The 72089-nt window shown below is 40.4% G+C and overlaps 1 long non-coding RNA gene across 1 annotated transcript; it reads right to left on the reverse strand.

Annotated features, from left to right (window-relative positions):
- Window positions 1–15672: 15672 nt before the first annotated feature.
- Window positions 15673–33796, reverse strand: LOC146567509 (uncharacterized). Its single transcript, XR_014893769.1, has 3 exons — window positions 33687–33796; window positions 24687–24749; window positions 15673–16073 (listed from the first exon to the last, which is right to left on the reverse strand). It is a non-coding gene; the product is annotated as an uncharacterized LOC146567509 (long non-coding RNA).
- Between the last annotated feature and the right edge of the window lie 38293 nt (window positions 33797–72089).

Genomic DNA, 72089 nt, shown 5'->3' on the forward strand with positions numbered 1-72089 from the left:
GCATGCAATAAAAATATAATATACTTAACAGCATAACTGTCCTGGTACATAGTTTATATATATGATCAGACAGCCACAGACTCTGCTTGGGGCACATTTGAATGGATTTCTTTCTTGGAAGAAGTGGGCATGGTAAAAGTTAACGCAAGCCTCACAGTGACCCTAGTGGTGAAATCACAAAGCAACAGCTTACACAACAGAGATGATAAATAGCTGCTCATCGCCCCACAAACCCGCCTCAGTATACTGCAGCGCACTTCCAGTTAAATACTTGCACTTAAAACATTCCCTCTTATGCATGCTATTAGCGCTGCCCACTAATTTACACTTAAGCGCAAGTTTCCAGTCAGATCACAACCATTATGTTTGTACGGCTGTCATATACTCACCACAGGACCAAGTCAAATCAGTCCTGTATGCTTGACACAAATGATACAGCACTGGAGCATGCTCCAGGGGTACTAATGGTTGGTCTGAGTAGTTCTCAGCCACAATGTCACAGAAAACACATAATTTCCAAGCTGCTCACATGGCAAATCCATGCTACACTCAAAGAGATATACATTTGCTAATGGCAAATGCACTGGCTTACCGAGGTGGACTGGCTATGATGCATAGCTCCTATCAAGCAGTGATTCTCCACATGTGGGAGAGAGAAGGTGGTATGTTTTTAGCGGCTGTTAAATATAAATCGTTGCTGTGCTCTGCAATACACAGTATGCACCATATAGACTCGGAGGAATCATTCCTCCAAGCACCTCTTATTCTGCGACGTATGGAGCTTTAAAGGACAGAGGGCCTTTAATAATTGGCAGTGTTACCGAGAAAGCGCACATCCATCTATTGTATTAGTTTATCTACATAAAACAAACAAGGATGCTACATTCAAAATGCAGTCAGACATTATTAACAAAGTATAAAAGAATAATTTCATTTTTCTCCCTTTCTCAGAGAAATGTGACACATCATCTGAAGCGGTATTGCGTTGCCTGGGGTGAGGGCCCTGCACAGTAGATGGACCGCTGTAATTTCTCATCTATCAAATTATGGTTTATTGTTCAGCACAGTAACCCCAGGCTACACACAACCCTGTGCACTGACAGTTATGAAACATTATATTTCCACTGTCATTGTCCAGGCCCAAGACAAAGCTTAAGAAAGAAAAAGAGAAAGAAAACAAAAAGAAATAAAAACTCCAAAGTAATATTAACACACATCATGTCAACATCTATCTTAAGCAGAGCTTTGATCATAGCCGTTCGAGCCACTGTTGCTATTTCTGGGGCTTGCTAACGACATTAGGTTACTCAAATTGCCATTAGCCACTACTGTATAGGCTTGTTTATTATTGCCATGGTAATGATTTTTCGACCAAATGAAATTTGTCGGCAGGAAATTGTGTTTAATGCCGGTCTAATGAGTCTGCTGTAAATTAGCTGGCATGCCAGCGTGGATGACTAAAAGGCCTTTAAGTAACCTTTGGTCTCTGTTGAGGGTAATTTGATAGTGCCACTGATGATTCACTTAGTGAGACTAAAAGCTATAGGCTTGCATCTCAAGAAGGACATGTGAAACTACTATCGCTCTTAAACTAGAAGCGAATGTGAAAATAATCAAATCGACTTGCCACTGGATGACTTTAAGATGGCAAACGTGAACTCCTGACTGCAGTCAAACCAATTGGGTGTTTTTGTCACCAAGGTCAAGGTCTTGCTACAAAAGTAAAGCACAGTTCAGCTAGACTGGAAGTGTGGAAGGCCAAATAGGCAACTCCAGATGAGTTTACGTGCTCTGGTAGAAAGAGGGAGAAATATGGAAAGGAACAGGCAAAAATCTGCGTTTCTCAGTGAAAGTACAAAGTTACCACAGGTGAGGAGAGCATCATAAATTGGGCGTCATTGGGCATACCTTTTACAGCTGGAAACAAAAATAAACAGAACATTTCAAACAGCAAACCTTTATTTTTATATAATTACTGTTAAAAAGCACATGAATCCCAAGTTGTAAAAATAAGTGTTGCGCATATATTAACGCTTATTTAGCGCAATCTCTTTTTTCGCATCGTCATGCAGGCTGTGATAGGTGAATAATGGGCTCCAAGAGTGGCTGAAAATCCAAGATCTTCCACTCCTGCAACAGTTTGCTGTATAATGTAATAAGACATCACAGACAGGAGAGTGAAATCTCACTGAAGAATCAAAACGGTTCCTTCAAAGTGACACGGAAATCAAAAGGCCATGTGTAAGTATGCGTGCATGCGTGTGTGTGGCACACACGGTGTATATCCTCGGCTATGTGCCAGATCTGGAGTGACGGCTGAGATTTCCAATACATCTGCGTATGCAAAAAAAAAAGAAAAAAGTGTGAATGTGCATGTGCATGTGCGAGTGCACACACGTCTCTGGCACCCCTGCAGGTCTGTGGAAGCACACATGGGTATTTCATGGTGAAGTTGCTGTGCTTCATCACATGCTTGGCAGCCACACCCCCTGGCATATTCCCCTGAGATCTGATAAGAAGTGTGTGTGTGTGTGTGTGTGTGTGTGTAGGGTCGATTGCTGTGTGTTTTGTGTTTTAATGGTATGACATTCCTCCTTAACGCAGGTGGCCCCGCAATCTGAAAATCCTTCCTCCTTAGACGCTCATCTGTGTTTAGTGCCACCCCCTGCCGCGGCCCCGTGTAACCCCCCATTTCCCAGCGCCTCCCACCGCACCTCGCCCACCCACATCGCCCCTCCTCCTACGGCAACACGTGCCCCCTGTTAGTGCCAACATGCCCTCGTCTTCCCCGCCACCCACCCCCATCTCCCTCCTTTCCCCTCCCTCCACTCCTCACTTTTCCCACGCCCGCCTCTTTCTGTCATCAAGCAGTAGGAGTGGTATCACTGCACGTGCCCCCTTTTTAGTGCCAACAAGCTCCCCTGTGCGCGCCCCCCCCCAACCGCTTCATATCTTCCATCTTCCCCCCCATCTTGTTTTACCCCCCACTCAGTTCCTGCCCCCCTCCTTCTCACAGTGTTCATCTTATCGCTATGCAAGTGGGGATACCGGACTGTTTTGCATAACGCTGTTTAGTCCTTTGTGATAGGTGGGGCGGCATGCAAATATGCAAGACTGTGATGGGGAAGCATTTTGTAGAGTGATGAGAAAGGGGAGAGGGCGGCATTGCGAATGATGCCGCCGTGTGTGCATTTGCTTGTGTGCGTGTGTGTATATATGTGTTTTTCAACAGATTCTTTGGGTTGTCAGAGCGATGGTGGGTACAGGAGCCAGTGCCATCTGAAACAAAGCCCAGTTGAACAACATGGAATGGAATACCACCCAAGCAGCCATACATTTAACCTGGAGGGATGCTCTCTTCTTCTGTGGCCTTTATTCCATTTAAGGGACATTTTAAAGAAAAGATGATCTTTTTTTCCCTTCTTTTCCCCCAAATTGCATCATTACTGGGTTACTGTAAATCCACATCGCGCAGAATCGGCAAATATCGTCGGCAAATTAAGAAGAAAGCGAACAGGGAAGTTATTTTCGCTTACCCCTCCTCTTCAGCCATATTTTGTCTCTCTCCTACTTATCTGTGGCAGAGAGCCAATGGTTCATTATAATTGGCCGTTGTCATCATGCAGATGACACACAGTCAGCGCTCTGAATATCATTAGCGCCTTTTGCATACCTCCGCTCTTTTTTCATTTTTTCTCCCCTTTCTTCTCGTTCCTTCGTTCCGAGGCTCGTTTCGCGATTCAATATTCCAAAAGGTAATTATCATCCACGGAGCAGCCTATCAATATGCGCAGATAGGCATGATAGGGAATAAAGGTGCATGTCTGATTGTTGTTTTCGCTTTCGTTATTTCCCGTGCAAACGTAGAAGAATCTTCCAGGGTATGGGGGGAGAATAAGGGTGTATTTGTGGATTGCATTTGACTCTCCTTTGCAGTGGAGTCCAATGCATATCTCTGTGGTTACAGACTGTTCTTTGGTCTCCTCCTGCTCCCTCTCTCCCTCTCTCTCTCATTTGCATACATCAGCCTCTCCTTGGGTAGAATAATGGCTCTTAATTCTTCTTTGCAGCTCTTGCCTTCTGATCCATGACAAAAAAGAAAAAAGCCAGCCGCTTAATTTGCATACTCCCCATAATAATGAGGTGTGTGTTGCAAACCGCCTAATTACCAAGTCCTCCAGTCACTCTCTCTCTCTCTCTCTCTCCTCCTGCAGCCTTTGCTTTTAACCCTCGTTCGCCCATTCGCCATCTCTTCATCTCCATAGAAAACCATTGTCGCATTCAGCATTAATTCGTCTGGAGTGACACGAAGAAACAATAGAGAAACAAGAAGAAGAAAGAAAAAAAGCGAAGCATATTGCAGTGACGAGCGGTTCGTTCGTTCGCCTTCGTTTATTCCACTGTCTGTGTTTATTGGCTAATTTGCGGCTCCTCACGCTCGCGGCGACTCTCCTTAAGCTACCCTCTTTATCTTTGCCTTTGAAATTTACAAAATCTTACAAGAAATCAATACTTAATTGATTATTCACTTTCCTGCAGCCTCAAACGACCGGTGAGTGCACGTGCGTATTAAATCCGCTGTGTGTCTGTGTGTATGTATGAGTAAGTCTCTGGTAGATCCCGTTGTATTCCCAGTTCTTTCGAGGCAGCAGGCAGACGAGGTGGCAGGGAGCTCTGAGAGAAACACTCTGCAGCATGTTTGTGCGTGCTTGTGTATGTGTGTGTGTGTATTTTTGCAAGTGTGTGGGCATATGAGACGTACCAGGGTCCCGTCAATAGCGCCAAAAGCCATGAAAGTTCCAAGGTTTGACGCGGGTTTACATCTCAGCCTTTCTTTTTTTTTTTTGCTAAAACGGCAACAGCCACCCAGATGAAGGACAGGTATGGAAATCAACATCAACAACAACAACAACAACAACAACAACAACAACATGCCTGTGGGCACAGGAAGCACTGCAAGCTCCAAGCAGGATGTGGAAGGGAGTATATCCTCAATCCTCATTTTCAAGTCGTTTTTTTTGTTTTTTGGTCTATCCGCTGAGCTTCTTTGTCTTCTGTCCTCACTGTGAGAGGAAAGCAGGGCAAGATGCCACCTGGACCCTTCAGAGAACTCTGTGGCAAAGTGGGCGCGGAAATAGGGGCGTGAAGAGAGGGGCGTTAGAAGGAGGAGGGGAGAGAGGGGTAAAGGGCGCCTGGCGCCTGCCTTCCGATATGCCATAAGAATGGCAGGCACGTAATGATGGCAAATGTAGAGCAGATTGGTTTGGAGGAGGAGAGACAGAGGAAGGGGGAGAGGAGACAGACGGCACAGCTGGCCTTGTGCCAACAATACCAAGACATGAGCACAGAGAGAAACCTCCCCCTACACTGTGCTCTGACACTTGTTGCTGTGTCTGTGCTGTGTGTTGGGATCACATGTGAGGACATACAGTTCCCCGGCTGGAACACAGAATTTTACTTGTGCCACACCAGCTGCTGAATGGTCAGCCAACCGCTTTCATCTGTGAAGGAATGGCAGTGTTTCAATATGCCGCTGCATGCAATGGATGAGATATTCAAGCACATATGAGAGCCTAAAGCAAAATGACGGTGAAAGATAGAGGTCTGGCCTCCAACTTGACCTCCATTTATGCGACGTGGCAAAGGTCAAATATTGACTCCTATTTCCACAAAAATCAAAATTACAAAGTGCAAACCAACTCACTCACTCTCTCTCTCTATATATATATATCCCTCCATAAAGACATTTCAGTTTGTGGGAAAATTCATGTGATTTGTGTCTCCCAGCATTCAGGAATAAAAACTGCTGGCTCTTGTTGGTTTATGACAAGAAAACGGATGGCAACAAGATAGAGTATTATGATGTTCATATTGAAATGTGCTGAGCAAACATCTTCCTGCACAAGCAGACATGCTCTGTGTGTGTGCGAGAGAGTGAGAGCGGAAGGAGGGAAATGTATTTGTGCAGTGGCAGTAAAACACACACTATACTCAATTCTTATCTGTGTGAATGCGTTAAAGTAAGAGGATCTCATAAAAAAGTGGGTGGAAAAAGAACATGCATCATATGTAACCTGCCATGGCTGTGTGCTTTATTTCAGAGACAGGCTATACTTGGAACTTCTGAGCCTCAGACAGGTTGCTGTACAACTAGTGTGTTTTGAAATGGCCACGAAAATGGAAATTTTCAAATAAAATTTGTGCTTGATTCGTGCTTTGCGTTATTGGCAGCAGGGCACAGTGTAGGATGAGACTGGCGAAGCTCTGTCGTCTGCAGATAAAGAGAAATGTTATCATATACTGTGTGTGTGTGTGTTCATATGCGCGTGTTTGGGTCGACCAGATGAAGGAGGAGGGGGTTCTCCAAATCAAACACCCTATTTGAATAAGAACAATCAAAATGGAGCCAGAGATGTAGAGAGGGAGAAATGGCAAGGCGATTTGACTTGCGAATCAGGCGATGCATATCTGCATGCTAATTACGTGGCAAGATGGGGTGGGGGGGGGGCGAGAGTGGAAAGCGCCCCCCAAGCGCCAGACAGAGAGAGGGCGAGCGAGGAAAGACACAGCAGACGTGAGAGAAACAAGGGGGACGGACGACCCAACGAACGGACAAACAAACGAAGGATTCAAAAGGAGCTTATAGACGAGATGGGTAATTAATTCCCCATTCGGCTTTATTCTGAAGCATTTGATTTTCTTTGGAAACAAATCGACACGCAGAAAAGGAAGAAAGGAGCACGAGCACAGGATGAGGGTAGGGATTCGAGCGGGGTTGGGGGCATCCGAAAATTAAAATTATTGATTGTTCTTAGGATGCTGGGGGTTGCGAAGCAGAGGGCATTTTAAGGATGCAATTAGAGCGGACTGGGACCAAGGCTGGAATGATAATAGATGACATTGGAATTCACCATGGCGATCGCCCATTAATCTCCATTAACGGCGACCAAGATATTAAAAATTCTAATTGGAGGGACAAAAATTATATGGATGGTTTGCGAATGCGATGTGGGATGTGGGATGTTGATCTCGATCGCTTTGTGGGAATTGCGTTCTCAGGTATAGTATATCTGTTGTATTAGCTTGCTGACTGAGATTATAAGTTGTGAGAACAGTGTTGAGTTGGTTATTATTTTCAATGTGGCATCAACTCTTAGTTATGGTTTGTAAAAGAGTTTTGTTTTTTGTACATGTAAATGTGTCCATTAATGTTTATTTTTAATGTATGACGGTATGTTTCCTATGACTGCTCTTTAATGGCCAAAGTTGTTCTTTTTACTCTATTTTTTAATATGTGTTTTAAAAATAAATAAATATTCACAAAGTTTTTAAAAAAAAAAACTTTAATGTCAGTGTTGTAATTTTTTTTATGTAGTTCATTCAATAAACACAATGCAAATTTTCTTGTATTCTCCATCATCTATATACCATTTGGGTAAAAAAGGGGGGAAAAAAAATCAGAATCTTTAGTTATTTGACAATGTATAAAAACAGTCCACAAAGCTCTGCTCTGCTCTGGGGAGTTCTCAGCCCCCGTGTGTCCTGTGATGTCATCAGGAGTGGCCTCGATTCTGACGTCCACACTGAGTTACGCTGGCCCAGATTAAGGAACGTGGGCGACAGGCCAGTGCTGTGTTTATCAATAGCTCCAACACCTTGCATGACTGTGCTGTGACACTGTCAATAGATTATGAAATCTTACTGTGTCAGCTATTCAATATTACAAATTGCCTGTGTGTACTCAGCGTGCGTGCGAGTAGTCACATTTGTGTATGTGTGCGAGCGTGACGTAAATATTCAAGAGGTTAATGCGTATGTTCCTGTAATGTCTACGTATATTCACTCTGCATGATTAGGAGCTGTCCTTGAATTAATAAGATGAAACTGCAACCCCCAACTCTGCTGCAGTTACCAACACACACACAAACTCTTCTATTAGGATTAAAATCAAGACAAAGCTGGCTACACATGAGCATCATATTGAAACAAATTTCACAAACACTGTTAATTTATTGTTTATTTGTAGTTCAAAAGAATGTCACAACTCCAAGTATGATGGGCAGTATGCATGCATGTGTGTGTCAGAGAGAGAGAGATGGCCAGTGTGATGTCATTACGTTAATGGTTTTGGACCGGGGCTAGTCATTAAATGAGGATATTAAAAGCAGGAGGCTGTTTTTATATGCATGGAGAGGTGATGTGAGGGGTCACAGTAGCTTGGAGTCATCACTCATGCACAATGAGAGGATGCAATCACACATACAAATGAGCAAAACATACATGTAAGAGGTCTTGCAGCTCTTTTCAGGAGAAAGGTGCGTTTGTCTCTCTCCCTTTTTTCTGTTACTGGCACTCAGATGCTGGGAGGACACTCACCTTGAACAGATTTTTTTAAGCACGTGTAGCAACTCTCATGCGTGATTGAGCCTGATATTTATGAGCTGGGCTTATGTGCATATTATTATTATTATTATTACCGTTATGCATTTTGGCAGAGGGGAAACAACATTAGACCTGGAGGAGGATGGACCCATCACTGCTGCCGTCATTAGATTGGTTTGATCTATGATTTATGCAGAGAGCAATCTGCCCGAGGTAACAGATTTAGACAATTCTTTAATCAAGGCTAGACATATTTGTTGGTGCTTTACATGTTTATGTGCTTGGCTGGCAAAAGAAAATGTGTGTTTATCGTGTGTGTGTATATGGGGCGTCACCAAGTCAGTTTTCTAATTGCGAACAATTTTCTGATTGTAAAGATTCTAGTCTTTTCTTCTGTTGATGTCTGCTTATGTCAGCCATACATTTTACCAATGCTTTGCCATTTAACACTGGAAGTCCCGGCTTCTACCTTTCTACCTTTAAATATCACTGAACAAGTAATTCATTTCCCTCAAGCTAGCCTGACCAGGATCCATTGCCTCTTGAAGAATGCCCTGCATCCAACAATTGTTGAGGTCTTTTGATACCTTTTACTAGCTGGAATTGTAAGATGCTTAAGAAGAAGTGTGGAAGGTGCAAATAAGGATAACCCACTGGTGACAGTATGAGCACTGCTAGGAGCATGCTTAGTAAGGTAAATAAATCAAAGAAACAGGAACACAGCGATCTAAATATCAGAAGTGTCTAAAGTGGACTTACAATGCTCATTTTGGCTCATCAGGAACTCTACAAGACTAGGTTTGCATGAGTCACAGTTTCAGAAAATCCTTGTTTATCTTAATGAAGTCCTTCAGTTCAGCCTCTATCTAAAAATTTCCACCATTTTAACTCCCTTCAAGGCCACCTTTCCTTCATACCAGCCTTCCTCTGAATTGCTGACCCTCACCTGGTTTCTGCAAATATCTGATGTTTGCCAGCGACATCTCCACATGCCAGAAACGAGGGTCTAAAAACAAATTGTAAACCTATTTAACTATAATATCACATTCTTTATTGGTTGGCATCTTCTCAAATCTACTCACACATGTTTAGGTGTAAGTCGGCCACCTGTTCTGTAAAATTCTGCACTTTTATGCATATTTTAGACACATAAAAGTGGATTAAGTGTTTGAATCACAAGCTGTATAACAGCATAATTACAAGATCTTGTTAATAGATGTAGGTGAGAGAAATGTGATGAAATGCTATGAGGAAATATTGCAGGTAAGGCAGCATGTACAATGCTATTCTCATGTTACTAAGTGACTGGTTAGTGTAACTCTACACTTTTTTCCACATAGAAAAACAACTTGCAACAGTTGGTAGACTTATTAAGAAGGAGCTTAAGTACATGAAAATATACACACTAAACTAGCTAGAAGCCATTTGGTCTGATTATCAAAACAACCGTTTCAGTTATATAATGTTATTTAAAGCTTGTGGTTCTGACTCCTCAACACGGCCATTTACACATGAAAAATGATCGCCTTTTTACCTTAAGCCCAGCCAAAGTCCAGCTCTCTTAATTCCCCTCTGGAGTGAACAAAAACCTTGGCTTTTGGCTGTTGTTGGTCCTTAAACATATACAGTATCCACGGCTGTCTTGTGTGCTCTACTTTGAAGCTAAACAAATTAAAATACCTTCAAAACCAAAAAAGCATTTTTGAAGCAGGCAGGCGGAAATCTCTTGCGAATAAAATAGTTTGGAATTTGACATTCAGAGCAGCCTGGAGCCTGAGAGACATGCTCAAAGTGACAACATGAACATATGTGGACCTCATCATTTGAAACCTAATATCATTAATATAAGAAAATGATAATAAATAAAAATAAGGAAAAGTATTACAGACCTACTTCAAATTTTAGGCTGTGACTAGTTACTGGTACAAGGTTTATCTGAAGCGTGGTTGTTTGATCCCCGTGGTGCTGTGATTGATTGGTAACTGTACTACTACAGTGCAAGTAGTCTACAGGCACAAAAGTGAAATTTCACAACTTTATAATAAAGATTCATGCAACAAGTACACTTATAAAAGTAATGCTTTAGTTAGAAAGCTAAGCCATATACTGTAGTAGCAGCAGTCACAGACATTTACATCTTACCAGGAATCTCTTTTCCTGCTCCAGAAAGTCCAGAAAGACTGAACACATAATTATTTTGTTTGGAAAATTAAATTTTCAAGATTTATACCTCACAATTTTAATCTTTCACCTATAACTAGGGGGACAAGGCCAGGTTTTACAAGTAAACAGTTATTTCAAGAACCTTTTTTTCACGTTTAGGGTTTAAAATGTTTTAATAAAGTACAATATACTGTACAAAAAGCACGTTCTTAGAGAAAATTCTGACAAAAAGATCCACAGAAAATCAAACATAGCAAGTCTGAATAACGCCTGAAAAAACAAAACAAAACAAAAAAAACAGATTCCCACCCACTGCTTCAACTTACCCTGAGGGCCACAGCAAACTTGTTTTAATGATCAGGCTTTGTGCAATAGACATGTACAATAGTTTTAAATTGAGAGCACTGTGTGTTACTGGAAAATCAAAAGTAGCCATCAAGATACACCTTTGTAAAAGCTTTACACACACACACACACACACACACACACACACAAACACACACACGTGCGCGCGCACACACACACACCTGTTGTTGTCTCTCTCCTGTCTGTGGGACTTTCAGCACCTTTTGCCAGAACAACACTGTCTCAGAGGAGTCACAACCTTTAATCAATGTGTTGATAAACAATAATTCCTTTTTTTGCATTCTGAAAATTTTCCTACTGAAATGCATCACATAAATCCTCATCCTCTATCTGTTTAATCTGTTCAAAATGCATTGCTGCCAGACGAGAGTTAAGCAATAATATATACATACTTTTTTCTGTTTTAAAAAAATCAAGAACTAACGCAGGCAAATCCGAAATATTCCCTGTGAAGGTTTAACTTGTGTACATTTTTATAAAACGTCTTTGTCATGAGAGATAACAAATCAGTAATGATCAAATGATCTGTTGTCTCTGCATACTTACAGCAGAGCCTGGCTTCTTCATTTAGAGCCAACATTAATTTCTGGGCCTACTGTGATTGCTGTTGCTATAGCTAACCTCTGAATAAGCATGCATGCATTCTCAATAAAGAAGCAACTTTAAAATTAACTGTAATAAGAGAGGAAGGAGCAAGCAAAAATATGAAGTACTACTGTATTCAACCCATGGTTGGTTGGTTGGATAGATCCTTGTTTTGGTAGTACATAGTTTGAAGATCTAAAGATTTTCAAGACTATTTTGGATGGCTCCCCAACTGTGTGTAGGCCCATGTGCACATGCTCAGAATGCCCATTGGTTATTCAACTCTGGGATGAGGGCAGCTTCAGCACACACAAATCAAGCCAGCCAACATAAATTATTTTAAACTTCACCAGATTATTGAAGATATTAATGTTGCACATTTCAAGTCTCTAAAGAGATTTGCTCATTTTCAGTAGCACAAAATATGCAAGAAAACAAAGCTTGAATTTTCTCTCTCCCAGTTACAAACCACAGACATTTTTGATGCCTGACTATTGATGCATGTAATTAATTTGTGTGTTTTTCATTTTAGCAACCAAAACATGTTTACCTAGGAAGACACGTCTCAAAGTTTTGGAAAACAGTATTATTGGATTTAGTTAAGCCTATGTACTACCTTTTTAATATTCCATGTTGCCCTGTATATATATATATATATATATATATATATATATATATATATATATATATATATATATATATATATATACACACACATACATACATATATACACACATACACATATATACACACATACACATATACACACACATACACATATACATATACATACATACATATCTACATATATATACATACATACATACATATATATACACATGCGAATATACATATATGTTATGCTCTTATTTACATAAAATTGAGCAGTAGTTTGTAAGCATCACTGATAGGTAGTTAGGTTCTGAGCTCATAACATAGCAATGAAGTTGGCAAAAAGGCCAGAAGCAAGGACACTAACTACTCACATGTATGAAAACAGAGTATGCAGTCTTTGTCACAGGGATGTTAATTGGGTGACAGGAGTAAAACTCAGTGATAAGCCAGATGATTGCATGCAATACCTCACTGAGGTTGGGTTGTCCTTGCAGAGACAGACAATCATGCCCACCGGCAGATTGCAGAGGTTGGGGCCAAGTGCAGTAGCACTGAAGCAGAGCTAAAAGAAAGTGGGTATGTAGACGGCCATGGCCACACTGAAGAAACCTTTGTAGAGGTGATTATGGATTCTGAAAGCAGCGCTGGACTCTGAGCTAGAGATTATTATAAATTTGGTCATTGGCAATGAGGACACTACAGGGGAGGGAAAAACAAATATTAGGGCCCCCTTCAATGCTGGGGCCAGTGTGAGCTGTTTTCCATTTTAATGCATTATGTGTGTATAAGGGAGAGTGGGGAGACGAGGCTTTTTTTTCCCTCTCCTTTGCATGGGTATGTGTGTGTGCGCGCGTTGGATTCAGCAAACTTAGATTTACATTTCCTTTGCACTGCCTGTGAAATGTTTTCAGATGTGGCCAGCGTGACTGAAATAATATATAAGACTGATTCTCTTGCACTCTCTCTCCTCCTCTTTCTATCTTGCGCATATGTACTTGCTCACACACTGTGGGCAAAGACACTTTGAGAGAATGAGGATAAGAGAGCTCAGCTGTAATTACCAACCATCTGAGAGAAATGGAAATTCACACTTAGTCTGATTCTGTGGTTAGCTTTCAAGCCAGCCCTTCACTTAAGCTGATATTGACATATTGGCTTAAAGTGAAGGTCCCCCGACGTCATACTAACACACCACTTAAACCCTTTAAAATTCCAAAAGTTCATCATTAGATTAGCAAGGTATAAGAAAAACACTTTACTTGTATAATTCAGCTTCCTCTTTTCAATTAAAAATGCAGGGACTCGTTCCAAAGTGAGGATTCCTTAGACTCTTAAGAGCTTTGTGTTAATTACGACAGCAGCTCTGTTGATAAGTAAGAAAGGCTTTGCTGTAATACAATGTGTTTACATTGTTTGTATCAAAATCTTCCTCAAAATTGGTTATGAAAAGACATATTAGTCTTGACTAGCCTGGTTTTGTGTTTAAACATAGTTAAATGAACATTACTGGCCCAGTTGAGCTTGTATTCACCTGATTATATAAGGTTTGCTGGCATTATAGTGACTTATTGACCTTTTTTAAGTTGAGGTGTTAAAATCCAGCAAGCACAAAAACCTGGTATTGGTGATTTCATTGTTTCCAAAGAGCAATCGGGTGGTTTCAAAGTAGTTTGCTGTAGTTATTGTATTAGGCCTATTTGTATTTGTTGGAGTTCAGCTATTTCACTGGTGAAAATAACTACCCGAGGGATTCAGATCGTCAATGATCTATCACACAACCAAAATCAAAACCGTAAAATGATCTGCAAATCCATCTATACATTCAAAACTTACCCTGGGGCTGTGTGGCAGCGTGAGCAGCAGCTAAGCGCTTTGTCATTTTAAGTGTAACACAGGTATTGATTCCATAGGTTTGATTCTAAATGCAATGATGTCTTCCTCTGAGAGTTGATTAAACCCCCTTGGTATTGATGAACTGGGTCTATGAGTGTGTGCGAGTGTGGGGCAGAACACATATGGCTGAGACACCAAAGCCTGTTTCTGTACATATATTCATGCATGCAATGATAAAAACATTTGGGAAACCCACAACTTATCCCTTTAATGCCTAAAATGTGAAATAATTGCCAGAAAATTCACATTTTATTGAAAATGGAGCATTTATTGAACCTTCTAACCATTTTCATTTAATTAATTACACTAGTTGTTTAGAAATTAAAGTCTCTGTTCACTCCACTCTTCTCTGAACTAATATTAGCTGCCACACTTGAAGCAGAATTTAAGCAGATTTTGGCCAATTTGTTAACTTAAAACTGAAATGATTAAACAATAAAGCAATAATAGTTTAACTTTAGTCACACAAGTAGGGATGGGTACCGGTGCACCGGTTCTGACATAAACGGTAGTAACCAGACCGAAAAGCAGCGCACATTTCGGTGCTTTATTTCGGTGCTTTTTTTCCTGAGCTGTGATACACTTCTAGCCAATCATTTTACGTTTCCGAGGATAGTAGGCGGGGCCAGGTACGTACGTTCAGTTAGAGCAGAGCTACAGATTAAAAATGTCCAAGGCGAAGCGGTCAAAAGTCTGGCTGTACTTCACAGCAAAATATGCAAACTCAGCAGCAACAAGTGCTTTAAGCTGATACTGTGATACTGTCAAAGGAGGTAGCACCTCAAATCCGATGAAACACCTGGCGACGCATAGCGTTTTTTTTAAAAGCCGAGAAATGCGCCGTATTTGATAGCTTGCTGCGAGACCTCACACTGTGCACGTTGGGTGGGTTGCCAGTTATCGGACCCGGAGCAACATCCCCCAAAAACCCGAAGAATAGAGTCCTGGCCCCTAGCCCTGCCAGTGTAACAGAAATGATGACGGATGATGATGGCAGCAGCAGCCATTCTTCTCTGTGTGAGTCGCTTAATGTTGTTCGAGTGTAATTTACGTTGAGTAGGCTAACCACGTTATTAAATTAATGCATGTAAGGTGAACTAGCAAACATCATCATAGCTACATGCGGCTGTCCTCTTGTTTGATGGCAGATACTCCCTTCACCCTGGACAAAAAGGCTAAAATGACCAAAGAAAAAGTGGGAAACAGCTGAACATGAGAGGTTTTTGGACAAAGTTTGTGTTTTTTTTCCATTGTTTAAGCACTGCTTCCAGCCAAGAGTGATGCCATATATGCCACATAGCTGCAGAAAAGGCTAACATTGTTATCTTTTTACAAAAAACAAACAAACAGCTGAACATGAGAGGTTTTTGGACAAAGTTTGTGTTCTCCATTCTTTAAGCACCGGTTCGAGCACCGTTTAAGCACCGGCACCGTTTCAAAAGTACCGATTTGGCACCGGTATCGGATAAAACCTAAACCATACCCATCCCTACACACAAGTGACATTTGAAATGATTTATTATCACAACACAGGGTGATAGAACATGTATACACCAGAAGTGATCTGCAGAGATGCGGCGATGAGAGACGATAGAAAGTGAATGATGTTTGTCAAGTCGAGTCAGGTTTATTTATAAAGCACATTTAAAAACAACCAAGGCTGACCAAAGTGCTGTACAATAAAATACAAATATAAAATACAATAAAACACAAGTACATAAAACACCTCACTGATAAAACAACAAGTTAAAACAGTAAGTTAAACCTTGCTAAAAGCCAATGAGAACTTCAACTCATTTGGCAACTTCAAGCAACTCTGTGCGAGCAAGTGCTGGTGAAATGAACGGGTCTCACGATAAACTCTTCACAACTTCCAGGTGACCAACTAAGAAGACTACCCAATGAGAGTGACGAATACCAGTGACTGAAATATGATCTGGTAGTAAATACATTTAGAATGTCTGCAAGCGACCAGCCGTCAGCTTCAAACAGATGTGCAATGAGCAAACAGCTTCCAGTGTGTACGTGGCTTTAGAGTTTGGCACCCAGGCTCCAAGCTCATCACTCCCTGCAAATATGATACACATAGAAATTGGGGAGTGATGAGTAAATGTCCACCTAGAGTCAACAGGTGAATGGTGGGGTGGGGAAGGGATTGAAACAGCACGTGGCGATGCAGGGTAACAAAACCGACAAGATTTAAGTGGGAGAAATGTGATATTCTGTAGCTTAAATAGATCGCCATATTGGAAGAGTGTGATTGGTATGTGACACGGTGAGAGTGAGGCAAGTCAGTGTGTATGAAGCAGCTCACGTTTCCTGCCTGAACTAGCTCACAGGCTTTGATACAGTTTTACTACTTATTATTACTACTGGTGCAATTATTATTTGACTCACAAGACTTAAAAAAAAAATAGGTAAAATGACAGTAAAGTTAAAGGGAAAAGAGCTTGGATGTTAATATGTATTAGAGTAATACCTATGTAAATAAGTCCATAAATTGATTCTGCAAATAACATTTTAGTTATTAATTCTGTATTATATAGCTACATAAACTGATTAATCGGTTTATTAATAAATAAATAAATAAGTAATACATGCTTAAATACTTAAAGTAATACGTACTAAAAAGATGCTTAAATGTCTTGAGCCTAAGGTGATTTTTAACTGTAATGTAAGACAAAGAATGTATGAAAACCTTTGCATTTAACAAACAGCACTAAATATGAAAAAATTGATCTAGATCACTTGTTTCTACATTTAAGTCGTCATTCATCCACTAATCATTTCAGGTGTAATTCACATGTCTTACACGATCACACAATATATGGCTCGTTTTGCTGCATTAAATTCTTAAATTACCAATAAAACACATAAATCTGTAACTGACCATATCATTTAAAGTGTACACCAAATCAATGCTCCTCCTTTTCAAACCTCTGAGACAAAATGACCTCAAAATCAACTCATCAAAGGTTATGATGAGTTCTTTTCTGCAAACAAACAAACAAACACAAAAACACACACAAAAGAAGGCTCCAGTGTCTTCTCCTACATTTATCCCATCTCGCCAAGTTTATTTTCTTCCTGGATATTTTTGAATCTTCAATACCGAATAACTACAATAGTACTACAATAGTCCGAGTAGCTGTGCAAATAAGGATCTTTTAAGTGTTAGACAACTCTCAGAAAACCAATATGCTATTGCAAAGTAAAATAGAGTCTCAAAAATCTAAAACTTATTATCAGTCTACTACCCCTCCCCTCCCCAGTTGTCCAAATGTTCTGTTTACAGGGATTTCAGAAGGGAATGGTTTACAGGGATATGTGAGACACAGAGAATGCCGCCTTGAATTTATCATGTGTAGGAGCTCTTGAATGATAAGGAGAAGTCTACTGCAACTTGTCATTTATTTAGTCACGAAAAATCAAAAGACCACCTTCACATTCAGCATTAAACTGCACCACATCGCTGCAGTCATACTCAGCGTAGCATGCATCTTAGTGATAAGCGTAATCTCTGATTCACAGTGCAAGCTAAATAAGGGCAGATTTCATGGGTCAATGCATTTGTTGTTAGAAAAATATAGTATGTCCCTGAAAAGCAACATGGGGATTTTAATTTTGGCCCAAACACAGATGAAGGGAGAGAAAGAAGCAAGAAAGAAAAAGATCCTCTGTGTATATATCAGACAGTCACATTCACAAACACGCACACACACACACATACACCTTGCCCAGGTCCCCGAAGCTAATTAAAGGGAAGGTAGGCGAGCAGAGATGTGATAACTCTGTGAATCATGTAGAATAGTTGTAATGGGTGACCTTTTTTCTCTCCTCATGCGGCAGGCAGAAATCTCATTTGAGAGCGAGCCATTCCAATTTGCTGCGGTGAAGCAGGTGTCAAAGTCTCAAGCAGGCAGAAAAACATCCCTTGGTGCCTTCTCTTTTGTTTGAGATCATGTGATGCCCTGTGTGAAAATGCAAAGAGCTACAAAGTCTACTGAAACAGGGGTTTGTATTTCAGCTTAAGGTACCTCTTTCATTCGTCTCTCCTTCTCCTGCACTTTGACTTAATGTGAAGAAGCAGAAACAGTGTTTTCTATCTCCATGTTATGTGTATAGAAAGGATTATGTTAGTGATCAGAGCAAACATGAGAATTATAAACACAGTCCATCTTCATTAGGCTGCGGGCCAGATATTACTGGGCTGGACAGCCTGGAATGTTTGGTCGTCCATTTAGCCAAGGGCAGGAGCAGAAGGGCTGCTGTGCAGGGCTCCAACTCCCTTTGATCCTCTGAAAGTGTGTGTGTGTGTGTGTGTGTGTGTGTGTGTGTGTGTGTGTGTCTGTGCGCGCGAGAGTGCAATGCAATTTCACAACCCAAGTACACCAGCTGGTCCACGTTAAAGTTCCAAGGTAACCATGGCGCCCTGCGGCTGGTGGAGTGTGTGTGTGTGTATGTTAGTGTGTGTGCGTACGAAAGTGTGTGTGATAACATGTGGTATACGTTTGGATGCGCTCCTCCACCCCCTCGCCCCTTTGGTTTTGACTTTTAAGGAGTTTCAACGCTGAGTTTTTGCCTCTATCAGGTAAACAGGATACGGGTCACAGATAAAACAGTATATACACATAGACAGTCTACCGCCATGAGAGAATATATGTGAATTCCACTTGCCACTGAATTTCTAGGATTGTGTCACCAAAAATAGCTTCCCATGTGTTACCTCAAATGTGTAGAGTCATGTTGAGCTGGGCTGATTTCATAAGTGGTTTGCTTCAGAGTTTATTTAAGTGGCTGGTATTGTTTAAAAAAATACAAATACATACATTGTGAGATATTAGAGTGTTATTACCAGAAAAGCTACAATAACATAAATGGGGTTTCACAGTTGGATGACCACTGTAGATCTAGATAATCATATTTTATCATATACACAGTTATAATCAGTTAATAGCTTTAGGATCAGGTGTAGCAGTGTGGTGTGGGGAAGATAATCACTTAGAAATAAGATGCACAATTTGTACTGTGACCTCGAGTCGGTTGTCTACATGCTATGATCAGTTAACACAGTGGTTCCCAAACTTTTTTTGCTAGACCCCCCTCAAACATTTAGTAAACAATTAAGCAAATACAAGTAATCTGCAGTAAATTACAGGTAGTAAGAAAATTAACTCTAACTCTTTTACGCAAGTCCGCACCTACACGGGTATTTTCGAAAACGCAGCTGTTTCGTCCACACGTAAACGGCGTTTCAAATCACCGAAAACTGAGATTTTTTAAAACTTCTTTTTTGCGTTTACGTGTGGACGAGGAATACAGAGTTCGTCATGCAATGTTAAAGGTATGTGCCTTTTTTCACGTCACGCTGTGCGCCACGTTATTGTTTACATGAGACGAATTGCAAAATGGCAGATAGTCAGATTAACAGTATTTTGTCTCTATCTTCAGGTTTTACACGCTTACATATACACACGCAGTTACTGTCCCTCTATTTACAAAGGCAGAGGCGTCACGGTGTAATTATATTACATGTAGTTGTTTTTTTTCCTGTGTAATAATATTTAACATTGCTATCAATACATTTTTCAAAAAATGCCTCTCTGTGCAAAATGGGCTCAAAAACAAACAACTGTGGGATCCTGTTTGTCCGTGATTTAGACAGGGGGAACAAATCGTGGCAGGATCACCCTGATATTATTTGTATCCCACTGTAACTTTACTGTATAAAGAGCTAACATCTCCAAAATGTCAGGAGTAGTTAGTCATTACAACAAGGGTTTGTGAACTAAAAATCAAGAATGTGGGATACTGTTTGTCCGTGATTTGAAGAGCCCAGCGCTGCTCCCGACGAAGGGAAAACCAATTCTGCAGGGGAGACCTACCTTGGCACTTGTGCAGGTGAAGCCAAAGGGAAGATATGCTAAGTCTTTGGCTTAGAATGAAGTTGGTTTGGAAACATATTCAGCGATGCTTCATCTCCTGCTTTGCGTTTGTGGAGGCGCCCCGTGCTAGCAGTGTCCAAGCGTTGTTTTTTTTTTCCCCTTCTCATATCGCGCCCCCCTTGCAATGGCTCTAGGGGGCAGGCCCCACACTTTGGGAAGGTCTGAGTTAACAGTGCTGCCTCTACTGTTCTGAGGTTTACTACTCTTCATGCATAAGGCTAACTGAATTCAACAAGAGATAAGCAAATGTTGTATGGGCAATAATAGCTGCTTTCTGACCCTTAGAGAATATCAAGCTAGTATAAAAGATGGAATTAGGTGAGTGGCTTAATCATCAGGTTAAATTATAATGATGCACACTACTCGTGATGGGACTTGGACCTTGAACGCAGCAGCCTACTCTACACCATGTCTACATAGCTCGTTGCTGCAAACTGTATATTCATTCAAAAAAACAAAAACCCACAACCATCACATATAGATCAAAAATCTAGCATGAGCTACAAAATTATGTAAGATTTAAGTTTACAGTTAATCAAACTTTTGCTGAGCAGTCCTTACCTTTGAGGATATTGTCTGGATGCAGGTAAGGAAATCCCAGAAAACTGATCTGTTCATGTGGACATCACAGCTTTGAGTTCTCCCACTGAGAACTCAACATCCAGATGAACAGAATCAACTTTCTGGGCTTTGAGAATAACCTCTGATCTTCCTCTCCTGACCTCTTTCTTTCATCTTTCTCCATCTCTGAGATCTCACACATTAATGTTTGTACTTTTTTTTTTTTACACCTCTGGGTAAATACAGCATCCATACATTTAGCTAGCAGACAAACTGTCATCCAACGTGTACAGAAACACTTTGTGTGTTTGCTGATATTTTTTGAGCTGTTTGGAAAAGTTATATTTTAAATCATCTGTGACTTCCTGCGTTTATTCTCCCTTCTCTGCTGAAGTACAGCACCCACAACTTTACTGACATTTACATTACGAATGCACAACAGGGATGAGAAGGAAAAAAAGACTTGCTAAGGCTGTAAGCAGGACATGGGAAGACATTACTTTCTTATTACTGAGCAAGTATCTTCTTGTCGGCAGCAGGAAGTACATAAAACATTAACTCAGTCAACAGACAGATTGATAAAAAATATTATCAGATTTTAGTGGATGTGTGTACACTATTAATTAAGATCCCATTCTGTAAGGTATTCTTTTCTACTGCACGCGGCAGTGTGGCTGTGACTTTATCTTTTATCTACTGCACTAGGTGATGGTACTTGTCTAAGGCCTTCTCCACCATACATCATGTCTATAAACGGAGCTAGAGCAGCATTGTATAGATCTCATCTTTCATGTCCTTGCACAAATATTTAAGGTTTAGAGAAGGTCATATTATCTTCTAAATGTTCTGTTTACATAGATAATAATGGGGTCAGTCAAAGTGCCCACAGTAACAAAACTGTATTGGACACTGATAAACAAATGCATACTCATAACTCACCTATGCAAAAAACAAAAAACGAAACAACAACCCCTGTTTAGTACAAGTATTGAGACCAATCTCAAACCCTAATTTCTCAGAGTATATAAACGGTCCTCGTCATGTTTCCTGTTTCCATATATGTGATCGGTGCCACTGTTGAGCAACCAAAAATGATTCAAAAGGGAAAATGCTGAAAAGACTGGAAGGCAGAAAACACTCAACAGTTCTTATAATGCCGCACGACTGCGCATTGTGCTTGACAATCTCTGTTTATACCTGATTGCCTCACCATAGACTAAAATAAGGAGGTTCACAAACTCAGAAAATGTACAAATCTGTGGAAGCTCCACAAACAAATGACCAGAACTCCATAACATACACTGGAAATACATTGTTGAAGAGCAACACAATCCTTTCTTCTCTCTAAGCAACTTTCCAATGAGATGTATATTCAGTTTCAAGTTTAGACCATGATAGAGAGCTGACAATTTTAATGTAGTTTAAAAGGCTGCCTAGCCCTACACAGCTGCCATGTTTGTCTTGTGCTTTAGTAACAGTTGTTGGGTTTCACAGGGATACGTCAGCTGTTTGTGACATGTATTGGTTTGAACCTCAAAGAGCTACTTTTGTCTCATTAGTTCTGAAAACTACAGTGAGCATTTGTAACTTTCGGAGCTACATTTGTGTTTTCGTGTATCATGTTGCTTCCTCAGGTATATCACTTCAGCTGACAGAAAAAAAAAAAACCTTGTGGTCTACCCAAAGGTTGTCACTTTCAAAGCACAAAGTGCACAAACATGCAATAGCCCTCAATCCCTGGAACTGCTGTGACTTTCTGCTTCTTTAAGTAAACAGCCCAAGGCCGCTGCCTCTCATATGGCCATGAGCTTCCTACAATGATGAAAGAGCTTTTAGGTTTTCTATGTTTTACATTTTAATTGTGCATGTTGCACCTTCACTAGCTTTTTAAATTGTTTTATGAACACGAAACTAGTAAAATCCAGTTCATCAAAGCTATTTTGGCACCACTGAGATCATAATACATGTTCCTAACACATGAAACACCAAAAACAGTTTTAACCAAACTCCTCACTGACATCATGAAGATGTTTAATCTTTTTTTTGAAATGAAAAATCATCCTATCAAGCTGTCCACTGTGGAGAGAAAAATCTAATGAAAATATAGTGCTACATATTGATAATGATATACTGTATCTTTCTATTCCTACCTAATCAGAGGCAGAATACAGTGCAGAGTCTCCCCTCTCTCCTGCCATGACAGCCACAATTCATCACAGCTTTAATTTAGTCTGTTACTGGGGTGTCGATAGGACGCACACTGCCTGGCGACCATCTTTCACACACACATGCAAGTCCAAGCACACACGCATGCAGGGAACTGCATGTTTACGCATGTTCCATCCACAGCACGCACACTTATGACACTTACAGAGAAGCGTCTACCCCCAGCATTTCATCTTTGTTGCAATAACCGCACGCACAAAAATGTACAGATATACACTGCAGTCCATATCCTTCCATCGTCCAGCAGCGCTATCTGTTATGTGTTTGGATGTGGCCCCTGGCTCAAGGCCCTTCTCCCTCAATATATCATCAGTCATTTGAAGCAATTAAGCACTTCTCAATTAGAATAGCCCGCTCTTCCTTGAGCAAGACGGAGAGGAGCGATTCACAAAGCCATTTTCTACCAAATCCTATTAAAGGTGGGGAAGGGAGGGAGGGGGAAAACGAGGTTGAAGACTTAAAATGGAGGGCTTTTATTTAAGGACTAGGAGGTATTACAGGCCAGATTACTCCTGGCTTATGTTCCTAGTCTGGGAAATTACATTCCCACTTTTTTTGGGGAGTACCAAGGCTTTGGAGTTGAAGATGAGAATCACCTTAAGTCGCTCTTGTTTTTCACTTCTCCACTTCAATGGCTTGTACTTGTTCTTGTTGTTGTGTTTTGCTAGAAAGATTTCTGTTTTTCCACTTTTATTGGCACCTACTGAGCTTTTCGATACCTCTTGGGCTGTGTTTTGGGGGCTAGGGTTTATGTCAATTCTATCCGGTTCTTTCAAGGGAAATTACTTTTTCATTCCAAGATCTAGTCTTAATTATTGATAGCAAGGAAAAGACATGAGCGAAAATTTCATAGGATAAAACCGTTGCGCTTCAATCTCAGCAGGGTTTAAAATCATACACCATATAAACACAGCTGCGAGTCATCATATAAATAAAAACACCAACAGAGAATCTCTGTTTTCATTGTGCTATTCATTCTTTAAGTTTCAGGTTTCCACCGTTAAGTTTTGTGAGATGACCCTATGTTAAATTCACACATGGACATAATCATTTTAACTAAGTGAACTTAATTGTTTAAAACACAAGTCATGACCTATAATTTCCCTAAACTTCGTCTAGGGGCTAAATATACATTAAAATGCTTTGCTCGTGTTACATAAACAGTACATAAACAACTATAAACTCACACACGGTGATCTTAAAAGGATTCAAAACAATGAAGTACAGATGCTTCGACAGTTTCATGTATCTGAGATATTTTTGTGAAAAACAACAATAACCCCCAGCTGCGTTAATTACCACTAAGTTAAGATAAAATCTAACGGCCACATCAGAACTGATCACTACACATCTGGACTGGAGCGACTTGAGTCCTTTATTGTGAAAAACCTGGGGTCTATTGGGAAATTATATGACATGGTAATTGAACAGTTTGCCACCATGAAGGACAAGAAAATGGCTTTCATACTACAGTGTGTAAAATGTTACTCTCCTCCTCTATCTGTGGCTTCACTGAGAATAATACAAGGGAAACAAAATGTGGCGCTCAGATGTTGAGTAAATTCCTTATTTGGTTAAATCAAAAGGGTTCAACCGAACTGTTTCATTGCTAATTAATTATTTCCCAGTGATTAGACTGCTCCCTATGTCTCCCTACAAGAACGTGTCAAAAATCATTAAAATGTTTAACATATTTAACAGTCTTATCTTGACCAACCATCAAAATTGAAAATACAATTGTTTCCAATTATATTAAACAGAGGTCTTGTTATGCTTTTAGTATGTTAACAAGTGTGGTAGGTATGAAGGAAAGGTCTTGCATTTATCTTAAAATAAAGTGAAAATTCGATTGACTTTCTGCCACAGAAAATACAAATAAGCTTCCTTTTTTAACTTTTTTTGTATCCTAGTAGGTTATAAACTTTGCAAAAGACTGTATGTATCCTAACCTTGCACATTGATGATCTTCGTCCGGTGTCGACACATGAACCACTTCTCTTGAGGGTTGAATTCTGAAAAAAACCCACAAACACATACAAAAGTAACTAGTTTAATTTCCATAAGATTGCACATTATACCTGTTTGTCTCTCTCTCTGTCTTTTTATTGACTTTGGCTAATTAAAATGTGCCCCACCCACTAGTCAACAGTTCAGTGGTTTGATCTCTAGCTCCTCCATCGCATTTGTCAGAGTGTCCTTGAGCAAGCTACAATGCCCCAATGCTTGCATTCGTGTGTAGATGGATGAATTTGGCTTGTAGTGTAAAAAAGTACATGCAGAGGTGAAAGGAAAGTAAGAGTACAAAAGCACAATATAATATAAATAAAAAATACTATTAATACTATTTACCTTTTTTTAACTACTTCTTTAACTTCTCCAGTAACAAGCCAATAGTATTCCAAGATCTGGTCATCTCTGTCAGAACGGTACCCTCAGTCTGATGCCATATGGTATGTGACCACAATTTATAACCTCCACTGATCTCAGAGATTTTGTAAAATCATTATTCTCTCCGTGGATCAACCTTTGTGCAACCAAAGCTTTCTTCCCTCCAATTTTGGTTTTTCTAACTCACGGCACATTTGCTATTGTACTCGCAGCCAAGGCAGCCTGTCTTCACCTTGACAAAAGGGTCGAAATTTTTCAAAACACTGAAATAATATGCATGAAGGCATGCACATCACAGTATGTACGAGACCACTGATGTATATGAACACGGGCATATGTATGTGCAAACTCTCCGTACTGTATATGTGCGCTCCCCCTTGCCAAACTGTAAAACAGGTTTGGGGTTTATTTTTGTTGTGTGAAAGCAAGGCTCAGTACTGCTAAAACCCACATCTGCAAAGAATAGACCTACTCATTTGGCGTTAATCAAAACAGCCTGACTTTATTCATGTAACTGCAGTGATCTGCAGGCCTCTGGCAAGAGCAGAGAGAAAGAAAACACAGATGTGTGCACATTATACACACACACAGACTTGCGCACACACACACACACATTTGAATAAAAGGTCAAATAGCTTTATCAATAACTGTGGAAAATGTGTTTTGTGAGAAGAAGGAGCAGCTGATCTGACAGTGGCCACCGCCCTGATGAATAACCACCAGGAGAATCAATAGGAAAGAGGAGTTGAGGTGGAGTGGGGGAACGTTTTGTCATCCAACGGTACACTCCAATATCTAAGCTCATCCATCAAAGGCAGCAATGGCACTTCGTCCTCCGCTTTAATTGAAAGCACACTGAAACAAGTTATTTACATGACGGGATGGATTTGAACGGGTGCACGTCAACTGGCAGCTTTGCTGTTATGTGCTTGCTAAATGTTTGTTTCATGAGCTGCGAGCTGACGCTTCACTGTCTGCGAGCACGGTTGACTGTCAGCTAACAATGGAAATGCAGACAAATAGTCAAACATCAAGTTTGACACAAAAGCTGTTTTTTTGTTTGTTTGTTTGTTTGCTTGCTTTAATAGGTATACGGCTCCTATACACCCGTCTTGACTATCAAAAAGCCGCCTTCACGAAATGGCAGTGTGCAAAATCCTGACAAATGGGTCACCATAAAACAGCAAAATGTATTTGAAAAATGACGATAATTTGAAATCCACACAAAAAAGGCAACCAGGCATCTTTTTCACTGGAGGTTTTCAAATATACCCCCTTTGGCAGCATATATGGACTGAATTTAAGTTGGCTGGCATTAAAGATACTGAAGGAATTTAATTTAATTTGAATTTACATATGCCATAAGCTAAACGACATCAAATTTGATTATTTGTGACTTTCAGTTTATTTGGGCTTTTTGAATATAAGCTCATATATTTTGAACATCTGCCTTTCCCTGCGTTTGATCTCTTGCATACTCACCAAATAACAATTCATTAACTGTGCTACATATTTCTAATCATATCACAGTTATACCTGTGTGTGAGGATGAAGACGTGTGCATTCCCATGGAGAGTTTTCTCTCAGTAGATCTAGAATCAGTAAAAGACAGCAGATTTCTTTCTCCTTTGGGTTCATTCCATAAATGGAGTATCAGATGCTGGTGGTAGTTTAAGAAAAAATAACCCTCACAGCCTTACCAGTTGCTGCTTCTTCTCATCTTGAGTTTAGTAAAAACTTGCTTGCATTGCCAACATATGAAGAGTTAGCTGGTCAGATAAGTCAAAACAGTCCTAAATATTTCAGCCTCCGTATGTAGAGCGGGCAGGAATGCCAACATTTTTCCAAAACCCTGTCAAAATCATCCTTTTCAAAGTTGTGGGAGGTCCAAGCAAGTGATGTACCGCTCTGTATCATATTTGCCCTGGGTGACCCAGTCTGAACTCCAGATGCTACTGTGTGTCACCATGTCACAACCAGAGCCAAAAAGGCCAGGGGGAGGAGAGCCTGTCTGCCTGGAAGCCAGTTAACATCTGTCGAGCATATTCACATGTGTAGCAGACATACAGAGAGGCTCTTCAGACCACACTGAGTTTACACTACACGGGATCCAGCGCCATAGAGACCGAAAATGTTGGAACCAAAACAGAGGCTGTTTTTAGAGTTTCAGCAGACACAGCCAAGGCCAGACAAGCTACGCCAACACTCATTCACACCACGAGAAACCCAATTTCCCCCCAAAAGCAAAACTGATTTTTGCTTTAATCCTGGTGACATAAATGGTCTTGCCAACTGATTTATATACAATATTCAAGCAAATGGCTTGTTCTTACAATCTCGTGTTGTGAACATGTTTAGCTGGCACTGGCCCTATTATGAGAAAATGCAGATTGGGTTAGTTATACAGAAGAGCCAGACTTGCCTGTTAGCAGGGGGTCTAAGGGAAAAAGAGTCATACTTTGAGTCTTCTTTCTTTCCTTTTACGCTTCCAAGCCAATTAAATAAAGCATGGGTTGAAATATTCCACAGCTCTGGCTCTTTGGGAGCTAGTATTTATAGATAAAACAGATGCTTCTGGCAAATGTAAAGGACTGAAATTTACATCCACTTCATTCCAAAATTTTCTAAATACTCTTTCCGGTTATTGTCTGCATCCACGCTGGGTCCTGGAGAGAGAGGAGGAATTGGGAATGTACTGGGAAACCGCAACGAAGCAGGGCAGCCAAGTTCAACAGGGAGTTCAAGGCTAAATCGATGCATATTTCCCTTTTAGTGGTGATAAGTCTAGCCAAATGTACACTCGTCCCTCCGCACAGAATCTCAACCTAAATTAAATAGTGATTAGAGGAGCCTCTTCCATTGGTGGGTATAAATTTCACAAAAGATTATTTGCCTGCTTTGCTATCCCACAAATTCATAGGACTGAATTTCTACCGGCTGCCCAAATTCATTGTCAAAGTTTTAGCAAGGTATGGCTCAGAGCCACTGTTTGTCTAAGGCTGCTGCACTCGAAGGCCTTTGCAGACTACACGAGAAAAGCTTGGCCAGGTCTTCTAAATGTGTTTTCGCTGAAGTGTCCAGGTATATTTTTTCTACAGTCAGAGCTTTAAAGCTGTCTTGGCCCGCTTTGGCTCTGTACATGTGTTAATGCTGAGGAGGTTCATTCATTTTAGCACCACATTTGATAGTATGTTGACATGTGAAACTCTGGCCAACTCTGCATCCCCCATAGGCCAATGTGCATTGTTCTGGTTTCAGCTGCCTCTGGAGTTCACGGTATGTTTGAACACGCTGTCCAGCCAACATCTTTAAACAATAAAACTGCTGTCTGTACAAATTCACTACTGAAACCACTTGTCTGAAAGAAGAAAAAAAAAGACTTAGTAATTGGTTTTATGGGTGCGAAGCACTTATTTACATTAAGTGAAAAATATAATGCTGATATTCGTAAAGAATTCAAGAGTTGGAAAAATGAGAACCAGTGTTTTGGAGATTATCTGCACTCATCATTGAAATGCATTTGTTTGGCCTCAGGGTTTGTGGGGTAAATGAGCCTTGACGATTATTTTCATAAAAAGCAATAAAGACCAGTAATTATAAAAATGCCAATAAGAATTCATCTTTGAAAAATCTATAAAGCTATTAAGTCTGTAATTAAAAAGATGAGCGGCTAAGTCTGAGAAAATTGCATTTTCCTGCACAAGCGACTGTGAAGCCTCATCTCATGTTTGTTTTGCAAATTCCTCAACAAAAACATTAACTTTGAAATATTAATCTGATCTGTGGTATTGATAGGAATCTCCCATTAAAGGCAGAGGCCTGTACTTCATACACATACGCTTCATTAGCTACACCTCGGTTGCAGATCCAAAGGGTCATTAAGCCTCCATCTTGGCAATTACACACACGCCGACACAGATACACCCACTCACGTGCACACAAGAACACAAAAAGAAGTGGTCATTGCACTTTTCAACCTGAGAAACTGTGTAAAGGTAGTCCTTATCCATTAGACATGGTCTCTGTAATAAGCAAGTGTTATTGGCACACCTTTTTGACAGTGAATAAATTACAGCTTTACTCACACAGTCAGATGGATGAGAAATTAAACAAAAACCTGTAAAAACCTGAACTCTTCAACAGTACAGTGAGGGTCTACTTTAGCTCTCTCATGTGGAAGAGTGGTACTTTGTTGGTGCAGTTTAGGTCCTCTTAGAGAGGGTCACTGCAAACCTATTCTTTTTCTTTCTGTGATGAAATATCTTTATTCATATTGCACCAAAGGGGTCACTGAATGGTTTGATGAGTATAAAAATATCTCAGTCATATGCTTTGGATCCACTTATCAACCAATATTTTGGACTGATGCGTGACCACCAACCTCAAAATAACAGAGTATCTTTTGGAAGAATGGCGTTAACAGTGGTTGAGGTAAAACCTCTGTATTTACATTCATGAAGGAGTCTCTTGATTGCAGACAACAAAAGGCCGACTCTACTTTGGCGTGTCCTGGACTTGGTTAGATGTTGGGAAAGAGTTTTTTTATACCAAGAATTCTGCAATCATCAACTTTAGCTGTCCGGTCTGTTCTTAGGGGCCTTTTGGTATTGCTGAACTCGCTATAGTCCTTATCTTTAAGATTGTGTAAGATTGTCAATATGGGTGGTCTTAAATTTACCTCTTACTACTAAAAAAAAAACAGGAGTTCTTTGTTATACAAATGCTATACGCATTGTCTCCACCTGTAGAATAAAAAAAAAATCTAATAAACAATACATCCTAACGAACTGACTGTACTGGAGTAACAAGAAGTCTTGCAAGGCCAGATCTGAATTATAAATGTTTACTTCTCGTTTTCCAGGACTCCTCTCTCATCTCCAACCGCTGCACAACGTCTTGTTTGAATGGAGTGCGTTTGTGTGTACCTACATCTCCCTCTCATCCTAATGTTTTGATCCAGGGTGTGTGTTCACAGTGGACATTAGGCAATCTCTCAAACCAGTAATGGGCTTTGATTCCCCAGGGTTGCAGTGAGATGGCCACTTCTTACATTAGCCAGTCAGGTATGACAGCGCCACGGCTTGCCTTCCCCTCGGCCAGCCGGGATAAATAATAAATGAAAGTGGTATTTCAGTCCTCCAAATCATCCGCAGGGTCAAGACTCCCTTCTCGCAGTGAACTTTGTAAGATGCGCCGAAGCGCAGCGAGATGCTAAAGGTTAGCGTCTTGGACAAGACAATCGTGCATTCGGCCTGCAAGCACAAGTAGTTTATAAACATCCACCACAAAATCCACCCCCCTAGTTGTTGGTGAGGAACTTCTTTTCCTGCTCCCTGTCTCCTCCCCCTACCTCTGTGGGAGGATGGGGAGACACATGAAGAGGAAAAGTTAGCATTCTCACAGAGCATACATCTGCTGCTAAGCTGGCATTTTGTATTGATTTTTCCTGAAGCCTGTAATTTTGAAAGCTTGTAACAGAAGATGAAGTAAATATCATTTTATTTGCTCAAATGGTTTCAGATTGGATTGGATTGAGATGAAAATGGTGGAGACAGGCAAATCTAGATGAGAAAGCAGCAATTTCACATAATTGTCTTCAGACCTGGTGCCAGAATATATTACCGCTGTTCTAAAACTGTCAAGCCAAAGACCTAGAAATGGACTGGAGTAAGTGAAGGCACTTATTCTTCAAGTCTCTGACATATTTAACTCTCTGCTGACGATGTTCAGTGTGATGTGGTTGCATTTATCCTTTTGTGAAGAGTTCCCTTACTTCAGCTTAAAGTATCAGTTACTCCAATGCAAATTACATCCTTGACACTCACAGAGACTGTGTCAGACCAAGTCTGCAGTGGACTCCGAAGGCAACGTAGGAATCTGACATCAGATGTCGGATTAGAGTCAGATCAGTTTACATGTAGAAACAAAAAACCTCACAGACTAAAACTGGATCGTGTGTGTCCCATTCACATGTATCTCTGAAACAACAAATTGTCTCTTAATTTTTTGGTGTGTTGCTGTTTTTCATCTCAGCAAAGCTGACTTCCAAAGCACGACCTTTCACAAATCTCCCTCTGTGCCAGCAAGTGGCAGAGCTGAGTTAATGACTACTGTTTATAACCCCATCTCAGACAGCCATTCTGTTCATTTTTCTATTTACCCTGGAAGGTGAAGTTAACCTTCTTCAGCTCATTGTAGCCAGAGGAGAATGGCAGAGATTAGTGTATTGGTCATGGTGAAGTGAGCATAAAGTACATGACAGGACCCAACTGCATGGACAAGTATGGTTGTTCCCTACAAGGTAGCTGCAACTAGACTCGAGAATTTGTCTTGCAGGATTTATAAAGATGCATACATTTAAAATGCTTTTTAATGTTTCTTTCTGCATATTGCAGCAACAATTTGATCAATACATTTTGCACATTAAAACAAGTAGACAGCTTTTTGTTCCTGCCTGCTGTGATATTACCCGACAAAAGCACTCATCTCCTCCAGAGTTTTCCTTTTCTGTCTGTCTTCATCCACCCATCCTTGTGTTCATCTATCCATCAATCAAGTGGGCTACTCAAGCCAGAAACTCATCAGAACAAAGCAATCAGCTTTGTGCGTCAGTCCTCTTTTCATTAAAGGCACATACAAACCACTGTGCGCAAAGTGTGTATGTGTGCGTACGTGCTTGAGTGTGTGCAGCACGAGTGCTTATTTGACGAGGTCAGCTAATTATTTGGCCAGACTAATGAAGGTCAGCGTGTTTATCTGTCTTTGTGCTGATGGTCTGTACCTGATTGAGATAAGTACTCCTCTTCAACCTTCCTGTCATTTGTCATCTTGATTAAGGGACCTTAAGGAATTGAACGGTGCACCTTTATTTAAGACATCTCATACTTTACCTTCATATATTCTTTAACATCATGTTTGTCTTTGCACTCAATGCCTTCAATTTTCTATACATGAACTGTTGAAGGGTCATAATGTTAAACTGCACAATTTAAAAGGAAATACAAGGACCATGGCGATACTCATATTATTCTCATTATAAAATGCTGTAAAAAATATTGCCCTCTTCAAACAGACATTTGTACACTAAATGAAACTCACCACTAGATTTTTGGTTGTGTCTACTGGTCATACCATTTTCTTGTCACTCATTCAAAGAACTACATTGTCGTGAAAATCCAGGGAAGAGATCTAAAATACATGGACTGCAATTATCTATAATGAAAAGGAACTCTGATGCCAAAGGTATTGTCCATATATATACAGGCTTGTCACAATTGAAAGTGTGTGCACAGAATGGTGCTATTATCATGATGGATGGACCACACCAAATTAGGTAGATTTGATAATAACTTAAATTACATATCCACTTACCTGGATGCTTGATGAACTGAAAGCGACATTGTCTATTATTCTTGTATCATGCATGATTAGCATTCTGTATGAATATGTCGTGGCTGCCTTAGCTGTCGCTCATTCCAAATCATATGCAGGCAATTGTAAGCATGAGCAGTGGGTTATTGTAACAGACGCAGAGGAGATCTTGACTCTTGTCAGCGCCAGACGTTTAGAGAAGGACAATTGTGACTGAAAGGTTCCATGACTAATTAGATATACATGTGGAAATAAAGTGGGAAAAATATAGAATTATTATTTTCATGTGGCAAGATAAAGTGGTAAATATGTACATTAATAAACTAGTGGCGCATATAGCTACTACATATCGGGTATAAAGTGTCATACCACTGTAAATTGTGAAGATCTGTCCAATCGCTTATGGGCTAAAGGTGTGTTAAACCAAACTTATATTTACAATATGTTTATGTGACATGACTGAACGTGGTGTGATTTTTTTATTTTTTTAAATTAAGATACATCAGACTAGGGTCATCCCCTTAGGGAACTGATTGCATTCAGAGGACATATATTGTATCATCCCTGGACATTAATAGTTCAGATTTCTGATCAGTTTTAAAATTTGCATAAAATCACACAAATCTGTGTTTTGCTATGATTTTTAGGAATCACAAACAGATGTGTTATTGAGGGAAAAGGGCAAGCAACATGACCTAATAATTATCCAGAAAACCAGCAATAACACTTCTAAATTCCAAAACAATCATCTCAAATTGTTAAAATCATAGCCTGTCAGACTACAAGCAAGGTGAATGTTTAAAAAGAGAAGAGCACAATTGAGCATTTTTTTTTCATGTAAATCTTCACATTTACTCGAAATATCAGTTCACAGAAAACAAATTAGTCACTGTTTCCTCAGGTGGTCTGTTAGTGTATCCAAACACGTTCAAGAAAACACAATTATCCTTCAAACTTTAAGCGCACATTCTTATGGTGCATACAACGTAATAAGCATGCTGATGTTGAATAATTTCCAAATTAGTGCAAAAGATTGGGGGCTTGTTTTTTGGAAGTAGCAAACACTATAAACATTTTTCAAGTTAAATTTATTCATAGAGGGCTTCTGGCAGTCCACATACATGTATTTCTATATTTTTGATATTGAACAATTACAAAAAAATAAGAAAAATAATTCGGCAAAGTCCTACCAGGTGGAAGTCCAGGGTGAAGGCTGGGGGCATGCCGAAGAGATTATATATTTTTGTTGGCAACGCCCTGGTATTCCCCCAGAAGAGCTGGTGGAGGTGGGCAGACAGAGGGAAGTTCACGAATTCGGCTGTTGTCCTCACAGCCCACACCTGGATAAGTGACAGAAAATTAATGGATGGATGGATGGATGGATGGATGGATGGATGGATGGATGGATGGATGGATGGATGGATGGACGGACGGAGTTCCCACATACAATTAGCTACTGTGAACCATTGATGTGATCTGCATTTTGTTGAATTATGTTGCATAAATATTCTGATATAAAATAAACTTTACTTCAAAAAACCATTTCACCTAGCCTGTAATACATAATACAAACACCCAAATATTTATATTTTCCATAAAGATGATGGCAGTCTGTTATCCAAAATTGGTCTTTTATTGAGACAATTAAAAAGAAAAAAATCTGTGAAGGAATGAATCCAAACAATTCTTCACATCTGTCCTAGTCTCTGTCTGGCTACCTCTGCAAGCCCCAGTTCCTAGGCCTCAGCATCTCTAACAAGCAGCGGATACAGCGCTGGATTACTGTAGGCGTTAAATCAATAGCTGCTGGTCTCCCAGGCACAGCTATAGATTATGAATCAGTGTTGGTGAACAGAGCGCCATGGTGGCGAAAGGGAGTAAGGAGACAGAGAGGGGCTGAGGGAGAGAGAGAACGAGAGAGAGAGAGGAAGAAGAGGGGGGAAATACTGATTGGTTGACATCAAAATGATGCATGGTGGTGTCATTTCACCAAAATATACTGGTTTTGAATGACAGTTGTAAATTATCCTTTGTAATTTTGCAACATGGTTAAGTATACAATCACCAGGAAATGAATAATTATGCATTGCATGTATTGAGTTTCAAACTGTCACTTAAGAATAGGGAATCTTATATCACGTACACATAATTGAGCCATACAGGTAATCAGGAATTTGACTCATAATTGAAAGTAAAGAACAACATTTAAGATGAATATTGATTTAACCTTTGCCTTTCTGAGATCTGCGTAATGAATGCAATCTCAAGTTCATGGAGTTCTCCACATACTTAAAATAACAGCAACAATAATTTGTAATTTAACACAGAAACATAGAAGACATGAGGTTTTGTGCACATGCCTGCCAATATCTATATAACTGATCTATGGCCACAGAGCCCATTAACCTGGTTGAACCTGGTAATCTCTGCAGCGAGCACCAATGTTTCCAGTCTTCAGTTTAATTCAAGGCCCTCTGAGTGCTGTTTACAGATGGTATCTAAGTGGCTTGATTCAACTGCCAATGAATATTGGCATGTGCCTACACCCCATAGACCCTGCTATTAGGGGTGGAGACCACAGGGTTAGCCAAACACAAACTGAACATGACATCTCCCTTGCGTCTGCAAGTTCGACAGGCCGGCATTTACACAAACACACACACAGGCACACCTGAGTTCCCACACATGTTTGTACAAAAAAGCTAAAGACGATTCGAATTTCAGCTAGAATATGCAGGCACATATTTCGTGCTCCAAAATTCAAAGAAAATGCAATGTATGTGTACGCATATGTGTAAACCCACACACACACACACACACACACACAAATACACAACATCAACCTTGCTATAGGGCAGGTTGCAAGACCCATACTGCCCCCTGGCTCGCCTCGCTCTCTGTGTTTGTTGAGCAGCAGAGATGCCCGAGGAATAACTTGTCTCCCACCACAGATTCGGGATCAGATTACTCTGGACTAGCTCCCTAACCTTAACCATTAGAAGGATAAGAAAATATCTGTTCTAAGATCAGTGGCTTGGGGGATGGAGATGATATTGAGGAGCTGTCAAAGGTGACTGAGTTCAGGGTCAGGCCCCCGGGAGCCGTAGGATGGGAAAAAGGTTAACACAGGCTACTGTAGTGCAGGACTCAAGTTAGTGTGAAAAAGAGAAAACTGTGTGATGCTTTGATACTAACGCTAAAGTAATTAAAAAACACCTACAGCAGATAATGCTATTGACTTTGCCACAGAGGACACAAAACACAATGGATTTAGCCATGCTAACCAGTCAGAATCAAATAAAGATAATTAGTTACTTAAGATATTAAAGTCATTATAATATTACCCATTATCTTAAGCTGTTAATTACACCTCAGGTTGTTTAAATAGCTTGTAAAATTTGAAATTAATGCAATGCTATTCTAAAGCACACAGTAGTTGATAAGTGTTCTCTTGCTGGATAATTGTAGAGTGGACACAGTGTTAACTGTTAGCTGCAGAGTCTGGTAGCTACGAGCCACCAGCTGTGTCTGAATGACTGACTCTTGGACGTGGCTGCTGCGCTAGTACTGAGCTGTCAAGGTCAGTTGGGACACGCACACACGTTTGCACATGCACATACACTCGCTCCGAGATACGCACACACATACACTCAGCACCAGAATGATTAATCTGTCAATCAATGCTTCTATTTCCTGCGGTGAGTCCTCCTCTTTTCCCTGCAAGGTTCCTGTGAACAGAAACGAGAGCTTGCAAGATTGGTGCGTGCGTGTCACTTTTTCATCATCTGTGTTTGATTTGTGCAATCAGAGCCCATTCTAAACATTTTCCACACAATGCCAGTGTAGCGCAGCTGAAATGCAGAACATTGCTTTGTGGTATCCAATCTCCTTATTCTACATGGCCACCGTACACAACAGTGAGTTTTCATAGCGTATCTATTTCACTGCAAGCTGGTCTGATGATGGCAGCCAGGAGAGAGCTGGCTGTCGAAAAGACTTGCGACTACTGAAGCCATTTGGCAGAAATGAAATGACAAAAGATGCACAAAACACAGTAGGAGATATGTTTAGAAGACATGCATACTGTGTAGTAGCAAAAAGTCGAATGGGAAAGTCATCAAATGCAACTCAAATCCAAAGTGTAGTATCTAACGCTAAATAAAACACATGTTTAATGCTAATTCCAAGTATACTAGTATCTGTTGTGGTTTTGAAGAGCATGACATTGGCCTATATGCTATTCAGAATTACCATAGACTGTATACAAATGATGAATGAAGCCGTGTGACGTCACCCACGCCTTAAGCTGACAACACAATAAAAATCAATATGACAAGTGACTGGCCGATCTGACACTGCATGCCTGTAAATTAGTGGTTTGTCAATCACAAGGTAGGCCCGCCCTAAAAAATTGTTTGTTTATTGACCTTTTTGAATCTAACATAATTTATCATCAGTAAGATCATTAGTAAGACTAAAAACTACAAACTCATCTGGAAAGGGCTTAGTCAAGTTGTTTTCCCCCCCGACCTCCATGCACCCCGACTTCTTTTTGTAGCCAGAGTAGTCGCCTCCTGCTGGACATTAGGAAGAATGCAGCTTAGAGTTACTTCGCATTTTTGGCTTGGATTGGTCTAAAATGCATTTTATATATACTCTGTGGCAATTATAAATATTATAATGAGAAAACAACGTTGAATTATAAAAAAAGATAAATGACCAATACCTTTAGCAACAAATATTTCCATTAGCAAAATTTTCAGTCTAAGTCGCATACATATGGATTTTGCTTCAACACTGAACACTGAGCTGAATTGAAGCTGCCACAACTATGTGTAAAATATTTAATTAATAACATCCATAAAGCTGCACTAAATCATTTCTCTCTAAGAAGTGGCTCAGTTTGATAATAATTTATCCCGATCGTATTTTTTCAATTTATATTCTTTCATTAAGTGAGCGTATTAAAGTACTAAATGAATTTCATTACATTTGAAGCATTCAGATTTAATGAAGACCGTACAAGTATATACATCTAACTAACTGCTGCATTTAGACTGTATTTTTTTTCAATTACACTAATTTTTTCTAGTAAATTAAATTTTGCACTTTTGCAAACATCACATGAGATGCGATTCATGTCCTTTCACTGTGTATTTATGTCTCTGCTTACATTGTTTATCATAACCGTGCTCTTCATTTTAATATTACAGCATATTCAGTCAGATTTACAGCTCAGTCTCAGTCTGAACACCAATGTTAGTGCATTACCTCTATGATTACAACTATTACCACTTCTAACCACCATTACAACAATTCCAACAACCCTGCTTTTACTACAGTAACACTAATAACATATAAATCTAAGCTGTCTGGCACCAGTCTAACAAACTTAATCTTGCTTTATGTGCACTGTAAGTATACTCCATTCGATTTAATTTGATCATATTTCTAAAGATGCCCTAAGAACATGGTGTTCAGTAAATGCTTGTGCCACTGCTATTTGTAACTAATCACCTCTTCTCTTTCTTCGTCATGCCCCTCTACTCTCATTCCTTCTCCCCATCACTTAATTTCTCGACCACCCACTGCCTTGCCAGTGCTAATTGCGAACGACCAGTTGAGTTGAGGAGGGAAAAAGTTGGAAAATGGGGGACAAAGCCCATTAGTGCTTTATTGGGTGTGCTAAAAGAGTTAGCCTTATTCCATGTGATCCAATCCGAGTCAATCACATTGGGAAAATTGGATTCCTGAATAAGGAAATCCCATGAGGGAGGTTAGGCTGTCCATCTGGATCAGCAGAAGACACTTCTTCTTTTCTTCCTTTGCTCCGTCTTTCATTCTCTCCACTGAGGCACTGCGCTTGGTGAGATTCTGTTCTCACTTTAGTGAACCAATAGGGCCATAATAAGTATTGATTAAGCTATTAGCCAACATTACCCAGGCACTGGCAGAGACTGTGTTTAGAATCAGCACCTCAGGAGTCTGTCACACCGTGTCACACACACGTACACAAGAACACGCACACACAGTTTTGAGAAGCTGATTGGGTGTGCTGTCAGGTTAGTTAGTTACTGAGGCGACTAAACTACTATTCTCTTATCTATTTCCCTCTGACTCCAAGTGCACATCTTTTACCTCTCTATCTATCCCTGTAACTGAACTCCAATCAAGTAAGGCCACAGTCCAGAATACATGGTGTTTCAATGAGATGGGTGTGAGTACGCCGCACACACATGTGAGGAATCAGATAAAAGAGGCTTGATTACAAAGGACAAGGTCATAGTGAGGAGTGACACAGGTTTGGAGCTAAGCTTTCAGACTCCAGCGGCACACATGCACCTGAAAGTATACACACACACACACACACAAACAGAAAAGAAATGCGGTCAAAGAATTTTTTGAAGACTGATGATAACATCTGGGTCCAGTTGCATCACTAATAAGCGTGTGAGCGGGAAGGAGACTCCAAAAAAGAGACATTTATTGTGTCACTTTAATAAGTTCACCGTTAGGTTTCACTTCTGCAGAGAAACTGAAAAACTGAGTGGGAGACAGACATATAAGCATCAGAATTAGCCGCCACCTCAACTCCACACCACAATGTTTTGAATATATTTTCCAAGAAATCATCTGATTGAGTGATTTCCGATACATTGTCAGGACAAATTACCTCCTCTTAATAAGATCCTTGGTGGAAGCAGAGGACGACCACTCAGAGAGGGGAAAAGGAAACGACAAGTATTAATTTGGGATTTTTCACAAACTGACACTCCAGTCTCCATCGTCAGGCCCTGGGGCTGTGTCACTTCTCACCCATGATCACACAAACACAGACGCACACGCGCACAGACACACCCCCCTCCGTCTCTCTCTGTTGCTCCCTGTCCCTCAGTTATTCCCTCCTCCTTCCTCCTGATCATGGAAGAAATTCTGTGGCGTAGCAATTACCTAAGTCTTTTATCAGTCATTTCAAAGGAGGAAAATTAGAGCAATTGTGTCAGGATGGTCATATGGGCAGAAATTGCACACTTATTGGGTGCACTTATGCCTGTGACTCCGCTCCCTGCACTGATGGGGTCCATTGTTAAGGGACAGTGCCTTCAAGGCCGCTGATTGGGGCTGAGAGCAGATGCAACTCTCCCCACCCACCGCCCACCCCCCCAAACACACATGCATACACACACACACACACACCCTCCCTTCTACCTCAACACGGAGCCTTTGTCTTGAATCTGTAACCCCCCCCTGCTTAATTGAATATAAATTACAGCAGCGCTTCGGCTTATGTGGACTATCATCAAAGTTAAGACTGAACCACCATCTTCTTTAACCCAACTCCACTTGTCCTGCTCCCACAACCGCCCTCCACCCCCACCCCTGCCCCCTGCACCAATTATTCATTTCCTTCCCAGCTGCTCATCAAGATCAGAGAAGAGTAACGTACCAAGGCCTGTGCTTGTAGTTTTCTTTCTCTCAACTCATGGCTGCCATAACTATAACAAAATGAAACAGCTGAACTACAGTGCAGGCATACTTTCTTTCTCAGCATTTGAAATTAAGAGAATGAAGCATATCCCAAAGGAAAAAAGAATTGTGCTGAAGGAACCATCCACATTTTTCTGCTTTGCAGACTCAGGTACTTCTAATGACTTGATAAACTAGCTCAGAATATCAGCATCAGTGATATTATGACCTTTGGCAGCCCAATCTTATAGCAAAATGTCATCTGAAATCTACTCTTTAAGCAAGACTCTACAGTACATACTGGTAAAGTGAGCACAGACCACAAGAATCATGGATTCAAAGCTGTGCATGTTGAAGCACTTATGCCACTACCCGACCTCCAAAGATGATAGGCCACTCAGCTAACGAGTGAAGCCTCCAATCTAATAGTAACATTGTCTGCTCGCAGGGATCTTTCCCTAAATGCTAACTAGATTCAGGCAGTGAATCCTAGCAGTAAATGCTAAGTCTATGGCTTAATCGTCGACTCTAGCCCCTTCGCACCACGGGGAGCTGCCAGAGCTCTCTATTCCCACTCCACTGGCCACACATCTCCACTCAATCTGTCTTAGCATATTGATTTCCCAGCTGTCTCATTGGTTCCTAACATAATTATGGCTGGCTAGGCTAGGGGCACAGGCGCAGGGCTAATACATTTACACCAGGCCCCATCAGCACAGGCTTATATTCATGTCATTGGGAGAGGCCAGGGATTGGATGCCCCTAAGAGGCAGCTCTACTAAGAGAATTCGGGGGGCTTTGCTGTAATGAAAAAGGGAATTAGCTGGCTCGACCTCCGTCACATGGCAAGATCAATAGCAATGTCCATGAAAATATTCTGTGGAAAATAAAAAGAAGACAAAAAAATATGCACCTGTGAAAAAAGACGTATCATTACATGCTGTTTATATAGTATTATTTCAATGTTCCCTCTTTATAAAGAGTACTGATGTGAACCTCTGACCAAAGCTTACTTTATGATGAAATCCAGTCAGATTGTTTTTATGAATATTTAATGAAAGGGGTACCCATTGATAAATTTATTTCTGATTAATGAGTATTATAATTGTATTTAGACAGGTTCTTTGTTTTTCTCAACATTTTGCTGTTCCTTTACAGCTCATGCCGGCCCATATTTACTCCTATAACCTCCTGTATTTTTTTTTTTTATCTTTCAAACACACAGGATATGGCAGGAGAAAGGAAAAAAAAACCACTAAAAGAAGGGGGTAGGGGGGGGTAGGGTCACAGTCTATCTATTTCACTGTGCCTAATTGTTGTCAGAAGCTGACCTAAAATGCAGAGACAGTATTTTTCAAAGTCAAGGATGAGGTAGAGGAGGGGTGGGCAATTCATCATGCTATCTCCCTTCCTCCTCCGCCCACCGTCCGGGACCAGCGAAGGTCTGCTAGTTATTTAATTCCATGGATCAGGCCCTTAATGGCAAACTCCAGCCCCATAAATTAGACATGCACTCGATTAGGATGTCTGCCGTAAGAAGTGGTCCTAGGTATGATACTGGCATATAAGGTCATCCGGGCCCTCTCAGATCTATTGCAATTAATGATCATTAGAGACAAAGCACAGAGAAAAATGTATAGAGTAGGAATTCCAACAGCTTTCAGGATGTAGTTACAGATAGAGACAGATGACTACACTGTCATACAGGAGATACATGAAAATGCTGATTACTTGTGCCTGAGAACAATTTTTTTTTTCACAGTGTTAAAACAAATAACGCATTTGGCTAAAGTGCTCCCATGAATCAAACTAGAACACAATCAGTGGCACTGTGGCTTGTACAAAAGTAGTCCAATTACTGTTGGAAATTATACAAATGACTACGTAGGCACCATAATGTAACGCATAAGCTGCTGTTGTAATCATACGTCCCTTTAATTATACTTTGACGGTGCACTGCATGAGAACAAAAGTGCGGTGATGACTGCACACGAGGCAAGAGTGTGCACAGCATAGTTTGCTTGTTGCAAAGTGAAATGCCCTCCAAAGTGTGGCCCCACTGAAGCAGTGATCAGCATGGTGCCCAGCTGGATAGACCGCTTTCCACTGTGTTGGTTAAAGCACATAAAATATACGTGGAGCTTTTAAATGACTCTAACTGCACTCACTTGAGCAAAATAGTTTTATTGTATTGCATATGTGTTTATTTTTAGGGGCTCTATTTACCTTAACACCATAGCAACTGCTACTCTTTCAGGGTTCTTAACCGTATACGACTGATTGAACAATGTAGCGAGCTTGGCGATGCTTCCTTCTCTTTTTAGCCGATTTTACACCTCGCTTCTAATTCTGTTTCATTTCCGCAGGTGACAGTAAGGTTTCCCCTCTTTCTTTGTTAAATTTCATGCATTTATTTATTTATCAATCCTTTTATTTTTTTTGTTTTGTTTTTTTAATGTCTCTGTGGCATTTTGGACAGTCCCGAGCATTTGCTGACAGTTATTTTGGCTCCTGGCAGCGCAGACATTGACTGTCAACGGGACATCTCCTTTCTTTTATTCATTTCTTCTTTCCTGAGAGATGCTGCTGAATGCAAGTCAGCCTTTTCTCCCTGGAGGCTGGGGGGGTGGTGGGGCGTAGGGGAGGGTGGGCAGCGTGGAGGACAGTGGTGGTAAGGAGGGTGGGTTGGGGGGGGCAGACAGGAGGGATGGTGGAAAAAGGCTGCGGGGAAGGGGGGTAGAGGGGTGATAAGACATGTCGGGAAGGTGTGGTGTGGTGGACCGTCTCATTGTCTGTGTGTGTGTGTGTGTGTGTGTGTGTGTGTGTGTGTGTGTGTATCTATGGTGCATGTTCAGCTGTGGAGTGTGTGTCTGTGTTTTTGTGTGCACGTGTGTGTCGAGGGTTATTCAGGAGGACACTCTCCTGACGATCAGATCAGCCTCCATTCTGACATTCCTGCACTTCCTTAGTCTGAAAAGAAAACCAAAGGCTCAATGAATGTGTGTGTATACGTGTGTGTATTTCTGAGGATGTATAAAAAAGCAAGAGAGAGAGAGAGAGAGAGATAGACCTACTATACGTCTGTATAGAAAACAGCTAGTCTATATTTGTGAGCATGCGAAATGTGTGTCAGAGCTTCAAACAAAATTATGAGTGCTTATGTAGCTGTGTGTCTGTATGTGTGCGTGTCTGTGTTATGTGACCTGTGTAAGTGTATATTCTCGTCTGTGTGGGCATAATTGGGATGTTGCATGTCAGGGGAACACCAGCAGTATTTTTTTTTTTTCTGAGCAAGCCAGCCAGTCAGAGACCATAATGGGTGTTTTTGCTTGATGAAAACCTCAAAGCAGAGGTCCAGTGTCTGTTTTGATAAAGGGAATGTGCATGCCAGTGAGTGAACTCAGCATTGATGCTCGGATAAAACACATGATCAATAAAATAAACAGTACATCACCTCTATTAATGACACAACACCGGGATCAAGGTATGTGGAAATGGAAACAGAGGGACTGGTAGAGCTGCAGAGGTTTCGGATTTTTAGGCATTATGAGATGCTAGGGTGTGTATTGAAACTGTGTGATTACTGAACACAAAGTAATAGGGAGCTGGAGATTGCTGAAAAATACACCAGCAAATAACAAGCATGCCATTCTGCAGCTGCTATTAATAATGGCTGAAAACATATCTGTACTGATGATTTAGCTTTACAATTAGAAACAGGACTTGATTGAAGCAGGAAATAGCATACCATGTTGACAAGTAACATAAGTGGGCTGATTTGACAAAGTTGTCAGGCAAACACAGAAACAAACAAAAAAAAAAGCAAAATAACTACAACCCAAACAACTTGGGCTTAATGCAGATGCTAAAAGCCCTGAGAGTGGAGTTCCTCACTCAGCCAAATTGATTTCTGTTCGCTTTCTTTCTGTTTACAAGGTGTGCAGATTAATTTGCAACATGCCCCAACACATCCACGGCTAAAACTCCTTCCCCCACCTAAATCACGACGGCTTTTTCTGAAAGCAGCAAAGATGAAATAATGACAGCGATTAGATTACTATTCTTAAGAATCCATTAGTCAAAAATGACACCCAGGAAATCACACAGTGCATTCTACCCTAATGCAATAAGGTGCCAATTATAACACTCATGTGGAATAAGTGGGCTCCTCTTCCTCTGTTGGCTGAGGAGAACACAAATCATCATTACCGTGTATTTCTTAATGCTATCTGCAGTGAGAGGCATTAAGAATGGACTAATAAGTTTAGCCCTTGCAAACAGAGTGCAGCAGCGTGCCCCATTTTCTCACTCATTTTCTTTCCTCTTCTCATCAGCCTTTTGAACCTGTCTGTCTGTCACGCTGCTCTGTAATGTTTTTTTAGCCTGTCTGTCCTTCTAATTATCCCTCCATTCGTCTTCTGCTAGTTTCATGCCTCTCAAAGTGGCCAAATGTAGATATAAAGTGTTTCTGTCTAGCACTGTAACTTTAATTATGTTTTTTTCTTTTGTTTTTTTAAATCACCCTGATCTGGTTTGTTACTTTTTAAAATTGAGCTGCTCAAATCTAATATCCATAACCTTGTATGCACAAGGAAAACCGTAAACAAAGCTGACCTGCGGAGCAAACAGTCGGCAAGCGTTTGGCTGCTTTAAGCCAATACTAATTTCAAGCCATCAGCTATGAGTTGAAAAAAGCTGGAAAGCTAATAACATTGTCCGACATTGCCGCTGGTGGCCTGCTTGTGGGCTGTTAGTTGCCTGCCAGCTGGGAAGGGCATTAACTGCTAAAAAGGATCCTGTTGGGCTGGAGCAACTTTTCCAAACTTCATCTCATTGGATGAAAAGACAAAAAGAAGTAAAAGAGAGTTTGATGGCAGTAAGGCAAAGCCATAGGGAATCTCAGACGATGATGAAAGCAAACTCTCGAAGAGCCACAAAACACCACACACCCCCTCCATTACATCAAGGGCCAAGCAAAGAGAATTATAATAACACTGCCTTTTCTTTTTTAATTAATGAAGACTGTTATTTGGTAGGAGGCAAGGCAGGCTGTAAGGGATCTTGGATGACTGGCAAACATCAAACGGAAATGCTGTGTGTGTGTGTGTGTGCATGTGTGTGTGTGTAGGCCTGTGTGCATGAGAGTATCTAAGACAGCATGTACACATGAATGCAGGGATGCGATTGTGCAAATGTGATTGCGTTTTCCACGCATGCACATCACGGTGTGTGCGTGTGTGTGTTTGCTTCCTGCCAGGCCAGGTTGTTGCCTTTAGTAAATAAGACATGCCCATCAGTGGCAAGCGGACTTGGGCGTTTGTCTTTTTGTGTGAGTGATGCCTCTGCTTTTCTGCATTAACGATTGAAGAGGGGGAAATGAGGAGAAGAAAACATTATTCATACAACACATTATACAAGTTATAGAGACTTTGAGAACTTCCCCCATTTTCACTGAAGGTGGTTTTAATAAGGTTCCATGGGAGTTGGTGCTTCAGGGTGTTGACTAACGGGGTGTATGTGTGTGAGTGTGTGTTGGGGGGGGGGGGTTACATGTGTGTATATCTTGTGCCTGAATGAGTATGTTCAGTGGTGGGACGGCACGTGGTATGTATTACACATCAAAGAAAGGTCAGGCTCAAACACAGAGTCGGGCTAAAGGTTAGGGCACGGCTCTATATAGAACAGAGAGAGGGATGAGGCTTATCAAAGCTATCACTTGGAGAGAGGCTGCTAGAGGTCACCAAACCCTTGACATGACGTTCAGATCTAATGTCTTAGCCAAGGATCAATAAGACTACACACAGACAAACCAGATAGGCTTAACATCAGTGTAGCCCCACAAGCCACTGAAACCAAACAGTCTCTCTCAACTCCAGGCGAAGAAAGAACGAGAAAACAGAGGTGAAATAAAATTTGCAAAAAGACAAATAATCAATTAAACAAGAGCAGAGGATTGAATAAAAGAAAGGTTTCTTTGGATGCAAACAAGTGCTGGGGAAAAAAAGTGTTTCTTCACAATTGATGGTGATTTTTTTCCCCTTTGGCTTGCATGTTAAATATATTAAGCGCATCTAATGGAATAATGCAATGAATAATGTTGATAGATCATCGCGGCTTATTAAAATGCATATATTATGAGCCTGAAGTACACAGACATATAACCATATAGATTCGCAGATAGATAGATGGATAGGTGATTTATTGATTAAACCTTTGTTTATCCACGGTTTATACTTAATGGCCTATCAGTTGACTTTCGCTGTGCTTGTCTTGGAGTTGTGCAAAAGCAAATTACCTTCACTGACAGTTAAAATGGCTACAGGCTGAAAAAAAAGGAGAGGCGGTATCGTCCCTCTTCCTTGTGACTTCCATCCGCCTGTGTTCCTTAAAATGACAGGACCCAGTGTGTTTTTGCTAACTCATCAATATTTTAGAGCACTACACATGGAATGCTCCAGTGACTTTGAATATAAGGCCTGTACGCAGACCTCTTCTCTCTTCCTTAGTGATATGACAACAAGTAATGCGCAGTGAAAGTTGAAAAACCAGTGCACCGCCCCACTTACCCCTTACCTAATGAAATTTGTGAAAGCATTGCTGGGAGATGCTGGATCCTTTATAAAATCAAGGGGAGGAAACATAGAGGAAATATAGGGTATATAAAGAGAATTTGTATGACAGGAAGTAGTTTCAGAGTGGCTACAGGCAAAGTATTAGTCAAGACGGATCTGTAGCGCAAGCATATACTGCACACACACAGACACACACGATGTTAGTTATGCAAAGTTACAAATAATTACTTAAGTATATTGGTAGTAAAATCAACCTTCTTGACAAGAGATCAGAAAAACAATCTTTGGAATTGTAATGAGTCTTTCATTGCTTGCATGAGAGCAGAATATGTGCTTATGATAGAGCCATCCAGATTTGTTGGCCCTGGTGATACAGCAAGTGGGCAAACTCATCCACCTGCACAGTTTTAAAATCCGAATGAGCCACCATACTCTATTAATTCCCTGCTGAACCTTACTCTAAAATGTTTCAACCACAAGTCGTGCACACTAAACGCGTTGTTGTCAACTGAGATTTTACGTCCTCTTAGCATCTGAGGAGCTGAAGACCCTGTTGATTATTCCATTTTTCATTTCATTTCAGTTTCCTTACAACAATAGAAATATCCACAGCAGGCTGCACTGCTAATCAGGCCAACATTTTCATTGGCTTTGATCATGTGCCCATTGTGTAAACTTTGACATTGACGTGAAACCAATAAATTGTAACTGGCTGTGGGTTGCTGCGTTGTCGTGTTCCCCTTTGTGCTTCAGTGCAAACTAAAGTTAGCTGGCTTTTTGTCAGCTCTGTGATGTTTGCCGTTCTGCTACTTTTTATGTTCATATATGCTGTGCTTTTATACAGCTGAATTCCCACTAAAGCAGCAGGAACACATATGCAGTATTAAATGAAACTAAATGCATTAGGTTTACATACAAAGCAGTCACCAAGATGCTGCGCCGCACGAATAAAATCCTGATGTTCCAGCTATAATGTTGTCTGACAATAACATGAATATAGACAACAGCATTCCCATGTTTTGTGCTGTATTTACATCTAAAATGACCACTTAGAGAGAAAGATAGAGGCAGCAGGGTCTTGTTCGCTGCCTTGAAGTTAACTCCACGTGTTCTGTCCACATTGGCTGCTCCTACTCCATCACTCAGTGAATTTCAAGTGGATTAAATATACAGACATCGGAAATAGTCCATTTTATCCTCGGCTAAAAACCAGGAGTTTTCTGATACTGCAGTTTTCTGATATATGTGATATTTTGAACTGAAACTAGAAATACATACTCAGAAAATAATGAACTTAGAATAGTTTTAAAGGGGAAAAGGCTCTGCTGTGTCCTCATTAATTGAAGAAAATATATGCAATGTTTTCTGTGTGTGCATGTGAACATCATGCGTGATCGTGTGTGTGTCTTCAAGCTTTTGCATGTCTGCTGTTGAGCATCTCATTGGTGAAACATATACAGTCCATTTATCAAGGACAAAAAGGGCCCCAAAGTGTCAGGGACTAATGGACGTGGCCCCATCCTCTCCCTACCCCTCCCCTTGTGATCATCCTCAGAAATTAATTAGAAATAACGAATAGACGGTCTTTTTTCACTCGTCTCTCATTTATTACAATGGTAATTGCTCTTCCCATATTGTAGGTTAAGTCTTTAAACACTGTCTTACATCAAGACACGCTCATCCTCACCATCTATAATTCATGATATACTTTGCACCAAGCAAAGCTGTTAAATATTTAGTGAATCATTGCCTTAAACTTAATCACCCTTTGATAAATGCATGTGTTTTTCCCCTCGCTCTACCCCGCTTGCTTTCTGCTCCCCAATCAAGAGGATACACACTCAGACTGGCTGTATAATCTATTTTTAATTTCTCCACCAGAAATTAACATAATACAACTTAGCATAATGTATTAATTACAGTACATTGTTAAGTGCTACATTATGTTTCTGTGAAACAAGCTATTATCATTGTACTTCATGAAGTATTAAATCTAATCCATATTTAAAGAATGCTTAAACATTAATTTGCTAGACTTGCTGCTAATGTCTTTTCCCATCAAAATCAATTCTCACAAAGCTGTTAACTAGCCCTAACTTTGCACTTAATTCTGGTTTACGCTGACTTCCTGTTTAGTCCGGGAGGTTTTTTGTATGTTAGTTGCTATTTTTGTTAAAGCATCAGTGTCAAAATATATGAAAAAGAGTCCTTCCTATGGATGATCATGCAAACCTCTGGAGTGTTTTCACTGGATAAAGCTCTGCCCAGACAGAATTGATATCTGGTATTCCCAAAAATGTACCAGATCAGCTGGCTAAAGATTACCCAAGACCACCCAGGGTTGTCTAAACGTCTCTTAAGTCATCTTTATACAAACCACTGGAACTTAACCCAATATTTGTATTTTATTAATATTTTTATTACTAATTTAACCCTCTCAGGCTCAAATTAAACTTTTTGTTGCTAATGCACAACCAAGTCCTGCAGTGGTACTTCTGAGTAAAAAAAACTCATAAAATATGTATGTGGGGTAATCAGGTTGTTAGTTTTTAACTGTTGCAAATCGGCAACGCCTGCCTTGAGAGGGTTAAAAAAAAAGTTAGGTATTTGGGAAATCTAAAGCTACTTAGGAAAAGTCACAGAAAAAAAAAATATTGAATGCACATCCATCCATCCGTTATCTTCCGCTTATCCTTATCAGGGTTGTTGGGGGCTGGAGCCTATCCCAAGCTATCATAGGGTGAGACGCGTGCTACACCTTGGACAGGTCACCTGCATGACGCAGGACTAACACAAAGAGACAGACAACCATTCGCACTCATATTCACACCCAATTTGCAGAGTCACCAGTTGACCTAACCCCACTGACTGCATGTCTTTGGGCTGTAAGAAGAAGCCAGAGGACCCAGAGAGAATCCACGCAAACACAGGGAAAGCATGCAAACTTCTTGAATGCACATATGATATAAATTTATAACAAACTGCACAAACTGAACATTTGCCAATGCTTAGCAAAAACCATTTCTTTGAGCAGGTTTACCACAATGAGACTGACTACATACATAGTCATATTGCGACTGTGTACGTAGGAGCCTAAGTGACACCCAACCTTTTACTTTTGCTGCCTTAGGGATGGTGCTTGTCAACGAGTGTTCTAATACAGTACAAAATAAATGGTTAAATAAAAAATGAAACTTTATTGTTGTAGTTTCAGTAGTTAAGTACTCCCAACAAAAACACAAAACGACTCATGGTTGCTGCCCACACAAGACTAATATTCTTTAGTATTTTACTAGGGATCTGGTTTAACTTACTTTTCTCTGAGAAGAAGGGTTATATGTTCATTCTAACGCTCAAGATTTTACATTTTTCACTTCCTGTTTCGACTTCCTGATTTCCATCCTGGCTGCCTGTCATTGGTGGCAGAGATAATAGGTGGGGACTATAAACAGTCTTCCACGCTATCATAAAAATCACAGATGTAAATACATACTCATTCTTTCAACTCTACCTCTCGTCTCTCAAAAGACAAGAGTGCATGTTTAGATTCTAAACATCCCATTTGAATGCACCTTCCTGTCTTTTGGTCTCTCTCTCCCCCCTCCTTTTGCTTTCTCTTTCACTCTCTCTGAGGCACTCCATCCTCCTGATGTTTAATTCATCACGCTTTTCCATCATCCTTCCACCTCTCTCCGCGGCTCTGTCAGGTAACAAACAATGAGTTTTTGATGTGAATAATTTAATGCGTGTACTGCAAATGCCAGCGCTCGGCATTACCCATGCTGCACACTCTGCTGTCATTAAGACACCTGATTTCCCCCAAGATTCCTCTCCCTGCCTTGCAGATAAAAAGGTAACGCACACATGTCGAAATTTCTCCCTCTTTACTTCTGGGGAGGAAGACTATATTTTTAGACAAGCTAAATGAGACAATGACAACGGTAAGCAGTGAAGAGAGACAAGAGAGAAAGACAGAAAGAAAGCAAAGGGGTGAGGAAAATAAAAGAAGGGGAGGGTTTGAAGGAGAGGGTGACTGTTTCCTCATACACATTTTTCTTTTTCTCTCACTCTCACCCAGTGTCGCAGCATCAAACGCTAACCCGGCTTTCAAGAGCCGGCAAAAGCATTGATTCAATATTTTCTCCCCTGTGTCGCTGTGATCCCGAAACCGCTCTCTGGTTAGATCTAGACGCACGGAGGAAAATGACGGTGGCGACATCAAACGCAAACGTGTTGTGGATGATAACAGACACAACCTCCTCTCTCGTTCCCTTCTATTATTCCTTCCTTTTCACCAGCCCCCTTTTCTGAACCGTAGCCATGATACAAGCCCTGAGCTTCACCCTTACGTTGTGCTAACGCCGAATGCAGAACAATTAATGGCACAGTTCCACCTTGCTTTTTTAGTAATAAGGCTGCATTCATCTCCAGGATCACATCTCCGAGCCTCATCTTTCTTTACGCGAGGGAAAAGAAGAGAGGGGATGACTGAGAGAGTGGTGGCAGTGGTATAGGGGTAGCAGCATTATGAGAATTACAGCAGCAGGGCCAATACAGACTCATCTATCCTATTCAGCCCTCTCCCCAGCCATTCTGCAGACAGACAATCAGTGCACACTGGGACTGGCGAATGAGGATCACCTCCACTGGCAGCAGGGTCCTCTGTTTCATTAAAAAGGATTAAAAAAAGGTGGAGGGAAGGGGGCGAAGTAAAGGGGAGGGAAGCGAAGGAGAACAGAAGAGGGGGGTGACAGTGACGGAGATCTGGGCAGATATGAAGGCAAAGGGCAGTGGGTTTTAAAAAATATGAAGGACAAGGTTGGAGTGGAGGACGGATTCAGGGGGAAGGAAGGAAAAAAGGAAAAGCAATGAGGCTGGTCAGATATTAAGATATGAACGCACTGGGTACTGTGAACATAACACTGTGTGGCTCTGATGTGGAAAGCAGTGAAAGAAATAAAAAGGGTGCGATGCAGTGAAGGTGGGTATAGTATTAATAAGGCATTGTGGGGATAATTGAGGGATGGGGAGGGGGCTCTGAAAGCCTTTTTTAAAAGCAACTCTCCCTTCAATCTTTGATTCACTTTCATCACCTCCAGTGTGGCCACGTTGATTGTGTGAAATCGGCAGGAGGGCCTTCAATTATTGCATTTTGTCTGTGGACTTCATGCACACACACACACGCACATGCAGGGACCCCGGCACACACACACAAAGGCAAACGTTGGTGGATAACTGGCAAACACATTTGAAAATACATACTCTTGAACAATGTAAGCGCACAACTCACACAACTCTCTGCTTCCACGCACACATTATGAAGATCCCTTGATTTCATCCAAATGACTGGGGAGAACGAGATGGGAGAGCCGATACACAATAGACAGAAGGAAGAAAGCAGAAGAGGCAAAGAAGGGTGTTGATTATTCTCTTTGTCTATTTTGTCATTAGCAGATGGGAGCTCAATAATGTAGTGGGTACTTGATGGTGGTCATACAATGGAAAATGAGGGAGAATCCTATACATAATGATCCTGTGAATGGACTTTACACGTGTGGGCATATGTGAAGACTATTCTTTGGGCACTAAATCCAAACAAAAACACTTATAAGGCCCGAGGTGTTTAATTGGGCAAGAAACCTAAAATAGCGGCTCTTTAAAATGCATTTATGTGTGACTACAGGCATACCATGTGTACTCTGTGTTAAGATCAACCAAGACATTGTGGTATTACTGCTATATAAACATATTTGTGTCTGCAACAGTAATAAAAATTGTTTAAGTATATCTATTTCTACAGCTTTTCCTGCTCTTATATTCTTCCCTTTCTTATAGGCAAATAGATTTGTCACAAAAGAGCAGATTGCATCTTTCGTGTGCCCAGAAACACACATACACACAACTTTTACTGAATATAGACGTATTCTTGGTCATGGATGGCTCTAAACCCTCTTTAAACCGAACCTTTATTTCCCCTGTTGCCCTCTGGAAGTATGCAATAGTGTGTGCATGAATGTGTATATGCCTGTCCGCAAATGGTGCCATGTGAATGCACAACGTGATGTTTGTGTGTGCTTTTATGAGCGTCGGTGTATCGTTTCCATGGTCTTAATTAAAAGTGAAGTGACACCGAGTCTCAGTCTCAAAGCAGCCACTGGGAATATTTTTAATTATTTCCTACCTTTCACGTCCCTTTCACTCTTCTATATGTGATTACTGACAGAGACCGGAGATTAACTGACAGTGGGGTGTATTTGCACGAGATTACTGTTTGTCTAAGTTGACAATAATAACTCCTGCTGTAAAACATGCATGTAGGATTGCATGTGGGTCTAACAAAGGTAAAAGAAAGAGTGAAAGTGAAGTTTATGAATGCAATTTGCCTTTATATGTTCCGGAAAAACTGCAAATGACCACAAACATCCATTCTCAAATCTCCTTCTAGGACTGTTCAATGATCGACAACAGGCAGTGCACCTTTACACACTGGAAGACAAATATGCTTGTAAAGGACATACATACACATAACATTTGCTGACATACACCCACAAAAAACACCTACAGGCGCGTATCCTATACAAATCACCACATATATTTTTAATATACACCAGAGGAGTACAAAGCACTAATAGCCTGCCATGCGTGATTTAGTGAGCAGCATATTAAAAACGAAGCTATTCATTAATATGTAAACTAGTGTGCTGTCATTATATGGGGTTGGGGTCGAGAGACCAGGGCGCAGAGGGGGAGTTGCGAGGGTGATGGAGTCAAGGCTGCCAAGCTGAGGCCTGATTGAGTTCAGCAGCGGCTTTTGATAAGTATTTATATTCGTGTGTACGTGTGCGTGCGCTGTGGCATGCGTAAATGGTTGTGCATGTGTTGTTTCGCTGGTACGTGTGTTTGCTTGAGGATTTGTGTATATGTCTGTGTGGATGTGCGTATATGCATTTGCATGAAGCCTTGTGCGTCTGCCTTCCTGAGGTCTCCAGGTCCCCAGGGTGATTAAAGAGAATAAATATGCTTGATTACAAATGTTCTACCTACCCATCAACTCCCCTGATATATGCAGTTTAATTGAGCATCACAAGTAAAGTATGAGTTATGGAACGAACAGACAGGCCAATATCTCAGAGTCAAAGAGGGGGTGGAAGGGAGAGGGGGGGAGACAGAAAAAGCAAGAGTGTAATTTGAAAAAAAAAAAAAGTGACAAATATTTTCAAAAGGTTCAAAATCAAAATGTTGGTTTGTAAATGCCATGACATATTTCTTATTCTTGTAATTATTCAATGGGATCTCCTGCTGCTCAGTGCTGCTGTATCTGCTTCTTTGGATCCCCTATTGATCAAAAATACAGTGTGGAGTAATGGTGAGATGATACACATCCCTACTAATGGTGTCACACTATCCTACTTATCAACAAGTAATGGGCCAAGAAAGGTAAAAATATAACTGTTAAGGCAGAGAGATGACTTCTTGTTGGGAACGTGGCTGTAATTATCTTGCTTTTTATAGGTGCAATGTGTTTTTTTTAAACATTTAAAAATGTAAAAGAGAATGTAGATAAATAAAACTTCTAGTGTTATGTTGCAAAGGTAGTTAGTACAGTCAGTATTCATAACTTTGTCTTGTACTATAATAACGCCGTGTATAGGCGGGGGAGTCACTGTAGCATCCATCCTGTTAGTTAAACACGGGAGGAAGAGGAGCATGTTTGTCTTTTATGCAGTCGGTGATTCTATAACTTCTTGTCAATCACCTTGAGGACAGGTACGGTAGTAATGAATAAAACTTTAAAGGCGATGATGGCTGAAGCTCTAGGCAAGCAGCTACTGGAGAGAAGGATAGAGGGGCAAGCTAACAAGAACTTGGTTTTGGCTTCTCTTGTTGCACATCTGCTTTGCTTACAGTGTTCCCTCCCCACCCATCACTATCCGGTGACTGTTCCTAATGACTTAATGATTTTCATACAGACTTTAAACATAAATAAAAGTAAATCAAAAGCCAAATCTTTATTCTATTACTCAAAGAGTCAGTGTTTATTTGTGTGTTCGTGTCAAGTCGTAAAAGCCTATCCACTTTTATCTTGTAAACTTACACTAATATATAGATACAAGCAAGCAGGGAACTTTGTGAGTAAGAGATAATATGATCCTGTTGTTTACAAAAAAAACTCATGAGGGTGTCTTTAGGCATGAGGTTCTATTTATGTGAACTTAATTTCGTTCAGATATCACTGTTTTTGGATATCACTGTTAGAGGTAATTAAATGATTAATTCCCTTGATACTAATTCATATAAAAAATATTTTAATATAATATTTAATAGAATACACCATATGGTAAGGTCTTTAATTAACCATGGAAATAATTCTGTCATCATGCATTTTATTTGTCTTCTGTGGTCTTTCAGACCTTTTGCTACTGCTGAGCTGACCAGTGCACTAACGAATTCATTTTATCAGCCTGCTTGTCAGTCAGTTCTCCAATTAGGTTTGAATCTATTAAAATGTTGGCTTGTGTATAAAAGCAGGGGCTTTGTAGAACCTCTTAAATTTAAGCTGAAACTGACCGTTTAATTTAAAATTACTGTGGTCGAGTGAAAACTACAGAAAATTGTGTCTTTGTTCAACAAAGTATGGACCTAACTATAGTAGATAAAGTAGAAAAACTAGAAACCACCACTTGGTGTTTGCATGGTTTTTGTAAAGTCTGAATCCAAGAACTGAAGATTTGAAACTTGACTCAGATTAAAACACTGTAGCAGGCGGAGAAATGAAAATTTACTTAGCAAATTTTCCACAGCTTTTACTTTAAAATCTTCAACCTCCTTTAAAAAAATAAATAAAAGGATGAACAATCTGACATTCTTATTCTTACATTTTTCTCTGACTTCTTGCTCACACTTAGAGATTTTCACAATGAAAACACACTCACACAAGGCCCTGCCCCTTTGCTGGGTTTGGTCTAATTGGCTTATTGTCTTGAGGAGCCAGTGACAGAGTAGTTGGGTAGGAGGCAGACTTTCATCAGAGGTTATTGAGAGAGATAGCTAATTTCCCCGTGTTTCCCTGTTCGGGCCTCGGCGCTGCACACACACAGCAAGACCTCTCTGGAGGGATCATTAAGAGTCTGGCATTCTCTCTCTCTCTCCCTCTCTCTCTCCCTCTCTCTGACACACACACACACATACACACTTACTCTCTCTCTCTCTTTCTCCCAGTCAACAACCAAATACACACTGCTAACCTTTAAAGGAAAGTAAGACAAGGTCTGGGTAAGACACAGCCATGATTGAAATGCACTGTTCTGCTCATCAACAAACAAACACACACACACACACACGTACAGATATAGGTCCACATACACGGATATCACGATATACTTAAATGAAAGGTGGCATGCCAATAGCAAAACACAATCACATGCACAAGTATGTAATTACATACTAGTTCTCACATAATTCACATTACAAAGGTTTTCTTTCCTTTTTTTTCTTGCATCAGGCATCAATAGAACTTGCTGCATTCTCTTAATTGTCACAGAAATGCAATTTTCCTAGACAGCCATACTATCTAGTCTGAAGAACTTGTTTAAATGTTTTTGGACTTGCCAGCAGTGCACCATTTATTGGTACCATTTACAGAGAATGGCCACTGTAATTAGTGCTAACAAGTCTCATTCTGTACCTCCTGCTGTAATTGTCTTTCCAGTGATTTTTAGTTGGTCACAGATCTCATTTCCTGTCTTTGTGGAGACATCCATCTATCCATCCATCCTGACCGCTTACCCAGTTCAGGGTTGCGGAGGTACTGGAGCCTATCTCAGCTGTCACAGGGCAAAATGTGGGGTAAACCCTGGTCCCAGTCACATAGATTCTTAATTCCTTAAGTAATTATTTTCAATGTGGGTTCACAGTGCAATTGAGCAGAGAGATACACTCCAACAGGTCCAACATTCAGGATGCTGTAATCCTAATTAACAACCCTGTTGATACAATTAGACTAATTGGAAATCACAACTGTACTCAGTTTTGTACCATGGTAACAACTAGCAAGCCATTCACTGAGGATCGCATCAGAGCAAAGGACATTCTTGCTTTGATGACAACAAAGCCACCATGCCTGGCACGACTCCCTTATAAGACAAAGATAAGATACGCCATATAAGACAAATCGGACTGTTAGACAAACAAAACTTAATGACATATAATTTCTGCTCACCGTAGGTTAACAATGGGCGGCCATGTGACCTTGAGTCGAAAAATGACTGTCATAATATGTAACCCTGCCACTGCAGAGAATACAGATTGTGTCTGCCGGCCTGTGATGAAAACCTCAATGTTAGAACTTTGTGTCTATGCCACACAGTGAGAACATTGGTAGTGGTTGCAGAGCTGCAGGGATGGATTGTTATAGGGCCAGCCGACCTGCTGAAGTGCAGGGAGGTGGGGTGGGGGGGCAGTCACAGCTTCACAGGCCATAAAAAAAGCTAGCAACCCTTCTTTAGGGATTTAATAGTAGTAGGAGTATGCCCTGGGAAGGAAGGGGTGCTATTAATTTACGAGCCCCTCTTCTTCTGGGTCAACAAAAATAAAACATCTGGGGTAATTACTAATTCATTGTTAGAAGGGGCATTATTTATGAATGGCAAGAAGAGGTGCTGCATGCTTGTGATTCTTTGGCATCCTAACCTCACCAGAGCTGGGATGATGTGTTGAAGACCCAGCCTGAGGCAGTCCTACTGTCTCTCCTGCCCAGGCCTGATGCACTGTCCCCTGAGTGCAGTGGAAGAAGGGCTGTGGGGCAGAAGTCAAGCGCTGGAGAAAGTAGTCCATCACTTCCCTGTGACCAGCATCTGTATATCTGTATATGTACACTGATGTATTTATTGAGTTACAATATCATTTTAATGTCTATACAAACTAAAAAATTTATATGATAATAGTCAGTTTCATCCGTATCCTTGTTTGTTGTGTGCTGTCGGTTTTGGCAAATTGCTAAAAGTGTACAGAGGTGACTTATTACTGCATTACTGACATGATATTGATAATTCGTTTTAGAAAATTGCAGTTATTGGTTACTGGTAATACGCGGTTATTATGACTCCCCTACATGCATGTATAAAATGAATTTTCTCTGCTGTACTCTGTTGCGCTGTGCTTGTAAAAGCCTAACCTAAGGGGAAACACTCATTATGTTCTTTCAGTGCAGCTACAGTGACCGAACAGAACAAGAGTAAGATAGCAATAGGCATCAAATCACAGGTTGTTTTTTTTACCCACAATAGCACAACAGCAGCAACAGGCCTGATGCTAGTCAGAGAATCAATCTTAACTGCGGTTTCTGTTAAACGCAGCCACATACTGTCACATTGTACAGAATTACCGAAAACCTCTCAACAGCAGAAATTCTAATAGCTCTCAATACGATGAGAATACTGGTATTTTTAGGCATTTGATCCATCCTGACGTTCATGGATTTAAAAGCTTTTGTGTTATGGCTGTGAAATGATACATTTGCAGGCCTGCTTAAAACTCAATTTAACTGTAGCTGCAGCATTGCCATAATGGCAACCCTCTATTTCCAGAGCTCTCCCAATCAATAACAAATTGCTGAAAGCACAAATGATTCCATTTTCTGCTAGGGGGAAACGAGAATGATGAGAAAATAGGTGAAATTGATATGTGAGGGAATATTATCAATGCTCTAAATGTCAGCGGGATGAGGTACTATGACCTTTCGGGGCCGAGGGTGAAAAAACACAAAGATAAACCCCAAAATGCAGACAACAATCACTCTAATGCAACAAATGGGAAGCATGTTAGGGATTATTCTTCCATAACAATAGGTGACAATTGAAAAATGATTGCTATCAAAGAAGAATACTGGTGTAATCGAGTTTTTCAAGTTGAGGTTCATCTAAACTATCAGTGGTTACAGGCCTAATAATCACAGCGCTGTGTACACTATGTATAGCAAGTGGAATCAGCCACTATGATGTCACATACTGGTTAGTGAACGACCATTTATAAGCCTCAAAGCTGGTCTTTTGCAGTTCGCCATCTTGTTTTTCTTAAACAAAAAGTGATCATATTTGTATGACAAGGCAAAGCTGGTGAGTGGCACTCAGTAGTGAAAAATACCTCTCACTGAGGTCTAATATTTGACCATAGGCATTTCCACATAAGCTTTACTCTTCCAACCCTGTGGTTATGTCCGTCTTTTATATCCAGTCTGCATGTTGGACTGCGAACCAGTAATTTCCAACATGATGGGAACAAGAAGTGAGTTGCTCGCTTTAATGGAAAGTTGTAAGGTGAGGCTAGCGAGTGTGTTTCTTTTACTTTTCCTTCTTTTTCTTACCATTTGGACTAAAAATGTCCACTTAATGTCCACGTGTAAATGTAGACAACCCAAAGGTGGAGTCTGGTTTGTCCTAACTGCTATATTAGCTCTATAACTACTAAACCATGGTAAAAGGTGACGCATCACAAAGCTTCAACTTGTGCCTGTTATATTACAGATGGTTCCTTCTGTCAAGCTACACAAGGTACCATCCGCAAAAACAGCCATGCTGAACTAATCGAATTATGGTGTCCAGTCATCAATCGACCCCAAGAGAGACAAAAGTATTGAAGGCCAAATCAGTTATCTCTTATTATGAGTAGAAATACATCACAACATACTTCACATCACAGCAAATCAACTATATTTTGAAAAGGGGTAATATAGTCCACTGGTTGTTAAGAGTTGTTAGAGGACAAGAGCGATCTTTGTGTTAATACCACAAGATCTCATACAGAAATCAGTGACCACTTCCTGAGTACTTTACATAATGCAAAGGGGGCTTCTGTGTTGTTCACATTTTTCACCACAGTTGACTAAGAGTAAGTAAGTAATTTGTCCCAAGTGTTAATAATGCATAATACACAGTAAAAAAAATAAGATAATTAGATGAAACTGCCTCTTAAAAGCAAGGCTATGGTTTCTCAGAGCTTGTTCTCAAGACTTGCCACTCAACTTTGGTTTAGCTACGTTGGAAGCCAGTAGTCAAAGAGAGCGTGGAAGGCGCAGTGTTGTTTTTATATGGGAAGAGCATGGCATTTCTCCTGGGAAACATTTATTTTGCATCGGGTTATATGCATGATAAGGCCATCAGATGTTTGATAAACACCTGGGGGGGAAAAAAGCGAGCAACAGAAGCATCCAGATCGTCGCTCATCCCTGCGCAGCTGTGCAGTCATAGTAAACAGTCTGTGTGAATGCTGGTTCATCAGGTTTACAGAAACCATTATGCAACATATCTGAGGTTTTGGGCAACATAACTTTTGGAATTCATCCAATCCATCCATTTATTTTCCCAACTCTTAAACCAAACAGGGTTATGGAGTGCCTCGAGCATATAGCAGCTGACACTGCAAAGGAAGAGGTCACCGTTCTGTAACACGAGTAAGGCAAAAATACAGACAACCATTCAAAATCGCATCCACCCCTTTGACCAGTTTTATCATGACCAGTTAACCTGATATGCATGTTTTAGTCTTTGGAGGAAACTGAGGTGTGCCACTGTCTTTAAGTAAACAGCTAAAATTGTCATGGTCTTCAAAGTCCAGGACTCTCCCCTCCCCTTCTGCCCTTTCTCCTTCTCACTTGTTCACTCTCTTTCACTCTTTTTCTCAGCTGCTTCCAGTTGAAACATTAGGCTCACTCACTGAGTCTAACAGTCTCTTTGTTTTCAGCTGCCTTTGCGCACTCTTGCTGCTCCTCGCCCTCACTGTCTCCCCTCAATCGGAAACCCCAAGTTTTGGACTTTTGAACTCTTAACATTCTCCCGGCCCTTTTTGGCTCCAATTGGATTTATTCCAGGAACACTCAATTACTTACCTGCCTGCCCACTCCTGGCTGCTTTCTGCAGATACCATTTTAATAACTCTGTCAGACATGCATTATGTACTGTGGATTTGTGCTTGGGTCCTTCTGTCTTTATTTTTGTCATATTCTACAAGATAGACAAAAGTTTGCCAAGACTGTGAAACTTATTTGTAAGGGCAAGTACATATGGGGAGCCTCACTTCATTTACAGAGAAGCTAACATTTATTTGTTAGAAAGAGTAAACACTAGATGCTCCAGAGTAACTATCATGAGTAGGTTAAATACATAGAAATCCAAAGCAACCAAATTTGAGTTGTTTTTTTTTGTAAAATAGCCTTTAATTTGCCATGTGTTATTAATATTTACTTGTCTTTAATTTGTGTTAATCTGATTGTGCTACATCTGACCTATGTAACTGTAATGAAACGTAATTTCAGTTTCTGTATGTACACAGTGCATGCTAGTTTAAACTATCATAACAACAACATAAAGTGATGTAAATAAATGTTTAAACAGTTTTTCTTTGATTCTTTAGGTTATTAATGAATAAACTGAACTTCAGATACTTCTTTTATGTCATTGCTCTGTGTTTTTGGTGTCCTGTCACATGCATTTGAAAGTCAGGGAATTCCTGAAACCCCCCACCCCCCACCCCGCACAGACAGCACAGCAAGTAATTGTTACCTTACATGGTTGTTACATACATAAATGATAAGGGAGTAAATGTAAGAGCAGACAAAATAGCAGCGTGATAAGATAAGGTTCTTCACAAGTGAAACTAGGAGATCTCCTTGACTTAATTCAAAACTAAGCTGCTTTGCATGCTCATCTGCTGGTGCGACTGTCAAAAGAGAAAATGTTTTGTGCTCCTTCTGTAGTACAGTGGTTTCCTCAGGAATGACTGCCTTATAGTGTTGTTAATTCACGGCCCTAGGCAGATCCCCTTTAATAATAAAGAAATGAAAGTTGGGAAATATTACAGAGCCACAAATTTCCAAATATATTGGAAAATGTAATTTAGCCACAAGAAAGCTCATATTTTAATAAAGAAGCTTTTATTCCCTAAACTGCAAGAGGTTAAAAATGTACTGAAAATCTGGCTATAAGCAGAACAATGCTGCTTTGTGGCCAATATTTTACGTATTTAAAGCATTCTTGCTCAAAGTAACATTCAAAAAGCAAAATAGACACAAAAATGGCAGGAAAGTCCTTTCAAGGCGGAATAGGCTTTAGCTTGAGACCTGAATAGCATATTTTTCTTTTTCTCTTAGTATTGTTTGTGTTTGTTTTCAACGTGTTAGTTGCAGAAGGCGTAATTCTAAAGCAGCGCTCGTGCTACAGCTCTATTGCACCTTGTGCAAAGACAAGACAAACACAAAAAAGCATCAACACTGAAAAATGTAAAACATGTTAAATGTCCTGATGTAATTCAGCTCAGCACGAGAGTCTCTACTCAGCTCTGCTTTCATTTACAGTAGTGCTATTTCTCCCGTCCACGTCACTCCTCTCTACTCCGTGTGTTCATAAATGATAGAAAAGAGGAGAGACAGGTAAAGTCAAGATAGTGCTACTTACCCTTCCTGTTAAGTGCAATAAAAGCATCCAAGAACTTAATCCATAATAAACTAGAGATGACCAGATTTCGACCCCAAACATCTGAAAGTAAGTCCAAAAGACCCGTAAAAAGAGTTCTGATGAGCCCCTGCAAGCTTAACACAGCTGACCTGTCGCCACTAAAGGTGAATAAAACATCTGTTCTCTTCCTCATGCCTCCCATTGTTGTCAAATTGTATTTTGCTGCATGAAAAAGCTGATTGAAGCTAATAAAAAGGATGTTAATTGCGTAAGTCGGAGAGCAAAAGGTAGATCCAGCACCCCTTTTTTTAACTTTAATTTTGACTTCATGTTTTCGGGTTTTGTTAACAAAAACCACCTTGATTAGGTTTAGGAATAGTTAATCGTTTTAAAACAGACTATTTCTACAACATTACCTATTCTTCTTTAAAGGAGCTGTGTCAGTTGCACTTGCCTTTTTTTGTTATTTACACTTCATTCATTCCTCTGGTCAAATTTCAAAACACTTCACAACCTGCTTCGATGAGTCAATATCATTGTTTCTCTCATAACACGATTGTTTCCCAGCACAGAACAAGACCACAGCGTACTAATTTCTCATAAGCAGCAAAACACGGCAGTGTGTATCGTACTCATCACAGCCTGCATTCAGTGAAATCAATAATGACAGGCCACATATAGCTCAGCCAAGTCCCTCTGAAACCTTGTTAGTCTAAATACCTCCAGGAAATATGTGCTAATAAATGAGAATAAAATTAACAGCATCTACTCACTCTGGGTCCATTGGACTCTGATCTGACCATTGCAAGGACTTACCCTGCAGTGATTTGAACCTATGCTGGTTAATTATATTCTCTAATGTGCAGGCCAGAACAAAATTAGAAGCACGTTAAATTCAACAAACCCAAACTGACTTCACGTTTTTGTCTTGTCTGCCTCTCGCTTCGGGCTCAAAAAACTTTAGACTTTTTCCATTGGTTTCTTGAGGCTAGCGATGGAGAATTGAAAGCATAATCAGAGTTTTGGGAAGTGTGTATATTATGTAACTGTACAGCTGTGTTTTATCCAAATAAGTCATTAATCGGGTAAATCAATGAAGTAATCAGGTCAGTCAATGTTTCTTTTATAAAGTAATCTAAAACAAACTACTACTTGTAAAAATAGTCTTTCTGAAACACCAAGTCATTGATAGAACAAATCGAGCCAGTCAGACTGTGTGCCATGTTTTACATTTGCCTCAATCATTAGAAGGTTTTTAAGACTCGCAGCTACAAAGCAGAGCTCGCAGAACATTCTGTCTTAGAGGAGACATTATCTACATGTGCCCCCTTCATTTTTAAGTATCTACTCAGTATGTGGTCACTGAATTGCACAAACCCGGCTTTTACTCCATTTGTACATATAAGAGATGATAATTAAAAGAAAAGAAAAGAAAAGAAAAGAAAAGAAAAGAAAGAGAAGTATCCAGTTATTAGACTGGTACTACACTGAACAAAAATATAAACGCAACACTTTTGTTTTTGCTCCCATTCCCCATGGGATGGACGTAGAGACCTAAAATTCATTCCAGATACACAATATAACCATCCCTCCCAAACAGTGGTCACAAATCAGTCCAAATGTGTGGTAGTGGGCACATCTGCTATATTGAGATAATCCATCCCACCTCACAGGTGTGCCACATCAGGATGCTGATCTGACATCATGAGTAGTGCACAGGTGTACCTCAGACTGCCCACAACAAAAGGCCACCCTGGAATGTGCAGTTTTGTCTCACAGCAAGCAATGAGGGAGCGTGCAATTGGCATGCTGACAGCAGGAATGTCAACCAGATCTGTCGCCCGTGCATTGAATGTTCATTTCTCAACCATAAGCTGTCTCCACAGGCGTTTCAGAGAATATGGCAGCACATCCAACCGGCCTCACAACCGCAGACCTCGTGTAACCACACCAGCCCAGGACCTCCACATCCAGCAGGTTCACCTCCAAGATCGTCTGAGACCAGCCACCCAGACAGCTGCTGGAACAATTGGTTTGCACAACCAAACAATTTCTGCACAAACTGTCAGAAACCGTCTCAGGGATGCTCAACTGCATGTCCGTCGTCCTCATCGGGGTCTTGACCTGACTCCAGCTCGTCGCCGTAACAGACTTGTGTGGGCAAATGCTCACATTCGATGGCGTCTGGCACGTTGGAGAGGTGTGCGCTTCACGGATGAATCATGGTTCACATTGTTCAGGGCAGATGGCAGCTGAGAATGTCCCAGTTCTTGCATGGCCAGCATACTCACCGGACATGTCACCCATTGAGCATGTTCGGGATGTGCTTGACCGGCGTATACGACAGCGTGTACCAGTTCCCACGAATATCCAACAACCTCGCACAGCCATTGAAGTGGAGTGGACCAACATTCCACAGGCCACAATTGACAATCTGATAGACTCCATGCGACGATGTGTTGCACTGCATGAGGCAAATGGTGGTCACACCAGATACTGACCGGTTCTGGGTCCCCAGACCCCCAATAGCGCAAAAAACTGCACATTCCAGGGTGGCCTTTTGTTGTGGGCAGTCTGAGGTACACCTGTGCACTACTCATGATGTCAGATCAGCATCCTGATGTGGCACACCTGTGAGGTGGGATGGATTATCTCAATATAGCAGATGTGCCCACTACCACACATTTGGACTGATTTGTGACCACTGTTTGGGAGGGATGGTTATATTGTGTATCTGGAATGAATTTTAGGTCTCTACGTCCATCCCATGGGGAATGGGAGCAGTAACAAAAGTGTTGCGTTTATATTTTTGTTCAGTGTATATATAGCTCCTTTCACAAATGCACAAATACAAAAAGAGGTTAAATCACACACACACACATTTACTGCCATGGTGATTGGCTGTGTCTGAGTCATGGCACAGCAAGACACTTTATCACTGTATCCTAGTTTTAGGTAAGCCTGAATGTCTGTGGGTTGAGAATTTTATATTAAAACATACTGTGTGATCAAACATGAGAAAGTGAAAATGTTATCTATCCATCCATCATCCATCCATGCTCTTCCGCTTATTCAGTGCTGCAAGGGAGCCGGAACCTCTCCGAGCTGTCAGAGAGCCAAAGACAGGCTACACTCTGGGCACTTCACCGGTCTATTGCGGGGTTAGAAAAAAAGAGAGTCCTAAAACTGTTCTTTAATATAACTAGTGGTTTAATGTGTTAATTCATGAGTTATTTATGTTACAACGCCATGCAGTACCATCTGGAAAATATCTGATTGACAACTGCTTCATTTTTTAGCGATGATGATCAGACTCTGTCAATGCAGTAAACGCAAACCTGGATAGAAATACATACAATGGGACACTATTAGTCATGGACTGGCCTCCCCACAGCCCAGAACTCAGCATTATTGAAGCAGTATGGGATCATCTTAACAAAGAACTGAACAGCAGGCAGCCAACATCCAAAGAACCGCTTTAAATGTCCTGAAGACTACATAAAGAGATTAGAAGAAAGTTTGAGCGTTCAGGCTTTTGTAAAAATAAAGATGGTCATACCAAATATTGACTTTCTGATATACTGTATTAAACATGTATGCTTGCACATGCATCAGATAAATCAGTGCACCTGTTTCCCATTTTTATATATTTGTTCTTTTTTTACTGATGCCTACAAATTTTTTTTTTTGCACATGCAGCGCACAGTCTTTTGCAAAACAGGAGATCCTACACTTCCTGCGTACGTGTGTTTGTATGCGTTCATGCCCTTGTGTCACTTTGATTTTGCGTACCAAATGTAAAAGCTTGACTTGTATGTCCTCCCTAGCAGGAAATAATTGACCAGTCATTCCGGTCTCTGGCTGAGAGTTCAGACATTCTAAATGTTGTGCTGAAGTGTCTAGTCTGGAGTGGACTTTTCAAAGAGAATTAGTGTGCTTCTCAACCACCAAATCACTGCAGAAATGTAGTCAGACAGTCTAATCACAGATACTCAGTGTTTCTTCTTCTGGAAGTTTCTTCCACTTCACCAGACCTGCCTTGCAGCTGCATTCATCTTACCTTCCTTTTTGTATTCATTTCGTTTCTCTTGATATGCTTGTCCGTCTCTCTCTGTATGTTTCTCCTATTCTTTTTTCATTTTATCTATCTCACGCTGTCTCTGCCAGTGTCTGACAGTCTGATTATTTCTCCTTCCTCTTACACCCTATCCTTTGTTTATATGTAACTATATGAGGAATTTATCACATTTTTGACACTGGACAGTATGGCTTCCGTTGATAGCGTGCATTGGAAGACGTGTGATTTTTTTGACTGCATTGCGTGTGCGTATATCTGTGAGTAAGTGTATATGCACGCTGACATGTGCACGTATATGGGCCTGCCGTGTGTGTTGACCACGAAGGTATACCACAGGCCATTTGTACCGGCCCAGTGCTCCTACGAAATTGCCTCTGGGTGTGGGGGTGCTCACAATGTTCTGGACCATTAGCTCAAATAAGTCACAGCCAAAACTCTTAGTATCTGTCTCACTGGTCAAATGACAAACTGTGCATCCTCCTAAATCCTGGCTGCTACCAAACAGGCATAAAGAGAGAGGGAAACAAACAAAAACGCACAAAGCGAATGATTTCTAAGGCACATGCCCTTTCAAACTAACATGCTCAAATTAATTACAGTCTAATTGCACTGTGGGCTTTGAGAACTTACACACAGCCACACATAAATAATTTACAATCATTTCTTCACATCAGTGTGCCCATAAAATCTTCTAGAAATACAAATGAAAAAAAAAAAAATATAGGTCTGGGTACTTCTTGAACGTTTTTACTCTCTTTTTTGTCACATATTGCAAAACCAATCTCACTTGAAAGAGTATATGGGCCTTTTGCAATCCGATCATTATTACAATATCTCTTCTTAATCCCTATATCTCTTATTGATCTTCTGATTTCAGTCTTTCTTCAGTGGCTGGTATTATAGCATTGAAATATTATTAAGTATTGCCTGTTCTGATTGGTTTCTATATATTTAGGCAAGAATATATAAAGAAGGGATATATCCTGCACATCTTCCTGACAGTTTCGTACTGGTAGACTTCTGAATCCTCTTCGTGAGACACTAGTCCACCCCATAGCCACTGTCAGGACAAAAGCACTAAATATTCAATGGACACACACACACACACACACACACACACACACACACACACTCACGATACATTAAGAAGTGGGGCACGGCGTAAATCATAAAATAAAGACATCCCTCATGTGTGCGCACACACGCACACACACATCCAAATACCCATGCATATATGCACTAGCTAGACGACTATTTGGAGCCACAGCTCCTTCTCATTGTTTATTCTCCCTTTCTGCCTTTCTTCTGTTGTTCTTTAATTCATTTTTCATCTGCTCATCGTGGATGTGTGTCTGGGGCAACAGGCACGGCAAGCACTGCCCTCTGTAAGGATATTGTATTACTCTCATGTGCAGAGACAGCACAAACACACACCAAAAAACTCTCAGATGCATGGGAAAATACACTAGTGTTCACACACACACACACACACACACACACACACACACACAAACCATCCTCTAGAGTAAATGAAGCCTTAGAATTATTGAAGGTACCCCCAGCCAGAGATGGACTTTGTTTTATTCATCCTCTCATCCCCATCGTTCTTCCCTCATTCCTCACCTCCTCATGTCAATTTTGCACGTGGGTACTCTTCCTCGTTGCGACCCTTCACCTGAATCTCCTCACCGATCAGAGTTGAATTTGAATCCCCTGTTGGCGTCGCGCGCAAGCAAACAGCTCTCAAAAAAACAGCATACAAGAAAATGGATGCAGTACACCTGGAGCATGTTTCACCCAGTTTCATCATATCACCTGTAATATCATATTTGGGGTGCTTGGTTTGGGTCGTATTTCTGTGTCTGCATTTGTACACCAGAACCCTTCAAGTTATCAGTGATAGTTAACATTACTCTAAGCCTTAGCAACCTCAGATTGTTTTCCATTGTACTTGCATGAAAGATTAAAATAAGGGTGACAAAGACATTTCAAGTTAAAAAAAAGAAGCTAGTTTTAATTGTATTTTTTCATTCTTTCTCCACCTTTTAGATAAAATGCTACAAGTTAGTACTTCATTATTATAACTGCACCTAACTATACATATTTAAACCAGTTGGTCTTGATATCTTTTTGTTTTTGTTTGTTAGAAAAAGACAATCACACCAGCAAAAGCATTCTTCTAGGAAAAGAAATCATCGCCCATTTTATGGGTTACAAACAATGACACCATGTTTGGACCATGATTTTTTTTAAAAAGTCTTTATAGGTGTAACCCCAACCTAACCACAGAGGGAGCTTGCGTTTAAGATGCTTCACGCCATGATGGCAGTATCTGTGTTTGAGAGATACAGGCTGTAAAAAACTCCGTTTCCTACCTGTGGAAGTCTATAAATGGCTGCTTTGCTACAACAGCCTTGACCAAAGCTGGTGAAAATGCTCAAGAAAACAATTTAAAGCAAATGTAGCAGAGGAGATACAGTAGGATTAACGGTGCGTTCTTTAAGTTGTAATAGTGTTTTTGCTTTTGAGTGCAAAAGGAGTTCAATCTTGACTTTAACCCTCTTCACATGATGTGCACTTTCAGGTGCGTTGTAATGATTAACCAAGGTAACTTTGCTTTGTTCACTAGTCCCATTAAAGCGTAAAACATGCTCACTGACACTCACGTGTACTATATCTACAGCTAGATTTGTAAACAATTACACATTTCTTTCTTCCACACACTACCACAGTGGGTTTTAAATTAAAAAATACATAAATAAAAAAATAATATGTAATTGAAGTGCAGCTTTATGTCATGTGGTTTAAGAAATATAAACATCTTCATACAGTTTCACATTTTCAGATCAAAAACAGAAGGACAATTAACACATAAGCTGTTTCGTGGCCTGTTTCCTTGTTATTTCATGACCTACAAAGCAGATATAATATTAGAAGTGGATTCAAAGTGTTTGCATTTCACATATTTTCACTGCAATTATAAAGGGTAAAGTCCAAAGACATGGGACTAAAGGATGCCATCATTAGACTGATAAAACAAAAGAAACCTATCGGAGACAGAAAAAAAACAACAACCTGGTACATCCTTAAAACAAAGGACCGCAACATTTGCAGCATCCAACCAAATCAGGAAGACTCTCGAGGAGGTAGTCATAATATTGTCAACGTCTAGAGACACCACCCTGAATGGAAACACAGAAGGTTTACAACAATACAAACCACTGGCTACACTCAAGAATAGGATAGCCAGATTAGACGTTTCTAGTAAATGTCTTAAAGAAGGAAAAAAAACACTCTTTGGACAGATGAAACAAGATTAACTTATACCAGAATGATGGGAAGAGAAGTATGGACAAAGAAAGGAACAGCTCATGATGCAAAGCATGCCGCATTATCTGTCAAATGTGGTAGAGGTAATGTTATGGCATGGGCATTTATGACTGCTGGTGACTGCTGATAGAAGTAGGAGGATGAATTCGAAAGTGTACAGAGCTATACTCTGCTCAGATTCAGCCAAATACTGCAAAACAGATCAGACAGTGCTTCATAGCACAAATAAATAATGACCCAAAGCATACTGTAAAAGCAACTCGAGTTTCTCAATGCAAAGAAATGAGAGAATACGTTTTTTGGTTACCGAAGACAGACCCACTACAAGAGGACGGCTGCAGTACAGGCCTGGCAGAGCATCTCAAGTGAGGAAACAGTGCTTGGTGATGTCCATGGGTTCTAGACTGCAGGCAGTCAGTGACTATAAAAACAATGATTTTGAGGCCCTAAAAATGGAGGATTATGTAAAAAAATGGCTATAATTCCTAAACAGCTCATGCACATTTTTTGATAAACCCCTCGAATTTAAGCTTAAAATCTGCACTTCAATCACATGCTGATTGATTTGAAATACACTGGGGGGGTGCACAGAGACAAAACCACAAAAAGATGCGTATGAATCCAACCAACTACGGACCTCACTGTATGATTTAAATACAATCAATATTACTGAAAGGCCTTAGAGACAAGTTGAATCATTCCTACAATTTGCATGACAGTATTTATTAATTTGTCTGCTATCACAAACACTGGCATTGATTCACTACTTTATTTTTGCAAGGTATGTAATTCACTAACATTTATTAGCCATTTCTCATCTGGTTAAAATAAATATACATCAAGACATTTTAAGTAATAGAAACAAAACTGTATCACAAAATCACTAATTTCAATATGTTGCTTATATTATACAGGTTGCAAAAATTCACTTAATAGTGAATAAAACTGAAAGTGCAGCAACAGATTACCTCAAATACCTAGAGAGTGAAAGGGACAAGTTACTTCAACAGCGACAGCAGCAACCAAGGCCGACACAAAGGAGCACAACTACAGACTCGAATCTAAACACAACTGTGTACAAGTGAAACCCCAAAGGTACAGCTCCTAGTACTGGCTGTGGACTTTATTGCTTGCTTGTTCCAGGATGTGTGCAAGACAGGCATGGCTTTTTGTCAGAGGTAGGGAAAAAAAAAATGTGGATTCAATTTTTAAGATGATACAATGATACAAAAAAGCAACAACAACGGAAATCATGTGCACACAATGCAGTCGCAAAAGAACGACGCCGAAGCAACAGACTCCCTCACCCGGAATGAATGAGCTATCACCAGAGAGTACCACATTCACATTCATTACGTGTGATCCCGGCCTGAGAGGGAACTCAAGTACTAAAGCACTGACATAGGAGGCAATCACATTAAGCCAGAGTTTTAACAGTTAAGACCTTTAACCGGAAAAACAGCTTTGAGTTGGAAAACGTGTGTAAAACAGTGAGTCGAACCCCAGCCTCACCACCTCATTTGTCTTCGTCTTTCTGCCAATGGAACAATGGCTTTTGTTTAACCTTGTTTGATTTCCCTCTTAGCGCTGATCCCCTGACGAAGAGGGCTATTATTGGGCCTCTCAGAGAGGCATGTTTCACTAACGAGCGATCACTAATGAAGGCTTTGATGTAGGATTAATTACACTCCAAATTGAATGTCTAATTGCTTTTATTCCCTCCCGATGAAATATGCTCTGGCTGCCACTTCAATGCCATCTGTTGTAATTAGAAAAAGAGACGGCTAGGGGAGAGGAGGAGGAGGAGGCCAAGGGGAGGAAATGGATTGTGAGGTGTAATAGATAAGACCTTTTTCCACCCAGTAAAGTTTATTCTTTTGTTCTGTTTACAGATGATCTCTTTTATGTTACAAATGTGTCCTTTTCCTATCACCTCGCCTCCTTACCCTCACCCTTGCTAACCACCTCCTTTCTGCTGTGCCTTTGCTTGGAGCTCTCTGATAGATTATGTGAGGTTATCTGTTTCCCCTTGCTAATTGCATCCTCTGATGAGTTTAGACAAACACATTAGCTAATTGCATTTGTGCTTCTCAGACACTGCTTGATTGATAAAGTGCATATGATGCTGAATCATTGCACTGTTCGGTGGTTATTCATCAACTGGCAGTCCACATAAACACGAACACACACACACATACAGTAAACACAGAGGGAGGCAGAAATGACAGAGTGTGATTGATGTTGTGTTTTAAGAGATTGTTTCTGATCTTATTAAAAATCATTGATTTCTTTTAACTGTTTTTATTCTGTGATATTTGATTACTGCAGGCAATTTAGAGGGTGATGCTTTCACAGCTACACGTTAGGTTCAAATTAAAACTAGCGAGTTTCACTTAGGAGCCCTTACGACCAGTTACACTATGTTTCTAAACAAGTTTATTGTATCATATTTTCTCATTTTCTCATTCACATCTCTGTGTCACTGAAAAATGATTGTTATGATGTTGGTGACATTTGGTTCAAATAAAGAAGTTTAGCCCTGACTTGCAGAAATCTGGACATAAGCAATAAGAATGGTGTTTTTAAAAGTTGCTCAAAGGCTAACTGCATATATTGATTATTGTAATATTTTATTTTGTCCCCATATGCTGAGTGTTTACTGAGCACCCACAGATACTTCGCTGCAGTTTCACCAGCTAA

This window comes from Mchenga conophoros, linkage group LG9 (genome assembly GCF_057382185.1).
Source record: "Mchenga conophoros isolate Kocher_MC1m ecotype Shallow Benthic linkage group LG9, M_conophoros_male_GT1.1, whole genome shotgun sequence".
Lineage (NCBI taxonomy): Eukaryota > Metazoa > Chordata > Actinopteri > Cichliformes > Cichlidae > Mchenga > Mchenga conophoros.